Below are 72,089 nucleotides of genomic sequence, written 5' to 3' on the forward strand. Positions count from 1 at the left end.
GAGCTTTGATTCTTCTATTTGGAGTTAGAAAATTAAGTTGGTGTTCACCTGTTTTGTTTTCCAGGCTATCCACTCTGCTTGTTAGTAATTTTATCCTACTTTCACTTATTTCCAGACATTGGTTGATATCTCTCATTCCTTGGGTCATTTATCCTGCTCCTTTAAGTTAAGTTTTGAGTTTTTCAATGCGAAATTATAGTTACATGAATCTCTTCATCTTTTCCAGACACACATTTCATTCTGGACAAGTTTCAGAACAAAATGTCATTGATTTGATAAGTATTGCAAACGATAAAAACAATGTACATTTAACAGTTCCAGGAATTATTATTTTCGCATTACCTTATTTTCCTGTTGACGGATATCACTGAGAGAGGGTTGTAGGAGAATTCTGGTGACTGACAGCTTTAACTTACTAGAAAGACTGGTCAAAACACAGAGAAGACGAGTAGCTGTGGACAGTATGTATGACAATATGATGGGGGGGGGATTAATGAGTGACTGACAGCTTTAACTTGCATACAATGTGATGGGGGCAGGGTTAATGAGTGATTGACAGCTTTAACCTGCATACTATGTGATGGGGGCAGGGTTAATAAGTTATTGACAGCTTTGACTTACATACAATGTGATGGGGCAGGGTTAATGAGTGACTGACAGCTTTAACTTACTAGACAGACTGGTCAAAACACAGAGAAAATGGTTGCTGTAGACAGTATGTATGACAATATGATGGGGGCAGGATTAATGAGTGACTGACAGCTTTAACTTGCATACAATGTGATGGGGGCAGGGTTAATGAGTGATTGACAGCTTTAACCTGCATACTATGTGATGGGGGCAGGGTTAATAAGTTATTGACAGCTTTGACTTACATACAATGTGATGGGGCAGGGTTAATGAGTGACTGACAGCTTTAACTTAATTGACAGACTGGTCACAACACAAGAAAGAGGGGTCGCTGTGAACAGTATGTATGACAATATGATGGGGCGGGGTTAATGGGTGATTGACAGCTTTAACTTACTAGACAGACTGGTCAAAACACAGAGAAGAGAGGTTGCTGTAGACAGTATGTATGGCAATATGATGGGGTTTGGGTTAATAAGTGACTAACAGCTTTACCTTACTAGACAGACTAGTGAAAACATCGAGAAGAGGGATTGCTGTGGACTGTATGTATGACAATAAGATGGGGCCGGGGTTAATGAGTGATTGCCAGCTTTAACTTACTAGACAATATAATGGGGGTGGGGTTAATGAGTGACTGACAGCTTTAACTTACTAGACAGACTTGTCAAAACACTGAGAAGAGGGGTTGCTGTGGACAGTATGTATGACAATATAATGGGGGTGGGGTTAATGAGTGACTGATAGCTTTAACTTACCAGACATACTGGTCAAAACACAGAGAAGAGGGGTAGCTGTAGACAGTATGTTTGACAATATAATGTGGTGGGGTTATTGAGTGATTGACAGCTTCAACTTATTAGACAATATAATGGGGTGGGATTAATGAGTGACTGACAGCTTTAACTTACTAGACAATATAATGGCGGTAGGGTTAATGAATGACTGACAGCTTTAAGTTACTAGACAGACTAGTCAAAACACAGAGAAGAGGGGTAGCTCTAGACAGTATGTATGACAATATAATAGGGGTCGGGTTAATGAGTGACTGACAGCTTTAACTTACTGGACAGACTTGTCAAAACAGAGAGAAGAGGAGTTGCTGTGGACAGTATGTATGACAATAAGATGGGGGCGGGGTTAATGAGTGATTGACAGCTTTAACTTACTAGACAGACTGGTCAAAACAAAGAGAAAAGGGTTGCTGTAGACAATATGTATGACAATATGATGGGGGCAGGATTAATGAGTGACTGACAGCTTTAACTTGCATACAATGTGATGGGGGCAGGGTGAATGAGTGACTGACACCTTTAACTTACATACAATGTGATAGGGCAGGGTTAATGAGTGATTGACAGCTTTAACTTACTAGACAGACTGATCAAAACACCGAAAAGAGAGGTCGCTGTAAACAGTATGTATGACAATAAGATGGGGGCGGGGTTAATGAGTGACTGACAGCTTAAACTTACTAGACAGACTGGTCAAAACACAGAGAAGAGAGGTAGCTGTAGACAGTATGTATGACAATATGACGGGTTTGGGTTAATGAGTGACTAACAGCTTTAACTTACTAGACAGACTAGTGAAAACATCGAGAAGAGGGATTGCTGTTGACAGTATGTATAACAATAAGATAGGGGCGGGGTTAATGAGTGACTAACAGCTTTAACTTACTAGACAGACTGGTCAAAACACAGAGAAGAGAGGTTGCTGTGGACAGTATGTATTGTAATATAATGGGGGTGGGGTTAATGAGTGACTGACAGCTTTAACTTACTAGACAATATAATGGGGGTGGGGTTAATGAATGACTGACAGCTTTAACTTACTAGACAAACTGGTCAAAACACAGAGAAGAGGGGTAGCTGTAGACAGTATGTATGACAATATAATAGGGGTCGGGTTAATGAGTGACTGACAGCTTTAACTTACTAGACAGACTGGTCAAAACACAGAGAAGAGGGGTAGCTGTAGACAGTATGTATGACAATATAATTGGGGTCGGGTTAATGAGTGACTGACAGCTTTAACTTACTAGACAGACTGGTCAAAACACAGAGAAGAGGGGTATATTCTCAACTTACTAGACAATATAGTGGGTGGGGTTAATGAGTGACTGACAGCTTTAACTTACTAGACAATATAATGGGGGTGGGGTTAATGAATGACTGACAGCTTTAACTTACTAGACAAACTGGTCAAAACACAGAGAAGAGGGGTAGCTGTAGACAGTATGTATGACAATATAATTGGGGTCGGGTTAATGAGTGACTGACAGCTTTAACTTACTAGACAGACTGATCAAAACAGAGAGAAGAGGAGTTGTTGTGGACAGTATGTATGACAATAAGATGGGGGCGGAGTTAATGAGTGACTGACAGCTTTAACTTACTAGACAATATAATGGGGGTGGGGTTAATGAATGACTGACAGCTTTAACTTACTAGACAGACTGGTCAAAACACAGAGAAGAGGGGTAGCTGTAGACAGTATGTATGACAATATAATTGGGGTCTGGTTAATGAGTGACTAACAGCTTTAACTTACTAGACAGACTGGTCAAAACACAGAGAAGAGGGGTAGCTGTAGACAGTATGTATGACAATTTAATTTGGGTCGGGTTAATGAGTGACTGACAGCTTTCACAAGACGAATGACTAGCTTTAAGCAATCGCTTAATGGTGACTTAATGGTGGCTTAAAGAAGTTAATTCCTTTAAGCCACCATTAAGTCACCATTAAGCTAGACTTACAGGTGCTTAATGTCCAAACTTCATTAAGCTACCATTAAGCCACCATTAAGCTGAGCTTAATGGTGACTTAATGGTCAACCCTCATTAAACTTTTACGCATCTTATATAGAATTTTTGAACTAGCTTTTAGTTATTTTAATATCATTTACGTACAAAATCTATTCCATCTCATAATTCTGTCTCGATCATAATTTCTACGAGTTTTTTGTCAACATGCATAAACTTGATCACTGGGAACGAAGTTAGCTTATAGCTACAGGGGCTTGCTCGAGATGTCTAATTTTTTCTTAAAATCATTTACAGTGATAATTAAACAAGACATCATGTATCAGAACTGTATATTATTTTTATTTTTAAATTAACTTTTTTAATGTGTTGTTTTTATTTTTTGTGTATATGATTTTTAAAAATAAATAATTATTACACACCGTGAGAAAGTCCTTGTGAACTATCTTAATTGTACAATACCAAAAATCAATTTGTTTTTAGAATTATCTATATTCCGAACACAAAATATATATTACTTTATTAAAATGGTAATTTTATTTCATATGTCAAAAGAAACATTCCGCTACAGAATTCACAGGAATATAAATATATGATCTCATGAAAAAAAGTTCTTTTTTTGGGGGGGGGGGGGGGCTACTGGTATACAAATGTCTAGTTTTCAAAAATTGACTTTTACCATGAAAAACTTTTTAATGGATTTTACATCATGAATAATTTTAATTAATCAATTTTTTTTATAAATGCAGCGGTAAGTATCTGTAAAAATCTAGTCGGTCTTCAATGATTGTTATAATTTCAAAATCGATTTTCAGAGGAACGGCCGGTCAGATTAAACATGACATCCGACCAGATGTATACACATTAAGAAACGGGGTAGGATTAACAGATAATCCATGTACAGAAAACCGGCTGGTCAGACAATAGACCTTAATTAGGTGTCACCCGTCCCCGGTTAACTAACAGGAAACTATACATACACAACGTACACTGACAGATTTTAATAATCAATTATTAAAAAAAAAAAAAAATTTAACACAAGCATATAACAAATCAAAAATTATGATTCCTCGTAAAAAGTCAATTATTTTGATACCCATTATGATACAAAAAGAATTGAAACTGAATATGATATTCTAAAAAAAGTTTTTGTAAACGTAATTAACCAGGTAACTCCTATGCGAGGATTGTCACTAAATTGTTGACACAGAAACCGTTAATATCCGCAGTATATTAAAAATAATAGTAGAATCTGTTTTTTCCTCTTTCTTTTTCGATGATAGACTTTTGTGTTTTATCTATAATTAATTTTTCTTCAATCATGATTTAATGCTTACATTTCGAAAATCCTTTCGTAATAACACTAAGAGAGCGAAGAACTCAATCACACTACATCAAACTAAAATCCAAACTCTGTGTAGAAATATATATATTAATGTGTTAAGATCCAAAATAAAATTGTTTATATTTTGATTAATAAACCAATTCAAGATGTTTGGAAATGATCAACAAAATTCTAGTAAAAACCTTAACAAATCCAAATAAATTTTGAAAAAAAATAAAGGTTAAATATTTAATATTTTCCCCACTTATTCAGGAGCGGCGATAGCGTAATGGATAAGGCGTTGGCCTACGAAACCTAAGATCATGGGTTTGCGCCCCCACTGCGGCGATTTTTTTTTTTTGATTTTGAATTTCGTTCTTTTTTATTATTTTTACCAAATCAAGATAAAACGAACTCTACATTTATAATAATGATAACAAATCACTATAAAAATAATTTTTCATCCATATAAACAATATAATCGACTGCGTAATGTGACTTAATGGTGGCTTAATGGTAGCTTAATGGTTGCTTAATGGAGTTTGGACATTAAGCACCTGTAAGTCTACCTTAATGGTGGCTTAATGGTGACTTAATGGTGGTCTAAAAGTAACCATTAAGAACCTGTAAGTCACCATTAAGTAACCATTAAGCCACCATTAAGTTAGAAATTTGGCTTAATGGTGGCTTAATGGTTACTTAATGGAAGCTTACTGGTGGCTTATAGGTGCTTAATGGTGGCTTAATGGTTGTTTAAAGGCAGCTTTTAAGCCACCATTAAGCACCTATAAGCTACCATTAAGTCAAGCTTAATGGGAGCATTTCATGTTCTGTTTAACTTACTAGACAGACTGGTCAAAACACAGAGAAGAGGGGTAGCTGTAGACAGTATGTATGACAATATAATTGGGGTCGGGTTAATGAGTGACTAACAGCTTTAACTTACTAGACAGACTGGTCAAAACCCAGAGAAGAGGTGTAGCTGTAGACAGTATGTATGACAATATAATGGGGGCGGGGTTAATGAGTAACTGACAGCTTTAACTTACTAGACAGACTGGTCAAAACACAGAGAAGAGGGGTTGCTGTGGACAGTATGTATGACAATATAATTGGGGTCGGGTTAATGAGTGACTAACAGCTTTAACTTACTAGACAGACTGGTCAAAACACAGAGAAGAGGGGTAGCTGTAGACAGTATGTATGACAATACTCAGCTATGTTAAGGACCGATATGAAAAATGTGACCTTTGCACCGTTTTAATATGTATTGCTTCTTTTAAAAAAATTTAACAAAGCAACTGAATACTTGTAGAAAAGGAAATATAGCTATCAATAATGGATAGGACTGGGCCGTAGTTATTACCAGTTATATCGCACGTATCAGCTGTTTGTCACGTGACTTTTATAAAAATAGAATTGTTAAGCTGAATGTAGGAAATGTGGATAGTGCAAGGGCATTCGCTTGTTTTTCAAGAAAATAATTGATACAAATTAAAAGAGGTTTATATCCTCTACCCAAAAAGTGCTGGGAGCTTGTCAGTGCTGTTTGTAATGTACTTAAAATTTTGCCGAAAATGCTTATAATAGCTAAAAATTTCCACTTCAATTAAATTCTGTTATAAATAAAATTAATGTTACGCAGACCAGGATCAGCTCCCAGCACTTTTCAAAATATACACTATATGAGCAATAAATATTCCAAATTTCAGCTCAAACAAAATAGTCTATGCCCTTGCACTTTTGATGTATATCACGACTACGCTCATCCTTTTAGCGATATTCTCTATATTCCTTATCCCTGTGCAGCTTCAATGCTACTAGATAAATTCATATTCTATACACAATGTATCTAATAAATTATTTTCTTTTAGTTTTAATGATTAGGTCTAAAAATTAGCAATGATATCATGTTTATTTAAGCATTCTTGTAATTATTAAACCAGTGAATTTACTCCTCCGGATCACTTGTGCTGCGTCATCTCAAGGCTGATGACGTCATATTTGACAAAAGGCTTTCTTCTATTACTCGACTGTATCGCTATCCAGTATTGCAATTTTACGAGATTTTATGAATAATCGATAAAATAGATAAATTCAAATTGTTATTTACGCATGATCATGTCGTTAATTAATTTTTTAGCTTGTTAGATTTTAATGACGTCACAATTAAACTTCCAATACGATGTACAAGGAATGTGAACTCTGACCTTCCTTAACATAGCCGAGTAAGATGGGGGCGGGGTTAATGAGTGATTGACAGCTTTAACTTACTAGACAATATAATAGGGGTGGGCTTAATGAGTGACTGACAATTTTAACTTACTAGACAGACTTGTCAAAACACAGAGAAGAGGGGTTGCTGTGGACAGTATGTATGACAATATAATGGGGGTGGGGTTAATGAGTGACTGACAGCTTTAACTTACTAGACAGACTGGTCAAAACACAGAGAAGAGGGGTATATTCTCAACTTACTAGACAATATAGTGGGTGGGGTTAATGAGTGACTGACAGCTTTAACTTACTAGACAATATAATGGGGGTGGGGTTAATGAATGACTGACAGCTTTAACTTACTAGACAGACTGGTCAAAACACAGAGAAGAGGGGTAGTTGAGACAGTATGTATGACAATATAATTGGGGTCGGGTTAATGAGTGACTGACAGCTTTAACTTACTAGACAGACTGGTCAAAACAGAGAGAAGAGGAGTTGCTGTGGACAGTATGTATGACAATAAGATGGGGGCGGGGTTAATGAGTGATTGACAGCTTTAACTTACTAGACAGACTGGTCAAAACTCAGAGAAGAGGACAGCTTTAACTTACTGGAGAAACAGGTTAAAAACACAGAAGAGGGATAGCTGTAGATATTATTATGTATGACAATATGGGATGGGGTGAATGAGTGGCTTGGGTTCCTTGGAGTGGTTAATATTTGGATTTTGAAGTATTGTATTGGAAATAATTTACAATGCAATGGCCAGGCAGTGATTCTAATGCAAGGGCTGATATAAAGGGAGTTCATATTTTGTTGTAGGCATAAAAATTTTACGTTTTCAGGTATGTATATAAATGATATTTGTTTTTACCAGGTAGTCAGTCTTGTCTTATTTGTCAACAGCGGATCATAGTAACAGGTGGGTTATACTTTTTGGCTAATCTTAAGAATCATGTTAAGTTTAAGTTATGAAATTGATATCGTCATAAATTTATTTATATAAGTAATCATGTGTTATTACATCTTTAAAATCATGTCAGTTGTAAAATATGGGATATAAAATTAATTTTATCAAATGAATTTCATTTAAATTTTCAAAATAATCCCCAATTATGGTCTGTTTTAATATTTTTATGCATTGAATCCATTTTGGCCAAGTTTATATCTAATAATGAGTAAATATCAGTTTACTGCAGTTTCGTAGATTTGAGATATGCCAGCAATGTTGTTTTATTCCACTGTAAACATGCATTCCACGACGATTGTTTACCCACAAACTCAATGGTAATTTTTCCTTCATTTCAAAACAGAAGTAGGACAAAATTTTGTCTCACCCTCTCATACACTTGGGTACAAAAGTATATTAATTGATATACATTTTCATAGTGAGTGTTATATTAGACGTATTTTTTCTTGTCCTATTTGTTTGCTTTACTCTTATAGTCATTGAATTTTCTTTCACTGTAGAAGCGTTGTACAATCTGTAGTACTCAAAGGATGGGACCTGGATCTAAGGGCGTGGTCAAGTAATGTCAATCAAGTAGTGCTCCAATCAAATGCTGGCTAAAGATTGATAATCAATGGAATGATGAAACCGTTTTTAAGCATTCTGTTAAACATAATCATAGTTATTGTGCTTGTATTTTTTTGAAATATTTGTATTACACCCCAAAATATAAGAATAAAATTTATTAAATGGGAATTGCCATTTGTTTATTGCATAAAGCTGCAGTACTCATTTTTAACATCAATTGTTGAAAAAAAAACTGTCCTTTCTCTAAAGATTATGTTACATTGTAGGCCAATTTTTCAAAGTTTCTTAGCCGTGATTGAAAGTACTTCAGTGCACTGTGTACTGAAAATGATGTCGCATTTTGTTATAAATATGTTGGCATGAATAAATCACTTTTTAGTGTTCATCTGTTATATTTACGTTATTAAAAATACTTCATTGGAAATGCATTTTGATTTTTAAGCCAATTTACTAGACTATTTATATTCCCTTGCTTTAGAATGGACATATTTCATTCTGTGTTTATGTTTTTTTTTCTTTTCTGTAGGATATTTTTTAGTAAAATCATGTTCCTGTCTTGTTGTTCATGTTTCATTCTAGGAGATGCTTTCTGCTGCATTTTTAGAGGAACTCATAGTTCCCTTTCTAAAATAATTTCGTGATATGTTAATGTTCTTATTCTAAAGAACATTTAAATTCCATTCCGGAAAAAAATATTTATTACGTTTCTTACAGATTTTTCCTCTCTGTTTATTGCAAATATTCATATTGTGCAGAGATGACTAACTAGTAACTTACCATAAAATGAATATCATAAAATAGAATTTACACTTTATTTCATGCATGTGTACAAGAAATGAAATTTATTCTTACAAAAGAAGATTATTTCCACACATAATCATGGAATGTAAATATTGATGATAGAAAGCATAATAAGCTTCATAATTTTATTACAATAGAATTTTGTAAGGTATAACACGGTGAGTTTGTGACCGTAAGCTACTAAGAGTATTCCTTTAATTACATGTACCACTTTCCTGGTTACTGCTTTTTAAAAAGAGTAGTTTTATGTATTATTCTTTAATAAAAATTATTAAGCATTTTGGTCATGATAATATTTGAAAGATAAAAATTTACGTACGTCTAAGAGCCTAATATAGTATTTTCTCATATCAATTTTTATTTCCAAAAATTATGCTTTAAAATATTATTGAACTTTTGTGAAGTTGACGTGAATTTCTTTTCGATAATCGGGCTTTGAATAGCAAAACAGAGAGTACGCAAGGGCGGATCCAGAGGGGGGGTCCAGGGGGTCCGGACCCCCCCTTTTCCGCGGACCCAAAAATTTCATAAAACACATAGGGGCCTATTATACTATATTTATCACATAAACGTCACGTTTCAAAACTGCACGTGGGGTGGTAATGAACGTGATTATAAATTTCATTAATTTTGATAAAATACCCCAAACATGCTTAAACTCTCAAGTTTGTGAACGGCACGGTGTGGGGGAGGGGTCTATCATTGATTTTTATCTTTAGATAGAGTCAGCTATTAATATTCCTTTTGAAAGGGGGAGTCCATTTTTTTTTTGTTATGTGTGCCTACGAAATAAAAAAATGTATTATCGAAATAGTATATCCTTTTAGCAAAGAGAGAATTATAACTGAAAATTAATATTAATATTAATAATTTGCCTTTGCTGGTGGACTTTTAGTCCCCGAGGGTATTCATAAGCCCAGTTTTGTCTAATAATCCAGTCAGTGCTAGAATGAAACAGATTTATAAATTTTAATGTGATAAATTTTAGAAATAAAGGACGTCCTTGGGCATAGCTCTGGTCCTTGTTCGGATTTTGGCTCATGTTCGGCACTTTCGATCCATGCTTGTAGCTCTTTATCTTTTTAAGATTTCCAATAATTTTTGGTCTGAGCATCACTGCAGAGACTTGTCGAAATGCGCATCTGGTGCATCAAAGTTCATACCGTACATTTTTTATGATAAATGCATCTATAGAGTTTTACGATATTTCTGTTAGATCTCTCACTCCAGTATAATTGACCAGAAAAGTAAATGTCTAAAGTTGATAGAGCATTCTATAAATATTTGTGACTCTAGGCCTGATCACAACAGTGTGATACTGGGTTTATATCAAACAATTGTTTTGTATTTATATAGTCTCCCTTTCTCGCTTTGCTGAGAAGAGGAAGGGGTGCTAGTTTACTCTCGGTCCATCTTTCCACCTGTCTGTCCTTCCGATTGCGATTTTCCGGATTTTTCTTTGCACTGTGCCTTGAATACACAGAACAAGTATATTCATTACGTTTGACATACTTTTGACTGAATTATATTACCGTTATGGGACTTTATTTTGCTAGTTTTCGGGGGAAAAGTTAATAATTTTATCATATAGATTCTTACTTACCATGATTGCCTATTTTACTTTCCCGTCTACAATTTTTTTGATGATATTTGAAAATGTAAATGTATTATATCTCCGTTTACCGCTGAATATTTACATTTCCAATGTCTTTGCATGTCCGAGATAAAATTACAAATTGTAAATGTAATTGATTTCCTCATGAATATTTTGGCGCGGTTCCAAAAAAAACCACGTGCAGGGCGGGACAACACCTAGAGAGAAGCAGGCTTGGAGCCCGTGGATTGGCGGAATCAAAGCCTATGGCGTTTATGCAAATTATCTCACAAGCCAATCCATTGATCACTTCATGAATTCTAAAAATAAGACAGTTATTCCTTAAATATATCAAGTTTAAACATTTTGTCCGCAGGATGGATCTAGGCAGTGGGGTGAAAATTGGGAGCGGTAGATGTTGCAGACATTACCTAATAGGTCAAAATGTTGGACCCCCCCTTTGGCAAATTCCTTGATCCGCCTATGGTACGGTGATCTTTACGGCATGCGGACACTTTTAATGAAACTGAAAGTAATACAAAATTACTGAATTATATCATAAATTGATTAAAGTTATATAAAAGATATGAGTTTTGATTACGTATTGAGGAAATCAAATAAAACATCTTAAAGCACTGCACCAAATGTTAAAAATGAGGATATTCTAACTACATGAATATTTAAAAAAATGAATAGGCATTGAAATAATGGTAAAAATGATTACAATATAATGGTAAATGTACAAATCAAAAGAATATTCAAGGATTTAAGTCATTAGCAAACTCAAAATTATTCGTCCACAACTAGGGTCTTTCAACAATCTTGGCAAAATTGGGAATACATTAAAATTTCAAGTAAAAGTATGATTGTTATTTTTATGTCACAAACGTTAATTGAAATATACATAGTCCATATAAAACAATCTTAAGGTAATATTCATTGAAACTTTCCCGCGATTGAAGTAAAATAGAGTCCAAGTTTTGTTGAAACGTTGGATGCTTTAGATTCTTTTCGGAAAAAGAGAAAATCAACTTTTTTCAATAAGGAAATATTGTTACACATAATTGCAAAAATGGCACATTTGATGATTATTATATCTTAACTTTAATCACACCTATGTGTACATTCTAAGAGATCCATTCTTTGAAAATTTCTGATGATAATTTTTTGTCATTTCCATCCATTTGCATTTCATCAAATACATCTCTCAAGGCATATCCAAACTCAACCCGCTTCTCCGGTTCCACATATACCCCATCTTCATAATAAACAGAGGGAACCCCGCCAGCCACAATTAGTACAACACAGGGTTTGTGATTCCTAATCAAAATGCCAGGGGACCCTGATGATCCTTGGTCAAACGTTGTGTGAAAAAGAATTTTTCTTGGCAATTCACGCAATCTTGAGTAGTAATCTACATTGTTCATAAACTTTTCCCTGCTCCAATCACTAAGCTCCTTGATATACTTATCAACATCATTGTTTGGCTCAATAACACTTGGATATACTTCACTGTCCTCTTTCATCTGAGCGCCACCTGGATGGCCGATAAGGTGAACTTCTTCAGATGAAAGGCAATTTGCACCAAATAAAGTTAAAGGTGGGGGGAACTGGATTTCCTGTTTTTTTAATTCTAACAAAGCAACATCAAATCCTTCATGCTTGTATACAATGCTCGGCTCAAAATGGAATATTTTTCTCTCATCAGTGTTCTGAAGGTAAATCATCCTCTCGAACTGTATGTAAACCCTCTCAAATCGGATAAAGTCCAAGGGACCTGTTTAACATGATATTTTTATTTTTATTTAATTTCTCTTGATTTGAAGTTTGCAAAAATCTTGTAAAAGAAGTTTCATGCGAATATCAATCATGTGAATTGGTATGATCGATATTCACATAATTCTTTTTTAGTACTTTCATGTGACCTTTTCTTTGCACGATGCAATATATTCTTCATGTACAATTCAAATGAAAATTTTGTCAAAACTGGAAGTTTTATATAATTTTTTTTAATATCATGTGTCCTGTGTTTCGTATCCATCTCATGTGAATTTGATAATGAGAGTCACTTTTGCCAATGGATTCTAGTTTTCTTATCAGTATCATGTTTCAAAAATATTTTTGTATTTTACAACCTGAAATAATGCAGTTTGTGGTGAACAGCAACAATTTAATCACTTTGGAATTCCCTTAGGAAATAAAAATATGCTTCGTTATTAGTTGACTGATTTTTTTCATGAAGAATGTTTTTGTCGAATGATTTATGTTTTCTATTTCAAATATGTCACAAAAAGATTAAATACTTGTGGAAGTTCATTTTGTCTTTAAATACAGTACTGTATATTATATTTATTATAAAATTTCAATTACCCTATCCCTGAAATTAACACATTCTCATAATTATTTAACCAGGGATTAATTAAGCAACAATATTCATATAAATTTTACAGACAATATTAATGTCATCAGGTAGACCATATGTTCCTTCTGTAGGTTTTTAATCTATGACCAATTTGAAATTTAATACTCAGGTAGTTTAATGATGGTAATTTTATTTAAAAAAGAATTTTTGGAAGGAAAATGGGGAAATAAAAGTATGCCATAATTAGAACTCGTTGATTTTTTTTTTCGAAAACTCAGTCAGCAATGTAATGCATTTAGCAAAATGATAACTTTCGTAAATACTCGAACTAGTACGAGGGTTGTTCGATATGCTGTGTGTATTGCGTACAACAGCGCGAAAACACCTTGCACAATTTCATCGATATTTATACGCCTGGATAACTCTATTCAATACCTTGCCAACAGTATAAACACGACCCTTCAACTACACATGGCTGTAAAATAATCGTCATTTCAATAGAGCCAGTCGTTGACCACTGTTGTAAAAATGGTTGGGAAACGGTTGAGAATATTGAAGAAATTTAAGCTTATATAAAAGTTTGCACAAAACTCGGTAATTCGGTAAAGCAGATTTTTACTGAGGTATTTTATGACACAGTTCGTAGGGGGAGACGGAAATTTCTGACTGGCAAAGAGTCCGTCAAAGATGCAGCAAAATTGGGACGACCTGTGACTGTATGAGGCAATACAAATGTCTCAAAAGTCAAGGAAATAATTGAAATTGAAGGCAGGTACACGATTCATGATATTGCCAAAGCTGTTGGCATATAGCTATCGCGGGTGCATTGCATTTTGAAGCGTAATTTGAAAGTACGAAAGATTTCTGCCAGATGGAAACCCATATATTGACAGATGACCAAAAAAAGGTACGAATACAAACCGCTAAGCGACTGCTAAAAATGTTTCCAAACATCAATCAAAGACAATTTGCAAACATAGTTACTGGTGATGAAACATGGGTTCACTATTTCGAACCAGGAAGAAAAATTTGAAACAAATTATGGCTAACCAAACACGGTAGAAGGCCTGTAGTTGTCAAAAGGACAATGAGCACAAAGAAGGTCCTTTATTGCACATTCTTCTCTTGTGATGGTTTAGCCGTACAAATTCCGGTGCCGAAGGGCAAAAGTGTTACAAGTCGTCGGTATTAGCTGAAAAAACTCAAGAAATATTATCAGAAACGACGTCCTGTGTCGGGATCTAGGCATGTTTGCCTTTTTCATGATAATGCTTCATCACTTGTATACATCTGAGCTTGTGAAGCATTTTTTAAGTTTGAGAAGGTTATCGTCTTGCCACACCCACCATACTCTCCGGATCTAGCACCATGCGACTTTTTCCTTTTTCCAAAACTTAAAAAGTTCTTATCTGGTCGTCGATACAATTCCCGACAGGCCCTTGGCTCAGCCGTCTGTCAGTGCCTCAGAGGTATACCTAAATCAGCGTACCGTGACGCATTTCAGAGATGGATTCGGAGAATAAAATTGTGTATTTCAAATCACGGGGAATACCTAGAAGGGATATAATGTCTATTTGACACAATACATATCGAGCAACCCCCGTTTTTCGTTTTGGTAGTAGGACATCCCCTTTTCAAACAAACACCCAATCGACTATCATTTTGAAAACTTCCCGAAATATGCTGAATTCAAAAAATTGTATGAGAAATATAAATTAACAGAAAATATTATAGTGTCAAAGCAGTGTATTTACAATTTTTGTTTTTATGACGTCACAAACTAGTCCGATTTTATATCCTTTTTCAGAAAGAGGATAAAATTAACAAAATTTCATAGCTCTAAAATTTATAGAGTGCAAGTTTGTTCAGGAACAATATTGACATAATTCATTGTTATTATCATTCTACACATTATATCAAAATATTAATCCTGAACACACATGCGCTCGGTGACTTTTACTCAAAATATCGACGAAATATGTACATATTTCTGTAAAATTCATTATAATTTAATTTTGATAATATTCTAGTCTCTCATTGGTTGATTTCCAAAAAGGAACACTAGAATAAAACGTAATAACCTGGTTTGGTATGGGGACACACCCCCTTGACAACCAGCTGATTCATTTGTATCTATGCAATCCCACATTTCCAGTCCATGGAAAATTCTAAATTTAATAAATTTTTACTTTTAACTTCAAACAGTAGCTCGCTCTTACCTCGTGTAAACAAACATCATGGCTGCTAGATCTGTTATTACGTCCCCTTAAGTTATTACGTCCCCTTGTTTCAAATCACTTCCGTTACTAGGGATGTATTATTGCGCGGCAAATTTGAACTCTTAAAAAGCAGCACAATTTTACATCCACAGTTGTCTAATTATTTAAAAATTAAATTATAAGGAATGACTCTAATTCTTGGCCAAATTATTTAATCATAACCTGGTTTGGGTCAGTTTACGCTTTTTTTATAATCCGCTTCGCGGATTCGCAGATTATCCACTTCGCGGATTATAAAGCGTAAACTGACCCAAATCAGGTTATCATCGAATAATTTGGCCAAAAATTAGAGTCATTCCTATAATAACTTGAAATGTACGTCATGTTTGTGACGTCATTACGTACATATGTCGTTGTTTCTAATGAAAATATCCAGTGCTTTGAAGTCGGCATATACTCCTCTGTTTAAGAACTTAATTAAATATATCTCCATCAAAGTTTGATTGGGGGGGGGCAAATATTTGTTATTACCGTATAAAGTTCTTTAGAGGTAAAAATAAGCTAAATGCAGTTAAAACTTTCTTAAAACTGTCTTTATTATAATATTTTTATTATTTCATAGAACTTTTTTTTGCTCAATACAATTTACCTTGAATAATCTTTTTGATGACATGAAGACAGGTCATGATGTACTTTTCTCCCACACGGAACCCTGTTCCTACCGGATGTCCATCAACATAAATGAGTCCTACACTTCTGATGACTTCGGCCTTTAAATGACTTGTCAGTGCGTCCTTCTGAGAAGCTCGTTTGGAGAAGGGATAGGTACAACTTTTTCTTGGCGACCCTTCTTTTGCCTTAAAAGCGATGAGTTATTTTTTAAGATAAGACACCAAATGTTTAATGACTAGAAAAAAATATTTAAAAATTGATAATTAGACCTCAAACTGACTGTCGTCAGCAGAAAATTAACAAAATACTATTATAAAAAACAGAAAAAAGACATTTAAAATATTGATGTTATTACATTCTTTTTTAAAATCCTTGCAGGTTAATAAATTACTTTTAACAATGCAATATTCATGGTTAAACATCATTTTAGATTTAACTGCGACAATAGACGTAAGCAATGCAAATATGAAAAAAAAAACCGATAGCTATAGAATAAATAAAAGAATACAGAAGTTTTTAAATAACAATGCAATCAAGTCTGGCTTTCAATAAAAGATTCTGTAAAATCATTTTTTTTATATTGGGCAATGAATATACAATTAATTACCTCTTTTAAAGTCAACATGTTCAAATAAGGACCAGAGACCTGGCCCACGAGGTGACCTGACCTGACCAAGGCCGCGTAGCGGCCGAGGTCAATGCAGATCATCGAGTGAGCCATGTCGAGGGTACTTATTTCACCATGTTGAACTAACAAGGGGTAATCAATTGTTTATTATACCGATATACATGTAATTCAAAACTATGAATCACACACTGCTATCAATTCTTTCTTTGATCGTGATTGGGGTTCGCTTCACTCCGTATAGTGAGGATGTTTACATTTACGTCTGCAAGTCATGTAAGTTTTTGCAGCATGATTTACTGATTAAAACAATATTTGGTTGATAGCGACATACATTGCTATAACTAGCGATTACTTTTCCTCTACACGGTCAAAATCTAGCACAGAATTCAACTCTTTAGAGAGCCGCTTCTACATTCAATGGAACTAAATTGTAACGATATTTTGAATTGATAAACCGTTTACGATAAAATTTTACCATATTCTGTTTGGTAATGCAAAACAGACCATGGACAATTTTAAAAACATTTTTTTCTCGAATAATTATTATTTTATGCATTAATTTTACTCAAAATGGAATTTTTTATAAGAGTTAATTATAATGACTGGTCATTATATTTCACGTGCAATGATTCCTAGGTCATTTTTGCTGTAAACAGTACCATTTTGAGTCATTGTTGTGTTTTAAATTTTTCTTTCCAGCAAATCAAATTCAATTATTATCAATAGAGGTATAATAAAGATATTTGATGGTGCTATTTTTTGGGTTGAATTTGATTTGTAATTTTCAACTTGTTCGAAAGATTTTTTTTTTTTGGTAAATCATAAAGTAGAAACGCGCCATATTTGCCGGTTTAAAAAAAATAATGACCCTTATAGAAAATGACTGGGGTCATTTTTCTACGGCGAAAAATGATTCCCGGTCATTTTTTTACTACGAGGAAAAATGATTCCGGTGATAATTCGACGTCGTAAACTGACTGTTTTGGCCGTAGAAAAAGTGTCACCACCCTAAAAATTCTCATACCCCACGTGAAGAAAAATGACCTCGTATAATAAATACCCCCTTGTTGATTAACTCTTTACAACTTGTTGGACTGTTCTGCAACATACACTTAATGTTCACGTCATAGAATAGAAATTTACCACTTCCCCGCAAGAACCTTATAGCGTGGCGCACTTTCTCTCTGGTTTAGCGTAAATAATTTCATGACGTAATATTTTAATTCGAAAATACCTTTCTTATTTTATGAGATTTTTGAAAATATAAAATTGAAGGAAATTGGCATTAAAATAAAGATTAAATGAACTTTTTTAAGTGTGTGAAATGCGTGATTGCGGGGAAAGGGTATATGTTTGATTTTGCGTTAGAAATAGGAAATGGTATATGCGTTAAAATGCGAAAGTGCGGGGAAGGGGGTTAAAGTTGAAAATTATAGGGGGTACATAAAATAAAAATACCTATAGGCCAAAATGCTCACCTGAGATTAATTGGGAATAAATTGATGTTATGTTGATTCTTGTTATTTTAATATATAGGAGAAAAAGATTTATCGAGCCGAAAGGGCTAGGTTAACATTGTTTTTTAATGATAAAGACTTGTAACAACCGATAACGATATAACACCGCTTCATGATACAAATATAATTAGATGCAAAGCAATGCTTAATGTCATAAATTATTTCATTAATAGTTGACCTGCTCATCCGAATAATGTTATAATACGTTCAGCGGCGATTTTGTATCAGCGGTTGAACAGTCCGACCATAAATGCAAGAATACAAGAATGTACGGCATAAAGCGTTGTAGTTGCAGTTGCTCTGTGTATATATATATATATATTTGGAGCATTGAAAATCAAAACATTTAAGGAATGAATCTAATTCTTGGCCAAATTATCGAGTATAATCTGGTTTGGGTCAGTTTACGCCTTTTTTATAATCCGCGATGCGCATTTATACAACCGCAGTAACGGAAGTGATGTGAAGCGAGGGGAGGTAATAACTGATACATAGATCCAGCAACAATGATGTGTGTTTACATGAGGTTAGATCGAGTAAGTGTTTAAAGTTAAAGATACAGTTATTAAATCTTGAATTTTCCATGGATTCCGAATACTGAAAATAAGGGGACTGCATGGATAAGATGATTCAGCTGGTCGTCAAGGGTGTGTGTCCCCATACCAAACCATATTATACAAAATATTTTGCGTTCCTTTTTGGAAATCAACCAATGAGAGGGCGAGAATATAAACAAAATTAAATTATTTAGTTTTATTTTTGCAACGTTTTCGCCATCAGAAAAATATGAATTGAAAACCATTCTTTTTTTTTATTATACATGTATATACTTCGCATAAGAGCCAGAAAAGTATCTAAATAAACCATGATAGACAGTCAAAATCTGTGTATTGCTATATGAGACCCCAAAAAAGTGAAATCAAGAAGTGTTGGTTGTGTTAGAACATGCAGACGGATAATAAGGCGTTATTTTTCCATTGCCTGAATGAAATAATTCTTCATTGATAGCATACATAAAGGTTCCGAACAAAAGTTTTTAAAATTCGTATTTTACTTCGTCTTAATGGTGTTATTAGGTTTTAATTTTTTTTTACTTTTCAGATATTCATAAGTTCATTTATTTATGATTTTATGAAAAGTTGTTTGGATGAACTGCTCCCTAAGATAAATCTCCACCAGACTTAAAGATTAAAACGTTTTCTATTTCTTTACAAAAATGTTGTTATTAAATATTGTTTTGAAAACATAATTTTTCAAGGAATGAATTTAAAAGCTACCAATTTTATGCGGTATAAACTGGGTTGGGGGATTTATACCGCATAAAATAGGTACACTGTATCTATCATATTCATTTTTTGGAGTTGATTATATCAAAGACTCTATGTCAGTGGTCCAAGACAGGAAGTGCAACTGACAAACAGCTGCCAAGGAAAATGAACATTGCGAATAAGAAAATAGTTCCCCATTAAACTTACTATAAAGAAATCATAATTCTTGACAATATAGTCCACAATCACGTTGTATTCAACTTTAGTCTGTCATTTTAATTTCCTTTTAAGCATCTGTCACCTAAATAATCATACCAATTCTGATATGTATTCATACATTGTGCATGTTTTCTAATTGTAAGACAGGAAATTCCCTACTAACAAAGCGTCTGCAATGTGATGAGAAAACATGATGGTATTCTGGTGGTTAAAAACAGAAAAATTTTGATACAGTATATTTGTACAATAAAAGAATGGGCTTAGTAATCAGATGTGCTATAAAATTTAAAGTCAATTTGGAAAACAGAGAACAAAACTTCATGTCTAGGCTAGCTGTTTTGTTTACAATACATGTGTATGTGTACACCTGACCCAGGCTGATTGATAACTCAGCGGGCATTGTCTGCTTGCGAATCTCTAATATGTGTAAAGCTTAATTTAGTTAAGATCTCCCCACTGCTGGAGAAGTGACCTACTGCATGGATTAATATTACTTCCCGCCTTTTACTTTTGTGTCCGGAATGATAGTGTAACAGGAAAGGAGAAAATGCATGGCTGGACCGGGAATCGAACCCGGGACCCCTGTATCTCTAGTCAGGTGCTCTACCAACTGAGCTATCCAGGCCGATATCCACGGCCCTAACCATTACATTCCTCCCTTCTTAAAGGTCTTTGGCCCTCCAAAGACCCCAACCCAGGCTCATCCCTGGCAGGTCTTTCACCTGTCAATTCCAGGGCATGGCACGGCACCAAATGTAACAGGAAAGGAGAAAATGCATGGCTGGACCGGGTATCGAACCCGGGACCCTGTATCTCTAGTCAGGTGCTCTACCAACTGAGCTATCCAGGCCGATATCCATGGCCCTAACCATTACAATAGTAAATGAAAGTATATATGCAGGATGATTTTTAAAATGCGTAATATATATGAAGCTTGTTAATTTCTTTTGTTTTTGGAAAGTTGTACAGTTATATATATACAGTATAATGATAGTCAATTTGCGTGATAACTGTTTGACCAGAGACCTATATACTAAGTTAGTATATAGGTCCCTGGTTTGACTAAGCAAGATAAAGAGTGGAAATAGATTATTGCAAATTTTTGGCACCTTGAGTATTTTGAGGACGTGAATGGATGTTGGGGTATCCAATTTCCCTCTAATACATGTACAGATCTGTGTAATACTAGTGCATATACATTTTGGGAAAAAAGTCCAAATACACACTACTAGTAAATTATGCTTTGTGGTTTAACAAATATCTTGTTGCAATTTTAATTAGATTTCACGGAAATCAGCCTCAAAAATATAAAATGTTCATTTTAAAAATGAATTATACCAGGCAAAAAGGCATAATTAATATGTCATAATCGAACGAGTTCTATTAAGTATGAAATACATACACCAATCTGTTACATCACAAACTACATAAACTATACTTATATTAAGATTTTTGAACATCATTGAACTTATTTTATTGTATGTACATGAGATTTTCGGGTTTAAGCCATTTACAAAAAATATATACTCGTATATATGATAAAAAATATTAAAAAGCAACCTAGCTATTAAACTTTATTTTCAGAATTTACTCCTGCTCAATCTGTGAAAAAAAGCATAAGTGCATGATAATTACCTTTTCCCAAAAGCTCCGAGTTTTGGGAATGTTAATTGTGTGTTTTTCTTCCATTGGACAGCATGAACATTGGATTTCTTCATTTTCTAATTTACAAAGTTCCTCCTCTGGTGTGAAAGATTTATCATTTTGGTCACAAAATATTTTTTGGCATTTGTATCCTTTTTGGAAACTCGGATGTGTGTCTTCAAAGAATGTTTTCGTGAGTTCTTCAATGGCTTTGTGTATTGTAATACCTATTTCATAGGAGACATTCGTATCTATTTCTGAAGAGTTTGTCATAATCTGCAACTGAATGTCTTTTTCACATATACCGAGTAAAACAGTGTGGTTCTTGTATTCAAACATTGCAACTGTTTGAAACAGACATTTGCCTTTCTTGTCCGGAACAACATGCCACTTAGGGTAAATCATGCAATAGGCTACGAGTCTGTAAAACACAAACATGGCAAAGGAAGTGAATCGAAAGCACAGGATTGAAGAGCACGCTAGATTTGGTTTGATGATCTCTGTTTTAATTTGCGTTTTGTTCATGCATGGCACATACCAGGATTGGGCTTTATCCGTTTCACCAATACTGACCAGCATTTGGAGACTCTCCATGTAAGCCATTAGCTCTTTTTTGTATTTTTGGTACGATTGTGTATTTTCGCCTTTCCAAAGAGCGTCAACTAACGTGTTGCTTAGTTCTCCTGTCTGATTGAAATGTCCCCATTCTTCAATAAGTTCTCGCCTGCACACTTTATTGATGTGCTTTTTGTCTGCGACTAACTTAGCAAATGCATCAGAAAACCACTGTATGTCAAGAATGGCATGTGTGCAAGTCGCTTCTCCTTCAAAATACAATAATAAGCCATGGTCATGAAAGAATGAGAGAAACTCAGGTATCTCTTTGTTGCATTCTAGGCGATATTCCTCAGGAAGTTGTTCATTCAAGTCTTTAATTTCATGACAGGATATGATCGGCTTTTCCGAATTTTGTAAAAGATGTTCGAGTAAGGCCCAGGATGATGGAACTTCGAATTTTGTGTTCAGTTTACCGGTATGTGATACTAGATCCACAATCGAGTTCTTTAATATCTGTAATCTCTCTGCGGTTTCTTCTTCACTGGCATATAGGAGACCAAAAGCGAATTCAGTGTCACTGGAAAGCCATGACTTAATTGTTTTTGGTAGGGATCTCCACAAACACTGAAAAAACTCTTCTATGTCCTGAAATCAATAAAAAAGATTAGTCGTATTTGAATTATCAGTAAAATACAGATCCTGAAGAAGAAAAAGAAATAAAACTTTGAACCAGTAGACAAAGAAAAAAAAAATTTTGGTGTAGATGAATTCGTCTATTCAAAACATCATAATGTCTGCATTTGATTTGGCCAAACAACTTCTTAGAGGAAATAAGTGTTTAACAAACGAGTTGCTAAAACAGAAATATCAGCCGTCTTGTTTAAAGTCATAATTTCCTAAGTTCTATCATAGACCAACAGTCACTTTTGTAATTTAAGGGATAAAAATCATGACCTGATTTCAATTTTAAAACTATTTTTAAGTTTTTGATACTAAAGATATTAAGTAAGTAATCCAATCAAAATGTGTACGAAATCATTTTTTAACATTTTAAATGCATGTACCTCTCTGCTGACAGTAAATAACACAACTGATGGCTTGCAAATTCAAAATACTCCAGGGGGCAAAGTTATCATGTTACTCAGAACTATTTTCACAAATGAGTGAACAAAGCAGTACAAGAAAGCAACTGCTTGGTCTGCAGTCGTCTTACAGCAGGCTTATAGCGATACCAGAGCAACTTGGGTACTGCTATTGGGGACTGCTTGGGTCTTGTTGAAAAAATATGTATAATACAGTACATTGTCAAAGATTGAAAATCCAATCACGAGAATGCTTAAGTGATTCGTGGTTAAGTTTATTTTTTCCCTAAGATATGCAACAGTAAGTCATATTTATTAAAATGCGCTCAGTAGTCGGTCTTTCAAAATCGAATTGTGGTAGAACAGTCTATCAGATTTAATGTGACACCCGATCAGATTAATACACATTGGAAGACTCGGAGCTCTTCGGATGTCTCGTTTCTTGCACAGGGCTTTGCAGAGGTCAAAAGTGTGCTACAATCTTCCTGATTTATTCGTTTAATCTTAATCTTGCAGCTAAAACAATCCGTCTTTTCCTTAAACTTCAATATGCCAATAAAGGAATTGACGCGGTAAATATTATTAATATTCTTAATCACAAAAGGGTCCAGTCTTATATTCCACCATATTTCAAGTTAAAGACTACGCCTTGTATTTCCTACAAATATACATCGACCATTGCTTCCAAACTTCTCAATTACAAAAATACTTTACATGGCCTTGATATCGACTATCTGAAAAATAATCCCCTTCCGTGTTCATGTTGTTCTTCGCCCTATAACTATAGTCCTGCTGGACACGTTATTACAGGTGACGTAAATATAGTTCGTAATGAGGACCTTAGATCACTTATTTTAAAAGGTCCTAAATATAGGGAACCCCGATCCTTCAACTGGCGTCAGAATTTCATAAATATTATGGATTCTGTTGAAAATTACGCCAGACGATGGGCTAGATATGAAAAAGAAGACATTGACACCTTGTCAGAATGGATTAAATGTATCAGATCCATGTTCAAGTCACGTATTAAAAGATTGAGGGGCAAAATGAAAACCATCTATCCTTCTGTGTTCAATAAACCAGAAGTGAAAAAAGAATTAGATAGATTACACGATCAGTACGTACTGGTTCCTGCCGACAAAGCAGGTAACAACATTGTCTTCGTTTGTAAGGCTCATTATATTAATTGCATTTTAGAAGAACTTGGATTTTATTCTACGAGTGGTAATCCTACTTATACATATACTACTCTTTCTAAGGAAGAAATCCTTCAAAAATCACTGGTCAGTTTTGAATACTTTTAATATTCCACAGAGCCAAAATGAATTTGAACTACCTTATATATATTGGATTCCGAAACTTCATAAGAATCCTTACAAACAAAGATACATTGCAGGTTCCAGTAAATGTTCAACCAAGCCTCTTTCGTTACTTCTCACTAAAATATTGACAGTAATGAAGGAAAAACTTCAAGAGTACTGTACAACTATATATTCAAGAAGTGGTGTAAATCAGATGTGGATACTTAAAAATTCTAAAGAACTTTTGGACAATTTGAAATCACAAGACTTTACAAAAATCAACAGCATAAAAACTTACGACTTTTCAACTTTATACACAACAATTCCGCACGACAAATTAAAATCCAGGCTTTTTGATATCATTGACAGCTGCTTCTTCAACAAAAATGGAACTCGTAAGTTTACTTACCTCGTCATTGGTCATTTGAAAAATTATTTTGTTAAAACAGATTCTGATTGTATACATAAGTACTCTGAAGTTGACATCAAGAAGATACTTGAGTTTCTGATTGACAATATCTATGTGGTTTTTGGAGACCAGGTATTCCAACAATCTATTGGAATTCCCATGGGTACAAATTGCGCTCCGTTATTAGCAGACTTATTTTTATATTCATATGAAGCAGAAGCTGTGGCCTTCAACTCGACATTTAGATATATCGACGACGTATTGTCAATTAATAATGATAATTTCCATTCCTACGTCGACACGATATATCCTGGTGAGCTTGAGATAAAAGATACCACAGAGTCCAACACATCTGCTTCATACTTGGATATTCTACTTGAAAAAGACACAAATGGTAATCTAACAACCAAGCTATATGATAAACGTGATGACTTTAACTTTTCTATCGTCAACTTCCCTTACTTATGCAGCAATATACCTTCATCACCTGCATACGGAGTATTTATATCTCAGTTGATTTGATACGCAAGAGCATGCTCTACGTATGAACAATTTCTTAAACGAGGTAAATTATTGACAAGCAAGTTGATGAAACAAGAATATCAACAGTCTCGTTTAAAGTCATCATTTCGTAAATTTTATGGTCGATACAATGACCTTGTCAGTAAATACAATTTATCATTGAGTCAAATGCTGACTGACGTTTTTCATACTAATTGTTAGTCCATTATTTATACACTGAATTGACTACGGATTTTTTCCGTTATTTCCTGATTATGACAATGAGCACACGGCGGGTGTGACCGGTCAGCAGGGGATGCTCACTCCTCCATGGTACCTGATCCCACCTCTGATGTTTCGGAGGTCCGTGTTTGCTCTGCTCTTGTTTTGTATATTTGTTTAATGGACATTGAGATTGAATACTGTTCGTTATTTCCATATCCTTATATTGAATTTCTTTTAAATGTCATGCATTTGAAACCTGAGTATCTAGAGTGACACTTCCAACTTCCAGCCTTCAAAAAAAATATATATATTTTAAATCAAATTACAATAAATAACTAAACGTATTAGGATAGCTTTTCGAGGATCTTTACGAAGTGCAAAATATGAAATGAGTAAAAAGGAAGTTATACCCAAAAAAGGTCTCAATTTGAAGCCTATTCCTCTAATCACATCCGATGTTTAAAACAAGCATAGCGGAGTCAGCCGAAGATTGCCGATCGGCATTTGGAGTCAGGGTAAGATAAACAGGTTAACAGAGTACATTATACCGACTGGTCAAACAATAGACGTTAATTAACTCAGTAGGTGTGTCCACCAGTTCCCGGTAACAAACAGGTAACTATACATATACAAAGTTCAATGACAGATTTTTTGAATAAATTATTTTGATAAAATTTCGATTAAACGCAACCATTTTACAATTACAAAAAATATTTCTATGTAAAAGGACCATTACCTTGATACCCAACATTATATATAAAAAAATTAATAACTAAAGATGATATTCTGGGGAAAAAGGATTTGTGAACGTATATGTTTTGCAAGGATTGTCAATATATTTTAGACACAAAACCCCGTAAACATCCCAGGCAAACTCAAACATTATTTGATTCTGCGTTTTACATCTGCCTTTTCCGATGATAGATTGTTGTGTTTTATATAAAACAATATAATTTTCAATTTCAATTTTGCTTGAAAATCCTTTAAACACATTGCATAGATTTCATCAATTTTCAATTATGGTTTCATGCTTTAAAATTCTCTTATAAAAGAGCAAAGAATTCATTACATAAGTTATGGATTAACCAAGGAGAACAACGGCTAAATCGTTGCAAAACAAGAAATGTGCAATACATGTATCTACTATAGTACCTTGTAGACTTTGTTGTTAGTTCAATTAATTATGCACATGAGAGTAATCTTATGTCTATCACACAGGGACACGGTATAATAACGCTTTTACCTAAGGGGGATAAGCCAAGACAATCCAATATTTTTAATCATGGTAGCAATTTGAAGATATTATCAAATGAAAATTCTCCACCAAAGGAATTTACAGAATTTTGATTATTGTCCAATTAATATCACTTTGAATTTTACATTGAAGTCTATGGGCAGTGCATGTTTTTATAAGATATTGTAAAAAGTAATTTGAATTTCAAATAAATCTCTTGGTGAAAATATGCATAAACTCCCTCTTTATTAAAATATAAAATAAAATAAAATATTTACCGCAGAAATTTTGTGAAATCAAAAATTTTCTTCTTTTCATTAAGGGCAGATAACTCTTCAAAAACTGTAAATGTGCAAAATGACCATCTCCTTACATGTTATAAGTCTTGTGAATTTGGTTTATTTCACTTTTATCGTTTTCTAGCTTTGTGCTTTCAACTAGTTTAAAAATATTTGAAATCAGTCAAAATCTCTTCGTTATACATTGAATACCTAAAAAAAAACTGGCGGCCAATAACACTCCTAAATACTGTATACAAAATTGCATCAGGTTCTATTGCTAACACGCCGGTCACGGTAGCCTAGAGGTAGAGCGTTCGCTTCGTGATCGGGAGGCCCGGGTTCGATACTCGATCGCGTCGCTGCGTCATACCTAATACGTAAACAAAGGTACGCAGGTAAGTTTAGGTTACAACCAAATATTTTTAAACTTGCCTATATGATATGACGTCATAGTAAGCTATATGACGTGAAGTTAAGAGATAACAATTTCTTATAATCGATATCTAAGATTGATTTGAGGTTGTAAAAATTAATCAAAATATGCAGAGGCATTATACAAACAAAATTTTGTCGTTTCTGGGTCTCTGTAGTTATCACAAGGGTTAAATACCAAACCCGTGACGTCAAAACTGTTGATCATGCAGTAGCAGAGTGAAAGTGAAACGTAACGAAAATTCATGTAAACAAACACACGAAATCGGAGTTTAAAAGCATTTAGAATGAATACCATGTGTGATTCATGTGGGAATAAAGCTTATGAATAAGGTATGGTAATATATTTCAACAATTTCTTCGTAGTATTAAAACAGGGAGGGTGTTTACTCGCCGATCAGCCTTTCCTCTGTCGTTCATAACAAATAAGATGCAAAAGTTCAACACTACCCCGCACACTTTGAAACTTAATTTTTGTTTCTATCTAAAGTTCTTATTCTCTTGTTTTTGAAAAGTGCTGCTAGATTCGGATGGTTTACGGGAATTAATGCAATTTTTTCAGTGTTATGAACAAAATGTAAAAATTTTGGGAAGGTTTTGTCAGAAAGTGTTGAATAATTATTTCTATGATAGGACAGTAGGATTCTAGCAGCACTTTTCATGGTACAGAGATGTTTTTACATAATTATTATTACAAATTGAATTCAATTATCCCCGGGGTAGTGTTGAACTTTTCACTTTTTGATTAAGGCATTTTTTTCTAATTATAGACGTCACATGGTGACGTCATGGTGACGAACTTCATGTAGTATAAGTCCGATTGAAGTCTGTAGAATGCATATTTATAACAAAAGTTTTATGCTTGACTTTTCCGATTAATTAGTGTTACATAATTATAAAAAAAAGTCTTAATTCGCCGAATTCCGGTCCATGTGCTGCCTTAACATACCCGCGTAGTGACTGTTCCTTCGCCAAGTGCTCGGCACTATAGAAGTGAAAGTCACGGGTCTTTCGGATATGACCTTAAAAACGTAGGTCCCGTGTCACGGTAGGCGTTGGCACGATAAAAACCCTAACTGCTAACTGCAATGGCCCTGAGTGCCGAGTAAAGGTCTAAATTTGTAGCCCTTCATCGGCATCGGTGACTTCTCCATATGAGTGAAAAATTCTCAAGAGGGACGTTAAACAATATAAATCAATCAATCTATTGCTAACAGAATAAAAAAATAAATTAGACAAATTGATAAATAGTGACCAAACGGGATTTATTGCCAATAGGTACATAGGAGAAAATACACGTTTAATTTATGATATAATGCAGTACACAGAAGAAGAAAATATACCAGACTTGTTGTTTTTGATTGACTTCGAGAAAGCTTTTGATACTATTTCATGGCATTTTATCCAGAGTCCCTTACAGTTTTTAATTTTGGTCTCTCAATACAAAAAAGGGTGAAATTGTTTCATACCAATATAAATTCCACAATTAATAAAAAGTGGTAATTTTTCACAAAGATTTAATATACATAGAGGATGTAGACAAGGGGAACCCCTATCACCCTATATCTTTATCTTGTGTGAAGAAATTTTAGAAAGGTTAAGCAGATGACCGTGTACGTCTACGTGTACGTGTAGCTAGGGAAATCCCCTAATTTAATGCAATTTATGTCATCATGCAGTTTTGCATGCCACGTAATTCTACAAGTTGTACACAACGTGTAGACTCGCAAGTACACATAGGGGAAAACTTGTAGCTTCTGATACTCAAACTACGGAATAAATATTTTTCAGTCGGTATTTGGTATGAAGTTGAGAGTTTATTACGAACATCCAATGTATCTTTTTTATTTCAAGTCATAGATTATTTGATACAAATGGATTGTAAAGTACCTTGCTAAAATGACGTTTTACACATACCGGTACACGTTCAATTTGTTAAACAGAACACGGCATTAGTTACGCGAACGTGTAAAATCACTTCTAGATTTACACGTACAAGTAGACGTACACGGTCAAATGCTTAACCTCTCTAATGATAAGAAAAAATAAAAAAAATAAACGGAATTACAGTAAAAAAAAACTGAAAAGAAAATATCCCAATTAGCAGATGACACTTCAATCCATTTAGATTGTAGCAAAGAATCATTTACAGAAGTGATGAAAACATTAAAGAAAATTTCAGAAATGTCTGGTTGTACATCAATTGTTCGAAATCCTATGCAGTTTGGATCAGTTCCAAAAGATTTAGTCAAGAAATACTAAGTAATGGGTATAATCTTAAGTGGGGATGTACAAGATTTACCTTACTTGGAATTCAGTATGATGTTGATGTTGATGAAATTGAAAGACTTAATTATGAACCAAAAATTAAGACAAATAAAAGCTGTAATTAGTCAAAGGAGTAAAAGATATTTCACACCTATTGGAAAGATAAATGTTCTTAAAACTCTTGTTTTACCACTATTTAACCACATACTAATGGCTATTCCAAATCCACCGGAAAACCTTTTGAAGGAACTGGAAAAATTATTCTACTCATTTGTACGGAACAGTCCTCAACACAGAGTAAAGAAAGGTGTCTTAGTGAAAAAATATGAAGAAGGTGGACTAAAAATGATAAATATTAGAGCCTTTCACTGCATCACTTAAATTATTTTGGATGAGACAGCTTATACTGTCAGATAAAGGTTTACAAATTTTTTTACCTCATGTAGATTTCATAAAAATATTAACATGCAGCATTGAATATATTAAAATTTCCTGAAGAATCTTAAAAACATGTTTTGGAAAGATGTCTTTGACGGTTGGATTGAATTAAATAACAAAAACTATAGTTAATCCAAGGTTGCAGGAGACATACCATTTTTTATTATCCTAAAATTGTCATTGGTGAGAAAGTTATTTATAATAAAAATATGTATGACTTGAATATTAGATTTATTAATGATCTTATAGATGAAAATGGTTCCTGTTATAGTTTTAAGGAATTTTGTGGCATGTATCCAAATTTAAGGCTTAATTTCTTAGATTTTGCAGGTATAACACATGCTGTAAAGGCATGGATGAAAGCAACAGAGACGAATGATATAATTGCAAAATTACCTAACCCATTAATTTTGTCCAGCACTCATTTTCTTTCAATGTGTAAAAAAGCGAAACAGTTTTATGAATCAATCAATGTAAATGATATTGAACCCACTAAGAAAACAAGATGGAATGATAATTTTAATTTAGGGGAAAATGAATGGAAAAGGATTTTTAAACTTCCATTTGAGATTTCAAAAAATAGTAAACTGCAATGGTTTCAATACAAAATTCTAAATCAAATACTAGGTACAAACTCATATATAAAATAAGGAAAAGAGATAATGACTTATGTTCTTTCTGCAATATGGAAGAAGAAACAATAAAAAGTATTTTATGGGAGTGTGACAATGTACAAACCTTCCTCAACAGTTTTGAAACATATTGTGAGCAAAAGATAGGGTTGCAACTTTCATTTACAAAGCAAAATTTTATTTTGGGATTTCTAGTAAAAAACAAAGACATTCATAACTTGCTGTTCCTATGGATAAAATAGTATATATATACAATAAGATGCTTAGGAAAAAAATAGACTTTACATATTATTTTTTTTATGAAACTCAAAAATATTTAGCATATAAAAATGGTGACAGAGAGATTTTTGACACCGACTGGAATCAGTGGAATCGTTTTTATGAATGTTTTTATGAAATGAAATAGTTTTTTTGTTTATTTATGTAAAAGAATTAACATGCCATCTCTCTCTCTCTCTCTCCCTCTTTCTCTCCCTATATCTCTCTTTTTCTCCCATCTCTCTCTCTTTCTGAAAAACCAATCTCTACTATAATGAGATATGTATTTTGATTGATAAAACAGAGTGTGTAAAATAAATAAAGAATTTAAAAAAAATGTGCAATATCACAGCAAAATCGGTGATATTTGTATGAAGGAAATTCGAGGTGAAATCTGGAACCTTGTTGAAAAAAATAAAAATAATTTACTAGCACAAATTACTGTTGATTTACAATACAATACGGGTTCAAAATTAAATTTTAGAGGTATAAATCAGCATTTGTGCACTGGACAATTTGAAATCAAAAGATTTTACAAAAATCAACAGTTTAAAAACTGACGACTTTTAAACTTCATACACAACCATTCCCCACGATTAATTCAAGTCCAGACTTTTTTTTTGTACTGTATCATTGACAGCTGCTTTTTCAAAACAAGACGCTCATGGGCCGTATAGGTCACTTGAGCATCATGCTACAATTTTGAATTTGGTTCATGTTTAATCTAGGCGACATACTATTTACAATTTTGATAGAAGCGCCGATTCACCTTTGCTTATAAAAATGTTTGATTAATACAAAGGAACAGAACTCGTACAATTGATTAAAGTAGAGTTACCCGTCCTTATACCCTGACCCAGTGGCCTTGAAATTCACAAATCTGGAAGAAGGTCTCTTGCTCATAGTTCTAAAGGTAGTTTATCTAGCTGCTTGTTTCTCAGAAGAAGAGAAAAATATTTTCAAAAAATTAATATTATTTCACTATAAAATCATTTATAGATCCCAGCTCGGAATCCCTGACACTAGGGACATACAATTCATAATTTTGGAATAGGCATTCTTGCACATCATAACTATTCACTAAGTTTATTTAATACCCAGGAGCAGAGAAGAATATTTTCAGACATAATGCATTTTCACTATATAATCAATAGACCCCCACCCCCCGAAACCAGAACCCACAAACCTTGGGCCCAAAAATTTACAATTTTGTAAGAGGCACTCTTGATCATCATGACTATGTGCTAAGCTTATTTTAAACACAGAAGCAGAGATTTTTTTTTCAAAGACTTGATATATTTTAAATATATATATATAATCTGTAGAGTCCACCCTTGCACTAGAACCTCTGACCCTGGAGCAATAAATTTCACAAATTTGGTTGATGACTTAATGCTCATTACAATTATGTCAACACACAATTAATCCAAGCTGTAAGGACGTGTTTGATCTTGTACTTTTGCCAATAAAATATGTAGGAATTAAGATCAATTATGATTGCAGACATCTAGAGAAGTTTGTCATACATGTTTATCTCATTCCAAAAATGAAAATAAGTCTTACATCTTCTGTTTTGCCTTCTGCGTGCGTGGCTACAACGAGTACTGGTACTTTAGGACCGCCAAAGGAACAAATAGAATTCAGCCAGAATTCTACATAATCTGTCAAATTAAATTTTATTAGACCATGAGAATTGTTTCAGCAAAGAAATAATATCTAATCAAATCAGTATTAAAATCAAACCGTGTAGTAGAAAAAAAAAACAACATTATTGACTAAGTTAAGTCACGTCTACTTTTGTTCAGAGCTAGTTAATTCTTTAAAGGACAAATAATTCATTTCATTTTTAAAATATTGCAATCATACCTTTGTATTTCCAAGTAGAAAAGACAGATCCAGTTTGCTCTCCTTCTTTACGGCTGACAACTTCTTCAAAGTCCTTTGTCATGTCCATAACCAGAATGTAGAAAGCTTTTGATCTCATGTAGATCTGGTGGCTAGCATAATATACGAACTGTCCGGCAAAATCAATCATGCTTATACTTATTTCGTTCTCCTGTGCATCCAATATCTTTCTGATTACTTCTGGTGACAGTGTTTTGGAAACTATATCTTCTACTTGAGTTTTCAATGTTTTTTGTTCGGTATTGCTGACTATATTTGTAATAGTTGTTTCATTTACCTTGCATTTATTGGTAGTAGGAAGGTTCAAACATTTTTCCACATCTCCTAATTCTTCACTGATTTCGATTTTTGTACATTTTTGAAAATTGGACTCATCACCGGAGACAGGGAGTTTGGCAATATAATCTTCAACCTCAAGATTTGATCCAACCATTTCGGTAGGAAAATCATCAACATCCTCTTTTTTAGGAAAATTATCCTTGTCCATCATCGTTTTTTTATCAGAAAGATCATTTTCGTTTTTTTTCAATGAAGATATTGGGATTCTAATCAAAGGTTTGTGAGAATGGTGATCTGTGGCTAAAACAAAAAATTAAATTAATTTCACGTTTATAAAACAAAAAAGCTTTATACTATATTTGTTTTACTTTTTGTCAGTAGAGGAACATAAATCAACCCTCCCTTAAAGAACTTTATACTCCAAAGCTGCTGGAATATATCACTTGGGTAAAGTAAGCATGAAAGTAATGCTTTTTTGCGTAAAATATTGTTGTCAGAACTCGCGACTTGCTTGCGTGGCAGCAGTAGGTGCTGGCGTGTTAAAGAGCCATTACTATTAAATGGCCCTGTCTGCCGAGATTATTTCGAAAATTGTTTCTCTCTACTGTAAATCTCCATATGAGTGAAGCATTTTTAAGGGCTGCATTTTCCGTATCTTTCGTAAGAAAGTTGGGTCCTGCTCTAAAAAGGACGTATTTCTGTTTTTTAAAAATCAAAAGCAATAAAATCATATGAAATATATGACGATATTGAACAGTTTTGTAGATCACACGTCCAATAAGCAATACAAAATAAGAGCAGAGCAAAAACAAACTTCCAAAACATCAGAGGTTGGATCAGGTGCTGTTGACGATTAAGCCGACTCGTCACACCTGCCTTTTGCGTCTTGTCATGATCGGGAAATGACGGGAAAATCCGTCTTTAATTCATTGTAATATAACTAATGGTCTAACAATTAGTATAAAAAAACGTCAGTCAGTATTTTTACTCAATTACAAATTGTATTTTGTGACAAGGTCAATATGCATCGACCATAGATCTTACAAATGATGACTTTAAACGGGACTGTTGATATTCTTGTTTCATTAAAGTACGTGTTAATAATTAATCTCATTTTAGAATTTTTTTGTACGTAAAAGTACTGTCAATTTGTGTTTAGAGCGTCTGCTCTAGAGTCGCAAAGTAAGGAGTTTATCCTTACGTCGCGGGTTCGAATTCCATTGTGAAATGTGGAGACTGGTTTTTCGGATGAGACCTATAAAATGAGGCTCCTTGGTCGCAGTAGATGCTGGCACGAAAAAGATTACTCACTGCTCAAAGGCCCTGAGTGCCGAATGTAGGACATAATATGTAGCCCCCCACCGGCAAGTGTAGACGTCTCCATATGAATGAAAAATTCTCGAGAGGGACGTTAAACAACATTCAATCAATCAATCAAATTATCTTATAGATGCAGGAAAAAAATGGGTATGTGGTGTTAACTTTTAGTTATTATTAAAAGAGTGCTAGTTTTAAGCTTAAATGAGATTTTTTTCAAGGACTTTCACGTTGTATTTGATATAAGTTGACAAGTTGAAAAATATGTTGATAGACATCACGAAAATACATATTTATATAAAATAATTTGGAACCAGCATAGAAGATCTCACAACACCAAAATATTGAATCTAAAGAATACTGAATACTTCGAAAGAGGAAGAATGAATTCATTTTCTTTTGCAAAAAAACCTTCCGAAACAAAATAGAATTCCCCACTAAATGTTTTCGGTATTGAACTTAATCATGGGGTTTTAATTGCATAAAGTTTAATTGAATTTATAGAATCCAATTCTAATGCAATTGTTCTGTAAATTACCTTTGGATTGGCCGATGGACTGTTGTTTGAAGTAGTTAAACAAGTATTGACGAGATTGAAAGCTTTTCATTGTAACGTCATAACAGAGCAACATGAAACACAATTTTTCAAGACGTAATTTATATTATGAAACTCAACAAAATGATACGTAAACAACAATCAAGATACATGGATTGCGTTCGCATAGGAAAACGCGTAGCCGGAAAAACTCAGTTTGTGACCGTTAAATCGGCATTAATAGTCGCAAAAACCAATCTGAAGATAGTTATTCACTTACTTTTACCCACGTTTACCGTAAATAATATTATGACGTAATATTTTAATAAGATAATAACATTTCCTAATCATTGAGATTATAGTCACCATAAAATAAAAATGTCATTTAATTAAAAATTCAATATACAATATATATAAGTTTTTAAATAGAGGTTGAGATTAAAAATCTGCTGAGAAGCAATCCCCGTTTAATTAAAGTAGCAATCATGGTTTTGTTATTCTTCCATATAATTATGAGCAATTATGGCTTTGCTGTTCTATCAACTAAAATTAGTTCATCGATTTTGAAATCAAACAGCCCCATGTTTTCATTGGTTAGTTGACTTTAAACTCAATCGGAACTTATCGAGCCTTTCTTACTAGCAAAAGAATTAAAAGAATCTCGAATGTACTACATACATGTAGACGCAACGACATTTTCACAAAATTTGATACAAATGTTTAAATACCTCATCCATGAATTATCAAGTTAACCTTTATTGAATTTAATGATAATACTTAAAATACGCATCACCCTTAAGGTTACAAATGAAAATAACGGCGATTTTTTAAGATAAAATTACATTCTTTATTAGGGTTGGAGATTCCTTTTAGGATTTCACTGATATCAAAATATGTAATGTGGTTTAAATCTACATGTTGTGGACATATAGATTTTTTATTTAGACTTGCCATATGATGTCGACATCAGATGACTTTATCAATAACACTTACAGTTTAGGGATCATATATACATTTCAATATTGCTTTTATAATTGCTAGAATTTAACTTGTTGGACGGCAGGTTGAATATTTTGCTGGTCAACTACATAAGATATAACTAAAATTAATTTATTTAAAAGATTTTGTGAGGTTCGTTGCACTTTTCAAATATCTTCATGCTTCTTGAGTTTATGTGTAAAATCTTGACAAGATACATTGAGTATATGCCCTTTCAATAAATCAATTTATTAGAGCCCTTCCAGAACTTTTTCAATGAATCTGCATACACACGACAGTATCGCTTGTCTGGAGAATGTACACGTGTACAGTTTATGAAAAAAAATACTAAAATAAACATCACATTCAAGTTAACGAGTTTTTATTGAACTGCAAATAATATTTAATTTTAGAACAAAAGACATTTTTCATTGTACAAAATGTGACTTGATCAGCCTCTCACTGTGTACAAACTGCGTCATTTTTGCGAGATGACTTCACATAGACAAGTGCATTGTGATCGATGCATCGTTCATATACTGTTGTGTGGAATTTAACAAACGACAAAATTGCATGTAATAGTAAGTTTGTATGTAGTATACAGCTATCCAGCTGTTTGAAATAGCAAATACTTCCATTTTGTTGTATTTTGAAGACCTTATATCATAAGGGACGTCATAGTAGACATTTCCCGTACAAATTAGGCCTCGCCTCCTTACTGTAACCTTAAATGTGCTGTGTATCCAAAAGACGGGACTTTTTATCTCTTCCATCCTACATTAAATAAAACGGGAATTGTATAATTTTTTAACATCCTTTGATGTTAATACAGGTATTTTTTTTCTCCTACCTCTTAAGGTAAGACTCGAGATGATTCGATCGCTGTTATATTTTATTTTTATCATAGTCGGAAATAAATAGTTTTTGTTTAAAATCTGTGATATCTACGAAACACGATTGATTTTAATAGCGTAGTTTACAGAAAGTCCTATCTTTAGATAAAGTAACAAAACAAATAGAAAGATTTTTTTATTCAGAATTACGCCATATTTACACATACTATTTTCCAGAAATAGAATTTTCCTTCAGTGAATGATATGCATAATCTACAACCGAAAGTAAACAAATTTACTTTTACTTTCAAATTATGAATAAAAACAAATTGAAATTAACACAGGTAACGTATAGGTATAATTGTTAGCTCAGCTTTTAATAATCCTCATAATTGTAATGATGTTCCAGCATATTTATATGCTTAGCAGTCACTTGTATTGTGAAAAAAACATCAGTTCACAATGCCACCTAAAATACTTTGTAAGACAAGCCCTTCTGTATGTATTTGTCCTTGCCATGTTAAATCAAATGACCACCACCCTAATTCAGTAACCAGATTACCGAATTTTTCATTCCAAATATATGTAAATGGTCAACAGAGGTGCATTGCATACAACGTGATAACTATGAATTAAGGTTTCACACAATATGCATAAATATAAACATCTTATTAATGAAGCTTTTGGCAAGACCGATGAAAGCTAGTATTACTGTCATACTCATACTTCCATGGTCTCTGACTTTGACACAGTAGGACCGCCCAAACACACGTCGTCACAACAAGTTTCCAACATGAATTTGACAAAAGAGATAAATGTTATATAGGCGTCAACCTCCAAAGCATCAAAGCCAAAATAAAGTTTCTATGAAACTTACTGTCGGATGTTGACCCAACTATATGTATTCGGCACGTCCGCGCGCTCGCGCAACAGATTTTTTTTAATATATTTATCGCTTATGCAACATCGGACTCGATATCCTCCACCAATTAAAGTACTGAAGGTACTGATATGTGTTGATTTAATGAAGGTTTCAATAACATTCAATATTTCACACTTTTATCACTACTTTTTCAAGTTATGTTCATTTATTCACTATAAGGAAGTTTATAAGAATTAAATAAAAAAGAAAATGACGCGATTATACAGAGTCAAAAGGTAAGGTTTGTTTTGATCACACTATATATAACGGTACCTTAGAATGATTTACCAAAAAGTGTAAGACTTTTTCTTGATCAATTTTTTCAATAAAGCGTTTGTACTTTTTTCTGACCAAAGTTTTTTTAAAGGACTATTGATAGCAAAGCCATTTCTTTTACTAAAGTTTCTCCCCATCCTCAGACCTCTCTTCTTAATAATAATAATTCGTATCAGTACTATTAATTTAGATTTGACAAGGAATAATTTTTCGACACTGATACCAATGCATTGCAGCTTATAACCATGAAAATCAAATCCTTAGATGACCTTAAGGGACTCCAATCCTCAGCAAGGTTTTGTAACTCCGTAAAATCCGGAAAAAGTTTATTCGTATCATGAATTCCGGCATTTATGATTTTTGGAACTCTTCTTTCAAAAAAGAATAATAAAATATCGTAGCTTCATGTAAACAAATGGAAATGGAGGGAAATGGTGAACGAGAAAGAAATAGAAAAGGTCGTTTCAAGAAAGCCTCAGCTACCACTACTAAAAACGTTAGTACGTGTACCGACGAGAACAATAATAATCCTGAGTTCAGTGATGTGAACAATGAAGATCCACCCGAACAAAGGTCATAACGTAATACTGCTAAATTTTAATTTGATATATTGGCGTCGGAAGCTAATTGAAATGGCCAGGGGGAGGGTAAGTGAAAGAGAAAAAATGCGAACTTGAAAAATCCTAACAAGCAAAAAATAAGAAAGAAAAATGTATCTATTGTCCAAACACGAAATCCTAATTCGTTGGGGGGGGGGGGGGGGGGGCGAACTTTTTCAGTACCTATTTTTGTTGTTTTAAACACTAATACATATCCTTCGTAGACTACACTGCAACATGTCAGTTAGAAAGTAGGGGCTAAACCTACGACCAATATTTAATATGATGTCTATCTGTGTAAGCCCCCTCCCCGGTTCCTAGGCCTATATATAATATGTTGAACATTTAATAAATTTATATAAAAAGCAATCAACATCTTTAAATGCTAAATCTTAAGTTTTGATATATATATACAAGAGAGAGAGAGACATCAGAAGTAGGCCAATTTCAAAATTCGGGTAAATTTCAGATTAATCTTGCACCAATTGTGTTAAGGCATGCATGGATCAAAGGGCATTTAAACTAACAAAGTAAATTTACTAAACCTATGCCTTGGACCTCTTCCCTTGTGAAGTGAGCCACCACTTCCTAAGGAAATTTTTCTTGATCCACCTTTAAAGAAATGCAATCGGGCTCGGGCTCGGGCTGTCGACTTGAATATAAGCGATAACGCTTAAATTATTAGAAAATCGCTGTCATTTAAGTGTTTAAATGCAGGTAGAAAATACTTTTGTGATATTGGGATGAGATGGACGCGCTGGCGCGCCGACGTGCCGAATACAATTAGCCATTGACCCATACATTACATTTGCCAAAGACGCCTGGCTACATGAGAGAATCATGGAAAAGGAAGACTTCTGTCACATTTAAATCTCCTAAATCGAACACGCAATTAATTTGTATTCACCTGTGGGGAGCCTCCATTTTTCATTGGGTTAATTTATACCATTTTATACCTCAAATCACTGGAACTTTAAAACATTGGTGAGCCCGTGCTTCAGTTTGGACAAGGTTTTCAAGGTAGAAGGACGTTTTCAAAGCTTCTACATTGATCTAAATGGTTTATCGTATGCATATGGCAGACCACTGAAGGTATTTCAACAAAACCTTTGTGTAGAATTATGGGTATGGTTCTGCCTCGTTGAGGTAAGCCTTATTTGCGTTTGTTTTATTTTTTTTTTATAAAGTTGTAAATATCTAAAAACACACAGACACGGAATTTCTAAAATATGCAACTTTAGGCTACTCCATTTCATATTTCTTAAGTTCTATTATTTATAGTTACATTGTATTCGATACTGCTTAAGTCTGAAAAGTACGATGAGTTATTTTTGTCTTAATTTGTCGGTTTTATGTTCGGTAATAACTGTTATAAAGTAATTATTGCATTGTACATATTGCACTGAAACGTTTCACAGCGTAAATTGTATGTCCATTTTATTCTGTGTATGGTATTTAACAGGTCTTATTGATCATTCCTGTTTGTCATTCCTGTATGTGTAGAGGTGGCGGTCCGTAACACTCACATCTCACAGTCTTGAATACAAGGCGGGTGTGTAACCTCCTCGGCACTGGAGAGCCTCCTTGGCAGCAGTATTGTAGTAGTAGAGACAGTTGTGTGTCCCAAACACCGTTTGGAACCATAGACTACCGACATTCGAGGGACACACACCGAAGCAGTTTATTTTGTTGTATCAATTTATGTTAATTAAAAATATAAGGTATAAAATAATGTAGAAAATTTTTCTGTTATTTACAAGAGATAAGTTTTGGGTCACTATTTCCTACGCAAGGTCATTATTTGAAAAAAAGGTGTCAGAAGTGGAGAACAGAGGTAGTTGATCCTTTCTCATATTTAGTCATTGTAAAAAGAAACCAATATCTGTTTTCAATTTTTACCAATAGCAGTGTTACAATTTCTTGACATTTATGTAACATACAAGTTTATTTTTTGCATTTGTTATTTTGTTTCTGTTGTGTGATCATTTTACGTGTTTTGTAGAAGAATTGTCTTGTTTTGGATGTTTGAGACCTCTGAGAAGTGTTTCCAAAAGTCGGCAATGTCTCAGTTAGCTGGACTGTATAAGCATCCAAATTGCTTGCCATGGGTATTGCATAGTAAGTTCAAAACTAACTATCTATTGTGTCCAATGTGATGTGAGGTTTCTGTCATATATCCCATTTTCAAGTTATGAGAAAATGGACATTCTAAAAGGATTGAAAGAATATGGAGAGTCCTTAGGGTTGATAGATGACAAGATAACAACTTTTATTAGGGAACAACAAGCTATTCAGAGAGACGAAAGAAATGCGGAAAGAGAATTAGCGAAGAAAATAATAGATTGTGAGAAAGAAAAAGAGAAAGTGTCATAAGAGTTAGAAAAGGAGAGATATTGGTATGAGATTGAACAGATGAAAGTTGAGAAAGAGATTGAAACACAGGTTGTTAATACTAGCAAAGATGTGCAATCTGATTACAGTCATGATCGAGTTACACCTAAAGCTCCAAAGCTTCCTGTATTTAATAAACTTCACGTTGAGATGGACAGTTTCCTTAGACGGTTCAAAAGGTATGCAGAAGCACAATGGGGTGAAGAAAGCTGGGCTATTAATTTAAATGCACTTTTACAGGGCAAAGCTGTAGATGTTTATTCTTAAATGCCCAAAAGTGAGGCCCTAGACTATAAGAATTTGGAAAAAGCTCTTCTTAGACGTTTTGAACTGAAAAAGTTTAGATCTTGTCAATTAGAAACTTTGCACAAATTGCTGTTCGCCTTAGTAGCTATTTTGATAGATATATAGATAAAAAATGGAAAAAGCACCAAAACCGTTTCAGGGTTTGTACGATCTCATGTTGCTTGACCAGTTTAGTTCGTACATATTTGTAGTCAAGTTTTACACTTGATTCTGAAAGAGCGCATTCACAGGATTATTTAGAAAATGGTGGATCTTGCAGATTAATATAAAGATGCTAGAAACTTGAGCTCAATCCAGGCAGTAGATAAAGGTAAGGGTTTATTACTAAAGAAACAAGAACCAGTCAAGAAAACAGGCAACGGTACTCAAAACAAAGACAATGTACAGAGTAAAACAAAAATACTGGTAAGTTTGTACCCTGATAAAAATGAGGATGCTTTATGTGTAACAGAGTAGGGCATATTGCTTGAGAATGTAAAGCTAAAATGGTTGTTGGTAGTGTATCTGAAGTACGAACGGAAGGAGAATTACCCACTACACAGAAAGAAGACAAACCAGTCTGTTGTGTAAGTATATGTATGTTACCTTCTATAGTAGATTCGATGTTGAAGATGTCGCAGTTTACACTTATTTCTGCTTGTACGAAGTCTTTAAACTACTTTTCAATGCCTTTTTCTACGGGTTATATTAATGGTAATCAAGTTTTGAGGGATACTGGTTGCAGTTGAATTGTTGTCCGGAAATCCAAGGTAAGTGAGGAAGATCTTATAGATGGTAAGCAGCAGGTGTGTGTTTTAGCTGACGAATCTAAAATTACAGTTCCTGTGGCGGAAGTTTTCCTTGATACTCTCTACTTGAGTGGTCATCACAAGGTATGGTGTATGGAAAATCCAGTGTATGATTTCATAATAGGAAATGTTCCAGATGCAAGACTACCAGACAAAGTAAACGAAAATTGGTAAGTCAATGCAGTAAAAACTAGACAATAAAAGCGGAACAGTGAGAAGCCTTATCAACCTCTAAAGGTACTCGACATAATAACAGACGAAATGGAACCACACTGTATAAACACTTTCCAAAATAAGGGGTTTTACAGAACATAATACCGTTCACCAGAAGAAAAACGGTAAGGTAAAATAGTATATAAAGAATGGTTGCTTTAAAGATAATTTGTAGCGAACGATGACAGCGTCAATACGGTATTTTCTCAGCTTGTAGTTCCAGAGAAATTTCGCTCATTAGTCTTGAGGTTAGCACATGATTCTTTATTAGCAGGAGATCTAGGCTTTCGGCGGACAATAACCTGGGCTATGGCCAGGACTCCAGAATGACATCCGACAGTTTTGTCAGTCATGTGATATCTGCCAGCGTACTCGTCAGAAAGTTAGGGTGAGCAGAGTGCCTTTAGAACGTATGCCTTTAATTGATGTGCCATTCCAACGAGTTGCAGTTGACCTAGTGGGTCCCTTATCTCCAAATCAGAAAAGGGTAATAAGTACATACTTACTCTATTACATTATTCAAGCCGTTATCCAGAAGCTGTAGAGAAAGAAAGAGTTGCAGAAACGTTAATGGAAATATTTTCTAGGGTAGGTATACCAAGAGAAATGTTAACGGACATGGATACGCAATTCACGTTCTCTCTTATGAAGGAAGTAATCCTCTTATTTCTATGAAGCAGTGGACAACCATGTCTTACCACCTCTCATGTAATGGGTAAGTTGAACGCTTTAATGGAACTTTAAAGCAAATCTTAAAACAAGTTTGTGCAGAGAAGCCCAAGGAATGGGATAAATAGTTAAATGCATTGTTCTTTGTTTATAGAGAGTTACCACAGGAAAGTTTGGGATCCATTTGAATTAGTTTATGGAATGGTAGTAAGAGGTCCAATGGCTATTTTGAAAGAACTCTGTACAAAGGAAATAGAAGATCCAAACGTGAAAACAACCTATCGGTATGTTTCAGATCTGAAAGAGAGATTGCAGTCCATGGCCCAGCTTGCCAGAGAAAACCTTGAAAAATCTGCCACCAGGTAAAGAGGTACTACAACAAAAAGCTAGAAATAGAACTCTGAAGGTAGGAATCAAAGCTCTTATTTTAATAACTACAGACCACACAAGTTATTTCTTCAATGGAAAAGTCCTTTTTACATTGTAAAGAAGGTAAACCATGTACATTACCAGTTAAAAATGAATGCGAAGGTAAATACCTTTCACAATAATCTCCTGAAGAAATATGTCGAAAGAATTCAAGGTAACAAAGTTCTTGTTGTGAAAGTGTATTTGGTACAGTAAATGCTACATTTGTGAATTGTGTGAAAGACGGAACACAGGAAGGACATTTAGACGACTATCCGACACTGGATGCTGACCGAGGCACAGCGGTAGATATAAATGGTTCGCTATTAACTGAAAAGAGGTAAACGTTGAAGAGTATCATAGCCAAGTACGATGACGTTCTTCAAGACCAACCAAGAAGCACTAATATTTTAGAACATGACATTCACATGGTAAGTGATAAGCCAATAAATGTTAAAACACTTTCAATTCCCTTTTCTTTGGAAGAAACAGTTAACAAGGAGGTAAGTGACATGATGAAATTAAAAATCATTGAACCGTAAGAGTCTCCTTTTTGTTCACCAATAGTTATTGTTCCAAAGAAGAATGTACCAATCGGTTTTGTATTGACTTTAGGCTACTAAACAGACAGACAAATTCTTACTTTGAACTAATACCAGACGCCGATGAAATGTTTGGAAAATTTGCAGGGAACAATTATTTCTAAAAAAAAAAAATGACTTATCAAAGAGGTATAAGCAAATAAAGTTGACAAAAGCATCTAAACCAAAGACACCTTTTAGAACAAGTAAAGGGTTATTTCAATTTTTTCTTATGACCTTTAGCTTAGTCACAGCGCCAGCTACTTTTTCACGATTGATGCGGAAAGTTTTGAGAGACATCAAAATTTTGACAATTTTATTGACGACATAATTATTTTAACAAAAATATTTGAACATCATCTCATAGTACTTGACGAACTCTTTCAGCGGCTACGTAGAGCAGGTCTAACCGCTAAACCAAGTACGTGCTCATTTGCCTAGCCCAGTTTGAATTGTATAGATCATGTGATTGGCATTGAACAGTTGAGACCAATGTCAGACATCGTCAAGGCTATACGCCAAGGCCAGGAACTAAGGAACAACTGTGATCATTCCTTGGATAAATAGGATTTAATCGTAAGTTTGTTCCAAATTTTGCATGCATTGCCTTGCCGTTAAGAGATTTGACTAGAAAAAGGGTGTCCGACCAAACTTGTGTTGGGAAAATGTCAAGAAATTGCATATCAGTCTTTGAGGTCGTTCTTAATTTATTCTCCTATTTTGAAACTACGAAACATAAAGGAGTCGTTTATACTTCAGACTGATGCATCTGATAGAGGTTTACTGGCTGTGTTGTAACAGAGTCAAGAAGATCAAAATTACCAGTAGCATAAGCGAGTAGGAAGTTGAAAGAGTGTGAAAGTGTGTACGCAACAGTGGAAAAAGAATGTTTGGTTATTAAAATTAAACACTAAAATCTCATAAATCGAACATGCAAGTAATTTGTATTCAACTGTGGGGAGCCTCCATTTTTCACTGGCTAAATTTATCCCATTTTATACCTCAAATCACTTGACCTTTAAAATTTTGGTTAGCCCGTGCTTCAATTTGAACAAAGTTTTCAAAACTTCAACATGTAAAATCTAATTGATTGATCTTATGCACATGGCAGACCACTGAGGGTATTTCAACCCAACCTTAATGTAAGATTATGGGTATGGTCCTACTTCTATGAGGTACATGTAAGGATTATTTGCGTTTGTTTTTATTATTTTATAAAGTTGTAAATATCTTAAAACATACAGACACGGAATTTTTAAAATATGCAACTTTAAGCTACTCCATTTTATATTTCTTAAGTTCTGTTATTTATAGTTACATTGTATTCGGAACTGCTTAATTCTTAAAAGTACGGTGGGTTGTTTGTGTCTTTATTTGTAGGTTTTATGTTCGGTAAAAACTGTTATAAAGTATAGCGATTATTGCATTGTACATATTGCACTGTTACGTTTCACAGCGTAAATTGTATGTCTATATTATTCTGTGTATGGTATTTAACATTTCTCATTGATCATTCCATTATGTCATTCCTGTATGTGTAGAGGTGGCGGCCCGTAACAGTCACATCTCACAGTCTTGAACGCAAGACGGATGTTTAACTTCTTCGGCACTGGAGAGGGGGAAGTGTAATCTTTTTGCACTTGGAAGGGGTGTCTGAGCCACCTTGGCAGCAGTATTGTAGTAGTAGCGATAGAAGTGTGTGTCAAACACTGTTTGGAACCAAAGTCTACCGACATTCGAGGGACACGGAGGGCCACACACCCAAGCAGTTTATTTTGGTGTATCAAATTTTGTTAATTAAAAATGTAAAGTTTAAATGTAGAAAAGTTTCTGTTATTTATAATACAGGAGTTTATAGTCACTATTCCCTATTTAAGATTATTATTTGACAACCTCTTTACTAGAATGGATCAAATTGTCGACCACATGAAGGCGTAGCAGTGATAATTGCCATATACAACGTTGATGGGGTCCAAGTTGATACAGACACCCACTACCACAGAATTTACAACTGCTGTGATCACCTGTGAGCACAGTAGAGCACATATATCATTGTTCGCTTTAACAGCAACCAAGCGGTAAGATGCAATACATAGAGACGCTGTAGGAGATATTAACGTTCGCACATATGGGTCGAAGGCGATGTCAATCTGCCCTATATTGACTCGAAGTTGTTCAGCTCTTCAACCCAGCATAACACAGCAGGTATCAAAACCACTTTTATCAATGCGTTACTTATCATTGAAGGTGAGCAGGTGGTAGACTTTCCTACTCAAAATTCTAGCACCTTAGATATTTTTAACACGAACCGTCACTTATTACTGAACAGGTGCATACATGTACCATGTACATACGGTTCTCGATAACCATGACATGACCATTATTGACACATGCAAGCATAGTGCCCTTCTGACATAAACCAGTCGTCATACGCTTCATCCAGCTATGGAAGAAAGCCAACGAAGCGAAGATGCCAAAAGATCTTGACCACGAACTAATGTACTACCTTGACAGTTTAACACATAATATGTATATTGTTAAATGGACGTTGAGATTTAATACTGTTCTTTTTTTCATATCCTTCACCCAACACCAGCTTAAATAAAGTGACTGGCGAAGATGAGATCTTCACTAGATTTCTGAAAGAGATGGCTCATCCAGTTACACAAGTATTACCAATTCTTCTTGGCATCTGTTGACCAACGTTAAACAACAATGGACTTCCCAAACAGCGAATATCTCGCTGAGTATCACTCAATTTCTTTAAAATACCACAAAATGAGATGATTTGCTAATTCAACACCTACGAAATCATCCAACTACATAAAAACTTACGACAGCGTGCCTTTTGTTGTTAGTTAAATCCTACATGACAAGTTATAAACAAGTCACTGATCGCAATACACTTGTCAATATGACAAGATTTATTGATAATAATAACAATTTTCTGATATAAATGATTTACTGAAAATAATCGCAATCCAGATAATGTATACATTTTTAAGTACAAAATATAGTCGATATCTCCATTGCGGATCTTATATGTACTGTGCATCTAATAAAAACATTCCAGGACCTTGCCTTGAGTATTCATACCAACACCCAGGTTGATGCAGTGCTGTTGAACTTTTTAAAAGCATTTGACAAGTTCCCACATGAGAGGCTGCTTGCCAAACAAGACCACTAAGGGGCATGAGAAAGCCTACTCAATTGGATCCGCTGTGTCTTGTCTGGGCGAATGCAAAAGGAATTCGTTAAAGGTCATTACACCAACCGCACCTGTCACGTAGAATTAAATCCAAGTTCTTCTAGAATGCAATTTATATAATGAGCCTTACAAACGATGACAATGTTGTTACCTGCTTTGTCGACAGGAACCAGTACGTACTGATCGTGTAATCTATCTAATTCTTTTTTCACTTCTGGTTTATTGAACACAGAAGGATAGATGGTTTTCATTTTGCCCCTCAATCTTTTAATACGTGACTTTAACATGGATCTGATACATTTAATCCATTCTGACAAGGTGTCAATGTCTTCTTTTTCATATTTAGCCCATCGTCTGGCATAATTTTCAACAGAATCCATAATATTTATGAAATTCCGACGCCAGTTGAAGGATCAGGTTCCCTGTATGTAGGACCTTTTAAAATAAGTGATCTAAGGTCCTCAATACGAATTATTTTTACGTCACCTGTAATAACGTGTCCAGCAGGACTTTAGTTTTAGGGCGAAGAAGAACATGAACACGAAAGGGGATTATTTTTCAGATAGTCAATATCCAGGCCATGTAAAGTGTTTTTGTAATTAAAAAGTTTGGAAGCAATGGTCGATGTATATTTGTAGGAAATACAAGGCGTAGTCTTTAACTTGAAATATGGTGGAATACAAGACTCGACCCTTTTGTGATTAAGAATATTACTTATATTAACCGCGTCAATTCCTTTATTGGCATATTGAAGTTTAAGGAAAAGACGGATTGTTTTAGCTGCATTTTCTTCCGTGAAACGTGCGGGTTTAAAAAGCCTATGATGTGCAATATCCATAATCACAGAACCGAGCCTATATTCAGGTGTCGAGGAATCTAAGTTTGGACGTTCCTTGGTCTTTTCAAGAAGACTTTTTAAAAGATTCAAAGGCACAGAGTAAAGTTTGGTTCGAATGTGATGTAGACCTAACTGTTGATTTACATAAGGTAGTAATGAATCAAAAGAGACGTCGTGTATTGCAGGTTTTTTGTACGAACGATGTCCATGACTACGCTTACGTCTCTGAGTATTGTTAAAAAGTCCCATCACATTTACCTTAATATATTAAGCAAATAAGAAGGGGTATATTAAACTGTATATGATGAAGTTATCATTATATCAGTTATGTGATCCAAGGAGTCGAATCATGTCTTTTTGAAAGGCGTAGATCATCATATCAGACTCGAAGCTTGGAGTCTCGTTTGATTCGATAATCTGCGCCTGTAAGCTCAACATGATACGATCCTTCAGATCAAGTAACTGTTATTATAATATAGATATATTAGCTTGCAAAAGTCTGAATTCTTAACATTTTCCTACCTTGAAAAGACTTGTCTTGCACAGTGAATATGTGCTCGTACACTTGAAGACCTAAAGTGGATTCAATTTCTTTGATTTCTTTAAGACTTCTTCCCATAAGTCTGTATAAAAGCGTTGTTTTGCCTGCTCCTGTACATCCAACAACGATCCCTCGTGCATGTCGCACTCTTGTCATTTTAGTCTTCATGTGTTGCAAAAGATTCTCAGTTTGGATTTCAGGATCTGATAACAAATGTTAAAAAACATGGTTTTAATCTTTCCTTTGCTAAAGGTAAATGGGATTTTTTTTATAATAGATTTGATTCTATATATCAGTGGATGCTTACTTCTTAATTTCGCCCCTTCTCATCTGAGTTGTTCTTATAGACACAATATATTATTTGTTAAGTAGGATTAAAGTAATACAAAAGCTTTTAGTGAGAATATACCAATAGCTTTGGCCTCTTCTTTTCTCTCTGTCTTAATTGACCCCTGTTCGTCTTCTAAACAAATTTAAAATTTGGAAAGCTTTAGTTACAAGATAAAAATTGTACGACGATATTACTTGGATAAATATAACATTTTTTAAAAGTAAAAGTACTGAAGTTATGTTCATTGTCATTTTTGTTTAGAGTCCTGCGCCAAATATGCAAAGGTGACGCGCAAAAATGTACAGCTGACGTCACCTTTCATAATACTTCGATATTTACAATCAACTAGACCAATCATAACTTTATTTATGAATTAAGTGGTAAGTTAGGTAACTCCAATACACAGACAACGTGTACACTCTAACATCCGGCGAGTTTCGTTTTATCTTAATTTAAGCCTTTGAATGTTAAACAAATTTGACACGTTAAAAATGCAAATTGTTCATATATTGGAATCACTTGGATCTTTCGTTAATAAGATTTTTACACCTGTTGTTTGACAAACAATGAGATACACATTTTAAAGTACATGTAAGTTGAACCTACGAAAACTACATGATTTTGATGAAAACATACCTATGTCTTGTATTTCATCTCTACTTTCCGGTTTTAAAAATCTGTCTTTGTCATTCATCTCTCGCGGTTTTGATATTAAGTTTTGTAAAAAAGAAAGTCCACGGTCCTCGTTAGCATTATCTCCTGATATGAAAAAGAAAACATTGTATCGATGGTGCCTGTGCCAACAGCAGATATTGCTTAAATAAGTCAAAGCAATTAATTCCAACAACCTGACATTTATCCTGTATAATCTTTTCTTTCGAATGCCCATCCGGTGAATCGTTGGCTAAATAAATGGTCATTAAACAGACGAGAATATGATAAACTGAGAAGTTTTTACATACTTGTATATAACCTTGTTATTCCTTCATTCTCTCTGGAAAATTTTCTCTCTCTTTGGTCTTGTTGATATTCGATAGAATCATCAGGGAAATCTCTTTCATACTTACCTCCAAAAGCACCTTCTAAAAATAAAACAGTTCCATTTTTTATCTGAAAAACATTAAGTCTGAAGTCGAAATTCAAGGTCAAGTTTAGTCATAAGGTCTTAGTTTCATATTGGGTGTCTAGAAGCAATTCAATAAATAAAAACCGTATAACTAGCTAAGCAACAAATACATAATTCGATAACATAAAAAAATTGTTTTTATGTCATGCGAAGATTATACCATCAAGGGCAAAAGAAAATAGTTAAATAACCCAATGTCCTACGTGGATGAGCAGTTCTTTAATTTTAAAAAGTCTTTTCATATGTACTGTTTTTTGTTACCATGCTATCTGATTTGCAGTAGGAATGTTTAAATGAATTCATATGGACTAGACTGGCAAGGAAGGTAATTGTCTTTGATCAGGTAGAAAAAAAAGCCAATAACAAGAACTAAAAACTTTTTTTTCATAGAAAGTTTACTCACAAAAAATATAATCTGATCCTTAATGGGGTGAAATATGAGATGAAATCTCTATTGTTCAAATTAAATTGCATGTCTATAAAATACACACATGGAACAAAGCAAACACGGAGCTGCGGTAGCTTTCACTAAAGAACTCAACGGAAAACTTAAAATAAGTTTAAAACATAGTACCCCCAGCCCACCCACCGTGAAACCAAAATTCCCTTTTAATGGTCTTATGGACAGTCATTTTACAAATTCAATCCAAATTATATTTTTTATGTTTAATTTATTACCAAATAGCATATGAAAAGATATGAAGAATATTTAATCAGATCCAAGACTATTACGAAGTATGATGATGCTTGAAATTCAGACTTCAATGGAAAACGCGGGGATGTTTTAATAAGGTACATTTTTCTATTTATAGACGTCACATGATGACTACGTTATGTGATGGAGCGCCTCCTGAAGAGTTAGTCTCACTGAAGTCTATGGATAATAATATCAAAAGTTTTCCTATGATTTTTCCGATTTATCAGTCTTACATATTTTTCATGTTACAAAAGGCGTGTACATTTGTAAAATTCTGATCAGTGTGTTGCCTTATGGTACTGCGACTATCAACTACACCGTTTAATTGCTGGATTGAAATAATCTACAGTTCACCGCTGGTATTGAAAAAATTAATCAATTACAATTGAAATGTTTTTTCTACTAAATACAGATTTTATGGACAATTTGCTGTTACATTGTAATATTGAATTAAATGGATGCAAACTGTAGGCGGTAATCGAGAGTTATTGTGCTTAGTTATTGAGATATTTTGCTTAGGAACCTTCATACGAAGCCTTAACTCACTTGCGTCTTTTCTCATTTCGTTAAATTTTAATGCAAGTGTATCGAATATATAGCGTCTGCGATCCTCTTCATGATCATCTCCTGTAAAAAGAAAACTTTACTGTAACAGTAAATATAGTACTTAAATAGTTCAATGGAAACATGCAATAAACTAAACTGACATGATACAGTTCCAAGAATTATCTTTTTCTTTTGAATGGAAAATATTTTGACGAACCGATGCACAATTATGCATCAATCCTGCTAGACAGGAATCGAAGTCAAGGCTGTATAAAAATGGTAATTCTTTATTAAATTGAATAAGCATATAGTTTATTGAAGAATTGTACATACTGCTGCTCTTCGTCATTGTTGAATTCTCTCTTGAAGTTTGTGTCGGTTGACGTCGTGCGAAAGGAAAATAAGAACGGCTTCTAGATTCCACTCCCAAAGCAGCCCCTGAACAATAAAAAAATTACCATTTTGATTAGAAAATGGTAAAGTCAGAAGTAGAAGTTAATCAGAACGCCTTGAATGACAAATGTGATATACTGACCATAAACAATTGTACAATAAATGTGATTAATTTCAAAAAGTAATTTGTCTGTCAAAGATGTTCAATGACTTATGGAATTGAATATTGATTCATTAAAATCAGCCTTTCAAAAAACTATTAATTGAGCAAGTTAACATAGGTTCTTATTTTACCAGTCACGAATAAACCGACCAAATCCGAATGGTTTAACATATATATCTGCTGCAATGCGACCCTGAATTTAAAAATATCGGTCCCACACATTATCTATTGACATGACTTGGAAAAGCTTAAATAGTTGTTTATTGGAATTTTTTTTGATTTTTCGAAAAAATTGATGGAAAGTAAAGGTACTGTGAGCAGTGAACTCCCTAAAACTGACGATGGATTTTTTCCGTTATTTCCCGTTCATGTCAGAAACACACGGCGGGTGTGACCGGTCGACAGGGAAAGCCCACTCCCCATGGCACCTGATCCCACCTCTGATATTTCAGAGGTCCGTATTTTTTCTGGTCCTATTTTGTTTTGTGTTATTGACTTTGATTGCATGCTATTCGTTATCTCCATATCCTTCCATGATATTCACCACGTTCCATATGATGTGGCAAAGTCCTACATATGTGGATACTAAAAATTCCAAAGAAGGTTTGGACAATTTGAAATCTCAAAATTGTACTAAAATCAGCAGCTAAGAACTTACGATTTTTAAACTGTATACACAACCATTTCCTACCACAAAATAAAGGCTTTTTGACAAAAAAAAGAGTCTCGGGATTCTGCTTGACAATATCTAGGTGGTTTTCACAGACCAGGTCTTGCAACAATCTATTGGAATCACTATGGGTAATAATTGCGATTTGTTACATGTATTACCAGGCTTATTTTTGCATTTATATCAATCAGAATTTAAGCAAAATCTAATTCGCAAAAAGAAGAAAACACTTCCTGTGGCCTTCAACTCGACAATTAAATTTCTTGATTGATTTTTTACTGTTTTATGTCAAGCCAATATTTCAGCCATATTTTTGCTGTAAGACATTGCGATATATCGACTACGTACTGCCAATTATCAATGATAATTTCCACTTTTTGTCAATACATTATATCGTGATGAGCTTGCCAACACTTGCTGCGACACGGGACCTTGGTTTATACGGTATCATCCAAAGGACCGGTATCCGTGTCTCACAGTGGGATTCGAACCCACGACGTAGGAATTGACTCTATACTTCGCTGCTCTGGAGGAAAGGCTCAACCACTGCTAGGCGGGCGACCCCTTTTCTGAAAAGTTGGATTATAGTGTTCAAAAGATTTTTATCGAAAACATACCTCTAGTTTCTGTACTTATAGATTCCTGTTCGTCTGTCCCTTTTGTAAATTTGTGCATTATATTCGCAAATGAATTAAGTCTAAAATACTGTTCTTCGTCAGCTCCTGAAAAAGAAAGCCTTTACAGTTAAAGTGTATTTAGCATTATTTCCTTGTCTAACAGAAGCGTTTACAACCAGTCACAAAATAATCTTACATAGCGAGTTAGTGATACAGGGGTGTCTGCAGTGTCGTTTGGGGTCGTCGTTTCGTAAATTCTATGGTCGATACAATGACCTTGTCAGCAAATACAATTTATCATTGAGTCAAATGCTGACTAACGTTTTTCATACCAATTGTTAGTCCATTATTTATACACTGAATTGACGACGGATTTTCCCCGTTCTTTCCTGTTCATGACAATGAGCACACAGCGGGTGTGACCGGTCGGCAAGGGATGCTCACTCCTCCATTTAACCTGAACCAACCTCTGATATTTCGGAGGTCCGTGTCTTATTTTGTATATTGTTTAATGGACATTGAGATTGAATACTGTTCGTTATCTCCATATCATGCTATTATTAAACAGACCTAGTATTATTTTGGGTATGATCTTGAGTTTCTCAATGGAAAATATTATGATGAATCCATAGCAAAAATACCCATCTGTCCTACTGGACAACTGTCGTGGCATTGCATAAACATTTTCCCCTATGAAGGTATATTGTACATTTAAGTATTGTACATACTCATCATTTGAATAATATTTCTATCAACGTGCTCATTGGAGGAATCGTTTCCAGGCCCCTTTCTAAAGACACCTCCTGTAAAAAAAATGTATAAGGTCATGAAGTCTTCAGCTCAGATATATTTTCAAAATATAGAAAAAACAATATTAAAGTACTTTCGCATTAATTTTCAAACCTGTTTTCTGTAACACATCTATCATGGAATGAAAGGTATGCCTATTAGAGTTGCTGCATTCGTCGCACAAGGGTTCGTCACAGTCGATGCAAAATTTCGTTATTATTAATGGTTTATGATATTCACATTTTGCATTCCGCAGTGGGAATCCTATGAAATAGAATGATATTATTATAAGGATTTGCTTATAAACTTACAAAAAATGTGTAAAATATCATAGTTGTCATTTGACATAAGACAATTTTCAATCAAAGGGTAAATGTAGATATCGTAACTGAAACAGATTGATACCTAAATGCATGGTACAATTTTTTAAAAGTGGTTCATTGCAAAGTTATTGTTTATAAAAAAAAAACGTGATTTTCTTTTATATCTTTAAAAATTTGCGTATTTAAATTTACATCCACTGAATTTTTTCTCCTTTATTTCGTAGGAAAATCGCTGCATATACTACATTAGGCATGTCGCTTGTTCATATTTCTTGATCAGTGGCTGTTTCATCAATGAAATGTATAAAGACGTTCGCATAATAAGTACAATAATTAAAATTTTAAATCCTTCTTTAAATGAATATTCAAACAGAAATAAATTTAAACATTAAAATGTTTATTTTTTATTACAGAATGATGCTTCTGTAAATTCAAGTAATATCAAACAAAGGAAGTATTTTATAGTTTGAATTACCTTTCACGAAGTGAAAAATGTGCTCTTTAGAGATTATGCAATCCAAACACACTGGAACGTCACAGTCTACACAAAACTTCGTAGGTTTGTTTGTTGGATGCTTCTTACACTTTATCTTTAGTAGAGGATACACTATTAAATGAATTGGGCGTGTGTAGTACCTGGTACATCTTAATATCAACCTCAGTCCTTACTTATCTAATAAACTCATTTTATGTGATTTATTACCACGCCTTGTCATATTTGCTTAATATTAGGAATAAATTACACATAAATTGAAGAATTATATCCCTCAAGAATGACGTGCTAAGCAGACAAAATGTTTAAAAAAATATTTTTGACACCGATAGCAAATCTTTGTGTAAAATATGGATAATGTTCATAATCATTGATAATATATAGTTAACCTCCGGTTAGTATTTTGGGATACCTTGAATCTTGTGAATGTCTTTAATACAATGCCCGCTGTGTTCTTCCCGCCTGGTGCAATTCTCACACATTGCAACTTCACAATCCACACAAAACGTTTCTGCTTCTTTTGTTGTATGATTCTTACATCTCTCTAATCAATTGTAAACTATAACTTTTTATTGATATTTATTCATTGCTATCCAATATGTATGTCCCCATTAGTCTATTGGTAAAAAAGTACCAAATTCAGCTAATTTTTTTATCAAACCATTCATCCTTGATATACCTAAGTTAATGGTTGACATGAAGTAAATAGACAGAGGAATCGATTGTCAAAACTTATGTAAAATGATAACAAGAAAATAGAAATAAAACATGCCTAAGTAATTAAAAAAAACAAAGTATCTGTGTCGATAATAATTCTCATTTATAATGTATTTGAAAGATCTGATGTTTAACAAGACCTAAGCAGAACATTTACGCAGAATTTAACAGAATAAGTTTGTTATGTTATTGTACATAAAGTAGAATCAGAGGTAAGTAAACACTATCCATAATTTTATCATTTATACAACCAAAATGCACTTAAAGTTTTAAGCGTTAACATAGTGTTCCAATAATTATTGTTTTAAGTTCTTTAACGGAATCTAGCAAAATATTTCTTATTGATATCTAAATAGAAACACATAAATATCATTAATTACCCAACTTAAATTCCTTGCAAAACCATTTGAATATGTCCACTGTGTTGTTGTCCTCTGAACCAACCCTGATAAGACTTTTTTCCTCATCCAAACTCAGACCTAGTGGTTTGTATATCCCTTGCTGTAGTGTCAGTATCATCGAGAGAAAGTTCCCATCTTTGTCAATATCATGTACAGTGTGGTTCACTGGATCACACACAAGGATGCGAGACAGCGAGTCAGTACAGATTCCACCTGGTCGAAACGATCCTGTTCCTGGTGGATATCCTTTATAGGAGAAACGATGTCTTCCATTACGATCTGTCACCACTACGGCGGACATGTAAAAGTCTGACACAATAACATCTCCATTGTGGTTTTCTGTGATAAATCTAATGTAACTGTACAATTTTTTGCCGTTGTTGTCAAATTCAATGTTATGAATAATTTCTCCCTTTAGGTTAAACCTGTTTACCTTGGCTGTACCCGAATCAGACTCAAACATCCCAACAAGAAGGTCTCCATTATAGTGGGAGCTAAAGACACACCGTGGATTCCATGGTTTTGTACATTTTACTAATAAACCCTTTGATATATTCTTCATAGAATATTTGTTAATATTATTCTTATCGTCTATATAGATTAAATCTCCATCACTGTTCAGGCTGTGTACTTGATGTCCGTTGACTGCATCTGCCAGATGAAAAAGATCATCACCTGCAGTGTTCATCAAAATAAGATTTTCTCTATCACTGATCCAGAACAGGTCTGAAGTGACATGGGAAATGTGTCGACAATTTTCTAGACCCTGCGCAATGACAGACTTTTGTTTACATGTAACTATTCCTGACATTTCTCAGCAAGCAATATTTCCTTCTCAACCTTTTCTCTTCCCTTTTTTAAAAATGATCACATTTTGTTTGGATATCTCCTAAATATGAAAAAAAAAATCACTTAATAACAAGACGTTTCAATTATATATTTTAATGACATACATGCATGTGGAAAAAATACCATTTTTCACAATCAAAAACAATGCAGATCAGAAGGAGAACAACAATGGATTCCGAAAATTCGTTGGCGGGATTAGGTGAAATGGAGGAGAGAGCATCCCTTTCCGAGTGTTACACTCGTCGTTTAATTTGCTCATCGTAAAGATTGGGAAATAACAGTTAAATCTTTCAACAATTTAATCTGTATATACTAATCATTGCAGATCAATTAGTATGAAGAATGTCAGTCAGAAATTTACTTACGAAAGGTTTTCTCAAATGCCATAGTATATCTTTAAAAGATTTCACACTATCGCAATTTTAATAAGTACATAAAAATATGCACAGCTGTCCTCGATTGAACGTTTTTTAGACTATGACTATCAAAATAAATTTTTATACAGTGTATTCACATTTAAACGCCTGTAGCGTCGTCGTATTCAAACTTTTCTTGATGTGCAAAAGCGATTTTTAAAATTCTCAAAAATGTTTAGAAAAATCAGTCAAATATACCACAAATTACAAAATCAGTTTAAATTTGATCATATCACCATTTCACTATGAAGCTGTAATTAATTAATTTAAGAAAAAAAAGATGCTGACGCTTCTTTTCATTTTCGCACAATTATACAGATTAAAAGAACACACATTGTAGTTTGCCACAGTTTGCAGTAAGTTTGGTGTATCGGTCATTTAAAAAAATATGTGAGATTTATAAAAAGTTATCCCGTATTTCTTTTTTCAAAACACTTTCAGCTTTACATATTTTATTTATTGATGCTTTAAAATCCGACATGTCGTTGCACAAGTTGACGTTTGTTTAGAGCTAAATGAGTCCCAGCTATGACTGACAGTATACATCCATGTGACTTGCATACATAATAGAAAGGGACACTTAAGGCCTTTTTCAGAAAAAATGGAAACGCCTCAGGTTTTGTTGTCAATGCAGTAATGATGACTTGGTCCCTTGGAGACAGTGTACCTATTAAACATGACGTTATTGTATGCCAGGACAAAGAATGATGACATCATGTGACCGGTCGGCAGGGGATGCTCACTCCTCCATGGCACCTGATCCCACCTCTGATGTTTCGGAGGTCCGTGTTTGCTCTGCTCTTATTTTGTATATTTGTTTAATAGACGTTGAGATTGAATACTGTTCGTTATTTCCATATTTTTCTTCAACCTTATTCAATAAATTCCTTTGACGATGGCTCCAAATTGAAGCATTTATATTTAATACAGAGCTTAACCTCTTATCCAAAATATAGAATTCCAGAGAGAATAATCTGTTTTTTAAAGGTCATAAAAATGTTATTTTTTAGAGCCACTGTGCCAGGAAAGATGAAACTAATGGGGAGACATCCTCGGGTAGTGTAGATTTATGTTTGGTCAAATCATGACTCCCAGGGTAGGTTGGTACTAAAATGGCCGACCAAAGTTGAACATAGAAATATATAATAGATGAAAATCTTCTCAAGAATGACAAAGCCAAAATTCATCATATTTATATGGAAGCATCCTCAGGTAGTGTAGATTCAAGTTTGTCAAATCATGACCCCAGGGGATAAGGCTGGGCCAAAATGGCCGACCAAAGTTTTACATAGAAATTTATAGGAAAAACTTTTTGAAAATCTCCTCAAGAATGGCAAAGACATAATACATGTAGATTACATTCATATCCTCAGGGAGTGTAAACTCAAGTTCGTTCAAATCATGACCCAAAGGGTAAGGCTAGGCCACAATGGCTGACCAAACTTTTATATGGAAATAAAGAGGAAAATTCATTTCAAATCATCTTTTTATGAATAGCAAATACATGATTGATCATGGGACTACTTTAGGATTCAAACTTTTCAATAATAAACCATGCATTTACTTCTTTTTTCAAGTTACGATGCTCAGGTGAGCGTTGTGGCCCATGGGCGTCTTATTTTCCAATATCCCGATTCACAAAAAAAATTATGCAATTGTATATTAGATCAAAAAGTCCCTACTTAATTTTCATATATGAGAAAGGATTGATACAATATCCATAATAATTGTTTTTGAATTACTTCATTCAGGCAAGTCAATTCTTACATTGCAAAGTTGTCCCTTTGACTAAATTAGGACAGTGATTATAATTATTGTACATTACACTGTGCATTGGAACCCGAAATAAACGTCTGTTTGATTTAAATTCATTAATGTAATAAATGTATTTAATTTTTGCACACAAGACAACATTTGTCAATTGTCTATCATTTTTTTTTAATTTCAAGATACTGTCCGTCAAAGATTTAACACTCTTTAGTACATGTTTCACACCTCGAACAAATGATTTTTGTGTGTACCAAATCACTTGGTACACCCCAAACCCAAGCTTCATGATTGGATGACTCTGCAATTGTGTGCATAATTATTGAGCAAATCATTACCAATGATAGGTCATTACAATCATGGACTCAGGGCAAGGTCACCAGACAACCAATAATGAACCTGATGTGCTACATAGTCGAAAAATTCTACATAGTTAATAAATTTGTACACGATAAAAGATCGATTTCCTTTCCCTTTTTCTTTTCTTTTAAAACATGAATAAAATTAATTTTAAAAAATCAAAAGTGAAAGAGAAAAAATAGAAATGTCTAGTAATGGATTGAATATTTAGGATTTGCCATTGACAATGGTACTTTAATCAAAATTATCTCATTGAGAAGAGAGAGCAATAAAATTTTACTTACTATTAAATTCATTCTTTTATTCCAATTAAACAGATATGGATTGATTGCAATATGATTGTTTTAAAAAGTTCAAATTTTGGAACAGTCCTATATTGCTCAAGTACTGCACATATATATCCAACCGGAAACCTTTCTTTTTTCTGCTCTTCATGATCAATTTCTGTGAAATTCTTTGCTTTCAGGAAAAAAATATTACTATCAAACACAAATATTTCATAATCTCCACAAAAATAAAATGCTCCTGACATGTCTACCTTCATACAGATTTTTGAATCTATAGAAATGAACCTTTATCATGTTTGAAAACTACTCACTGTAGACCGTCACCTGGCAGGTAGATATTACCCCTAGGGTATAAATTATCACATCTGGGTCTGTACAAAATGGCAAAATATCTGCATCTTGATTAAATATAAGAAACACACAAAGATGTTTAATCAAATAGACAGAGACACAAAGGGCTTAATTTCTCGTGTGAAGCCTGTACTAAGTATGTTATTAAACTTTTCCCTCGCCATTCGATTTGGTCCCTCGCTTTGCTCGGCACCAAATCGCATGGTACTCTGGAAAAGTTTACCAATATATACGTGGACTTTACTACGTGCCATCTGCAAATTATGTTCTCGAGGAACATGTAACAAGACGTTTTTTAGAAAAGGAAAATAAGGAAATTTGGCCTGATCTTATTAGTTGAAGAATATGGAGATAATGAACGGTATTCAATATTAAAGTCCATAAAACAATACAAAATAAGAGCAGAGCAAACCAAAGACCTCGGAAATATCAGAGGTGTGAACGGGTGCCATGGAGGAGTGGGCATCCCCTGCTGACCGGTCACACCCACCGTGTTTTTCTTGTCATGATCGGGAAATAACGGGTAAATTTGTCGTTGATTCAATGTATAAATAATGGACTAACAATTAGCATGAGAAACGTAAGTCAGCACTTTACTAAATGAAAAATTGTATTTGCTGAAACGGTCATTGTATCTAGCGAAGAGATAACAATATAATTATTTTAAACGACCCTGCTTAATTTATTATTTCATCGACTTGTTTGTCAATAATTTACCTCGTTTTATACACTCCGGATGCAGGTGCTTAATTCTTTTTTAAATAATCAGTATCATAAATAAATCAGTTACTCATTTAATCAATGCTAGTATCAGTAATGGTAGTTTTCCATCGAAGTTGAAACATGCAAAAACTATCCCTGTATATACAAAGGGGAACAAACAGCCAGCACCCAAGCATCTACCGTCCTATTTCTACATTTCCAACATTATCCAAATTAATTGAAAAGCTCATAGCAAATCAAATGTGAAATTTTATGTCCACTTTTATCTGATAACAAAATGTAAATCTGGATTTAAAAAATTTCATTCTTGACAAGCAGCAACTACTAAATAAACAGATACTTGGGTGCATTCTATAGAAAAAAGGCAATCTCAAAGGTATAACATTTTTGGATTTCAACCAAGCTTTTGATTAAGTAAGTCATAAAACACTCATGGAAGAATCAAAGAATTTCAAATTTGATGAATTATCAATGAAATGATTATCAGAATAACAGGACAAAATGTGAAAAATTTAGTCAACAAATTATACTGATGTCTAACCTGTCACAGCAGGAGTGACAGAGGGATCAATATTAGGTCTCTTACTGTACATTTTGTAAATTAATGAACTTCCCTTACACGTAAGTCATGCAAATATGGAAATGTCTACTTATGATCAACATGTTTATGAGAGAAATATATTTAGTAAATATTGAAAATATTGGTGTTTAGAAAATCAAATGTCTCTAAATGTTGATAAGACAAAATATATACTGATGAAAGATAAAGAAAGTAAATGGAATTAAAAAATACAAATCTATGTTTATATGTCTCTGTAAAACATCTTGTTGAAGCAGAAAAACTATAAATCTAACACTAAAGTTTCATGAACATGTAGACTTGCTCGGCAATCTTAGCATAAAAATTATTTACTTATGCAGAAAATCAATACATTTCTTCCTTTGAAAAGTAGGAAACTGTTTTTACAATGACTTTATCCCACCCTCTTTTATTGCTTGACTATTTGGTGTAATGCAACAAGAAGTTACATGGAGAAATAATCTTCAAAAAACGGTTCATGGTCCAAATCGCTCAACTGAGTAGTTTTAGCCTTTCTGTCATTGAACAAGTGACCCGCTATCATGGCCTTGACAACCGTAAAGGATCATGATTAAAACAAGAATCTACAATACTTAAAGGTGTTTTCACATAAGTTTCAGCTTTTTTAGTCCGGTTGCTGTTGAAAAATGATTTTTACATTTTTTCCCTATATACTTCAATATTCCATATTGTTTATTTCTTATTCCCCGCACTACCCTCAGGGGCTATGATTGAACAATTTACAATCTACACTATTCCAGGATGCTCCCACATAATTCTTGAGAAGAAGATTTTTCATCAGTATTTTCCTATAAATTTCTATCGTAAACGTGGGTTCTATATTTTATTATATACCTAATGTGTATCACCCAATTTTACTGTTGAATTTACGCTATCACGTGATGTCGTGATCTCATTTTCCGGATCACCAACATTTTGTTATCTGTATCCATATAACCACTCTCTGAAACTGATGACGTAGTACGCAGAAATATGACTTTTTTTTTAGTTGCGCTTTAAAACGTTCCCTGTTTCTATGCATTGGTTTATGGATAAATGTCATGCAATTGATTTCTGAAGTTTTCTTTTGCTAAACTTTGCTAGTTATGAGGGGATATATAATAAATTTCGCATCTCGTTAGATCTGATGATCTGAGCCGCTCAACGAGACGTGATACGACCCTTTGGATCAAGTTACTGTTATAATAATATATACGAGGGTTGTCCCAGAAAAACGCGAACTTTTTGAATACTTATAAGTACTATTCATCCAAAACCAATAATTTTTGGCATGGTGTTGGGAAATCATCTTATAGATGTTCTGACAAAATATTATAGGCATGTGATGCCATATGCATATAAAAACGGCATTTAAATGATGTTAAATATCGATGGTCGGCGCACGATAATTTTTTGACTTTTACAAATAGCATTGTGATTGAAATTTTCGTTGTTATCAGACTATATGCAATATAATATCAAAATTTTTACAATCATAAATACTCTATGATTTGGTGTACTTATGTTTAAAATTTTATTAATATGGCATCATTGATGACAAATATATGACGATATATAGCAAAGCGCTTTGAATTAGACATTATCAAAAATGGTGACGTTAAGCTGTGTTGCGGAACACCAAATTATCAAGCAACACCATGTTGAGCGGGATATGTCTCCTGCATGTAGAAAAAAAAATGTTAACAATGACAGAACACAAACAAAATATAGGGAACAGGTTTATATCCAGTAAAAGAGGTCAAGTTTAGGTTGACTTGACTGGTTTCCTGATAGAAGAGAATAGACATGTGAACATAAATAAAGACTAACTGAAAAGACAAGAGTGGGACGTCATAGGCCTACGTGAAGACCGCTGTTAAATAATTCGATCAGGTGGGTTTATGATCGGGATTATAAAATTATCTATTTAGAGAATTAACCCCCCCTCCCAATTTTTTAGTAGCACTAGTATTTGAGATGCATAACTTGGTAACTAAAAATAATGAAACACATTGCCGAATGTGTGCTAAAAATGAATATTTATAGAGGCGCACTTTTCGTAAAAAACTCGTAAACACTACGAGATACGTTTTGACGTCGTCAGTGTTGCGCCGACAGCTAATTCGATAGATTCCTTTACATACGAGGAGAATTTTATTTATGAAGATATTTCTTTGAAATTTTTAGGCATTATTCAAAAAATGATGATCATGATGCATCCCAATTTTTAACTTTATAGTCCTAGTAAAACAAAAGATATTAAAAATGTTCGCGTTTTTCTGGGACAACCCTCGTATGTACCACCTCCCTATCCCCGGGGATCATGATTTGAACAAACATGAATCTACACAACCTCAGGATGTTTAAAAGTGAGTTTCATCTTTCCTGGCCAATTGGGTCTGGAGAAGAAGATCTTTAAAAAAAATTCTTATATATTCCTATTTAAAACTTAATTCCGCCATTGTGGCCCGCCTTACCCCCAGCGGTCATGAATAGAACAAACTTGAACCTTCACTATCTGAAGATGCTTAAACATGAGTTTCATATTTCATGGATTAATGGTTCTCAAGAAGATTTTTAAAAGATTTTTCTTACATATTCCTATGTCAAACTTTGATCAACCATTCACCCCCCCCATACCCCGGGGGTCATGATTTGAACAAAATTGAATCAACACCACCTGAGGAGGCTCACACATGATTTTCCTGGAGAAGAAGATTATAAAAAAATACAATATATTTTTTACTTATTCATAATTATTTCCTCTTGGAAGAGGACATGACCCTTTATTTGAAGAAACTTGAAAACCGTTTACACAGGGATACTTTGTGGTACGTTTCGTTCAAATTGGTCCAGTGGTTATTGAGATAAAGATGAAAATGTGAAAAGTTTACGACAACAACGTCAATGACAACAACGACGACAAACAATGGACAAATTTTGATCAGAAAAGCTCACCAGAGCCTTTGGCTCTTGTTAGCTAAGACGGGCTGCTAAAGGTTTACTCGATGCTGCCCATGATGCTCTATCTATGATATTTAAAAAAATAACGGTGGTTATCTGTTATTTATTTCGTACATGTACTTTTGTATAAATAAATGTTGTTGTACAAAATATTGAACAATAACAGCCCGGCTTACCCGCAAGATTTATTTTTACGTAAAACTTCTAATGCTTATACTTCATGTTCACAATCTAATTTTGAAACTCACCTACCCAAAATAACTAGTTCAATCAAATATTCCAGTGTTCAAATTTGGAACAGAATATTCATGTATCTCAAATTTGTCTTTTAACGAAGAAAAAAAAATCTAGCTTAATCCTGTATCTTCATCAACATGACGTAATTTTTCTGATTTATATCTTTTGCACATGTGAATAGTGTTTTATGTTACTAATGTGACCATATATTATAAAATTATAGCCTTTTGATGAGGTCAATTCCTGGATATGTAGACCATAGAGAAAGGTTATCGACCGAGCATCTGTTTTTAGAAATATTCAGTTTATAAAGACTATTGTAACGTCAGAACTATTGTTGCCTCACAGAAGAACGTTTCCAATTGTAGAAACAGCGGGTATATAAATTTTTAAAATAGAAACATTCAGTTTGTAACACTTTTTATATTTGATCATGTGATCGAGTTTGATCGAATCAGATAGTTAGAACAATAGAGAAAAATGATAATACTTTACTCAGAATACTCATTTATTATTACTATGTTATGATGAATGTCACTATTTACATTTAAAATAAAAAATATACATGTATTTTAAAATACTTACTAAGGTATTAATCTTAAATTTGAAAGTCCTGAGGAGGATTATTATTTTTAATATTCCTACGCACACACATATTTCATAATCTATTATGTTATTGGACAGAATAACCCTCAATGCCTGCAAAGATCAATCACACAGTTTAAACTTAACAATAATTTATTTACAGTTATATACAAGTCATTAAGTACAAACTTAGCAAAAATCTAAAAATACATACATCAGAGTGTCCGTTGCTGCACACAATGTCCCAGTGAAATTATCTCCCAGTAATACCTCAATGATGCTTATACGACAATCATTCTATGCATCGAATTGACAGGGTATTTATACAGTATCAAAAATTTAGAATATTCTAGAAATTGTAAATACATGATATTCCTGGAAAGTTCTTGACATGAATAAAGTTCAAGAATGTTCTAGAAAAAATGACCAAACATATTGACCACTCTGGAATGTTCAAGAAACTTAATGTTACTAATAATATACAAAATGAAACATTTATACACATCTCACAACAACTAGTGATTTCAAGACTCTGTTCCTCCCAAAAAACATTATATTTGTGGTGTTTAGAAATACCGTATAGATTTAACAGTACTCTTTGGTTGTGGAAAAAATATGGCGTAATATGTTTTACAGATGCTACCACCTTCTTATCGCAAACATAAACATGTATCTCAAACATTGCCAGAAGTGTACTATCATATAAATTTGTTTGGTATATTGTATGTACTGTCATTTTTTAATCGCTCAGGTAAAGGTAAAAGAAGATCAGCTTTACATAAGTCAATATGAAAGTTAAAAGAACATCAAAGGTGTAAACAAAGTTTTGATTTGCGTTATTGACATGTATATAACATTCAATTTACGTAACAGTTAGAATAATGAGATAAATAAACATGAAACACACTTTTAACAAAGATTATTGCAATACAGCACATAGTCTAGGTAAGAAAACATATCAGATAAAGATACACATAAGACACACATGCACAGGTATATAAACAGTAAAGCACACTGTTGCATTGAAAGAACATATAAGATAAAGATACATACGAGAATACCACTGTGTCAATATCTTTAATATTTTGGCGCCATATTATCAAAACAAGAGCAAAAAATGCATAAAAATAAATTTAATCAAAATTGAAATTTTCATGGTATAATGTTTGATTAAATCAAAATAGACGTTTGAAATATCAAACATAAGGGGTGTTTCCGCCTCACAGCTAAACGTCATGTTTTAAAGTTTAAATTGTCAAAATGAGAGAAGACAAGCGCATAAAAATGCATCTAAAAAAGCTTCTAATCACCCAATATTTTAGAATACAAAATTTTACGATATTTTCTGGTCTTAAGTTGAAGATAAAATGACGTCATTTCATTTGATTATAAACATTGCTGTTTTAATCTGCTGTATTGAATAAGGGAAATGTCGAAATGGAGGATAACTGCTGAAAAGAGCTGTAAAATATGTTTGCTACAAAATGGGGAAATCGCCCGTAGAAACAGTTACGATGATTAATCAGATATACAGAGGAGAGACTTGTTTATAGATGGTTTCAGCAGTTTTTAGCTGAATGATCAACAAAGGGCAGAAAGACCAATAAAGGGAGGTCGGGCGGAAACATTCAATGGTCTTTAACGTTGTCCAAAAAGAGAGACGGTTAGACTGTTACAGCGATATAAGAAACATTGATTTTGTCTTATGGTACTATTCAAAGAATTTTGAGAGAGAACTAAATTATATGTAGAGTGAGTGTATAATGGGTGCCAATAATTCTTATAACAAGAGGCCCATGGGCCACATCGCTCACCTGAGTAACTTGGGTGATGCAGTTCTTTACCAGATTTCCCTCTAGCTATACCTAACATGCCCCACTTCCCCTTTTCATTTTACGATTTAAAAACTTTAGAATCTACACTTCCCCAGGATGCTTCCACATAACTTTCAGCTTTCTTTGCCCAGTGGTTCTTGAGAAGAAGATTTTTAAACATTTGTTCTATATATTCCTATGTAAAACTTGGATTCCCTATTATGGCTCCACCCTACCTCCGGGGGTCATGATTTTAACAATTTAATATCTACATTACCTAAGAATGCTTCCACATAAGTTTCAGCTTTCCTGGCTCAGTGGTTCCTGAGAAGATTTTTAAAGATTTGTTCTATATTTTTCTATGTAAAAATTGGATTCCCTATTGTGGCCCCGCCCTATCCCAGGGATCATGTTTTGTACAATTTAATATCTACATTACCACTAGGATGCTTCAACATAAGTTTTAGCTTTCCTGGCTCAGTGGTTCCTGAGAAGAAGATTTTATAACTTTTGTTCTATATATTTCTATGAGAAAATTGGATTCCCTATTGTGACCCCGCCCTTCCCCCGGAGATCATGATTTGTACAATTTAATATCTACACACCACCCTATTTTTGTCTTTTCTTGATTATCTTTCCCTGTAAGGGGAATTGGCTTTTCATTTTAACAACGCGGGTTTGTTAAGGCAGCACAAGGACCAGAATTCGGGTAATTAACACTTTTTTGTAATTATGTAACACTTATAAATCGGAAAAGTCAAGGATAAAACTTTTGCTTTAATCATGCATTCTATAGACTTCAATTGGACTTAAGGTAGGTCGCGGGTTTACTGCATAAAAATTCTTACGAGAAAACATATCCTGAAAATTTGATAAAATGTTCCTTAGAATTTAAAGCGTATCATCTGCAATTTTTATTAAATTTGTCTAAGTAGTTTTAATGTTATAGTACTGTAAACGCTGTATAGTTTTTAATCCTTTTTGACGCTTTTACCATTGAAATATATGGGAAAATGACGTTTTTAAGCCAATTTTGTGAAAATAGTTTCTTTTAAAAAGGTTGGATAACTTTTTAAAGACGTAGACGAATTATTCAGGAGCTTCAAAATGTCAAGATGAGGTAAAATCGAAACCATTAATATAAAAAAATCAATATGTCTTCTCGCTAGATTTTTTGCTAAATAATTTCAAAGTTTTCTTTTAAAATGCAAAATTTGGCGTTTATGGCGTTATTATTATCTACAACGTCATTTGTTGAACGCAGTCACGTTAACAGTACGAGTATATTAAATATATTGACCTATGGAATATGCAAGAATTAAAAGGTGATATCGATACAACATTTAATTTTATTCATCAGTTAATTTATTGCGGAGACATATTAGGTTGACCAGCAACTTATTTTCACTAGTATTGTGAAATTCATATTCTGATCACAAAGTCAGAATGAACGGGATATATAATCCTCGTGCAGAGACATTAACATGCAGCGACAATGTACACCGCGAGTAAAAAAATATTTTTAGGAAATGCATGGTCAAAAGGATTTCAGGCATAAATCAGAAATTTGATTACTTTTTTTGAAAACGGCAGGAAAATATCCCTTTAATGAAGAAATAAGTGGACAGGGGGTAGGGGTACTTGCAATGTTCTTTCTATATTAGTCGCAAGCTATAGTATACGGCTCTAAATCTCAAGCATTTTTAATTTCGAATTTTCTGAATTAAATTTCAATACGCAAAATGTAAAACACTTTCATATAGCTTTTACACGTTAGTCATAAAAAATATATAGAAAAAAATTATACTCGTAAATTGTTTGCAGTGTTTTGTAAGTCTTAAAATCCAGGTGTTTGAATACATTTGATTTTTAAATGCATTTCACAATTTATTAGCAAGCAAAACAAGCGAGTGCACGAGATCTAAATACATAACAACCAACCAATATTAATAATGATAATAAAAAAAAAATCCAGGAAAATACTTGTAATTAGATATAACTCGTTTTTAGTGATGAGGATTTATTTCCATCCTGAAAAGTATACGCATATTTTCGCCCCAGCTTTGATTTGAAGTCAAGTTGCACTGAGTTTCAAATAACGTGCGCACATACATCCCTCAAGTTTCTCGCTAAGCAATTTTTTATTCATGATAACCTTCTTTCTACAAGCCAAAACTTTTACGCTGATTTATTCTGATTGATTTTTAGCAATTTAGTTATACTTCAAATATAATTTACTGCTTTCATTTGGTATTGTATTTAATTAGTCCTAAGACATTACATATAATCACACCAGAATTCAGACTGAAATTTAATTATAAAACATGTAGAGGTTTACGTACAAAAGCATGCACTTTGTGTTAAATCTACTTTTAAATTCGTATAGACTTGAAGTCATTTGCAGAGAATTAAACGGGAAACAACGTGACGTTGCCTTTGTGACGTAACTGACGTCATAATCAAATGTGCACAAAACAACCGCTCTAATCGCCAAAATTGTGTACCAAAATTGATGACAAAAGCAAACCCGCGACCTACCTTAAACTACACGACGCAGTTCACCACGACGTCACCACGTGAAGTTTATAATTAGAAAATATGCCTTAGTGAAAAAGTGAAAAGTTCAACACTACCCCGGGAATAATTAATTTCAGTTTGTATTTATAATTATGAAAAACATCTCTGTACCATGAAAAGTGATGCTAGAATCCTACTGTCCTATTACAGAAATAATTATTCAACACTTTCGGACGAAATCTTCCCAAAATATTTACATTTTATTCATAACATCGATAAAATTGCATTAATTCCCGTAAACCATACGATTCTAGCAGCACTTTCCATAAACAATAAAACAAAAACTTTAGATAGAAACAAAAATTAAGTTTCAAAGTGTGAGGCGTAGTGTTGAACTTTTGCATCTTATTTGTTACGTACGACAGAGAAAAGGCCGATCGGCATACAAAAACCTTCTCTGCTTAAATTTTACGAAGAATTCGTAGAATTTTATTACCATACCTTATTCATAAGATTTATCCAACATGAATCACACATAATATTCATTCTAAATGATTTTAAATTCCGATTTCTTGAGTTTGTTTACTTCAGTTCTCGATACTTTTAACTTTCACTTTGCTACTGCCTGATCAAAAGGTATGACGTCACGGATTTGGAATTTAACCCATTTGATAACTACAGACACCCAGAAACGACAAAAATCCGTTTATGTTATGCCTCTGCATATTTTGATTAATTTGCACCACCTCAAATCATTCTTAGATATTGATCATAAGAAATTGTTATATCTAAGCTTCACGTCATATCGCTTACTATGACGTCATATCATAAAGGCAAGTAAATATTTGGTTATTACCTTAACCTACCTGCGAATTTATATTCCCCTTAACCCATGGATGCTTTCTACCAAGTTTGGTTAAATATGTTCATTGGTTCTTGAGAAGAAGTCGACAATGTGAAAAGTTTACTGACGGACGGACGGACGGACAGCTATACAGTTGAGAGGTACATTGTGCATTTTACGGAAGGTGCGGGGTTATAATTTTGCTTTGTGGGGTTATTAATAGTACAGTGGTGACTTGAGAGGTTTCATTAGGAATTCAAACAAATGGTATATTGTGGGGTTAAAGGTCTATATTTGTGGGGTTAAAGATCTATATTTGTGGGGTTAAAGATCTATATTTGTGGGGTTAAAAATAAATTATTTAAAGACAACTTTACGGGCAACTAATTATAAGTACTTAAAATTGTTACTGTTTATCTGAAGAACTTAGAACGGATATTGCAATAACTTTTTTTCAACTACTGCATAGCAGTAACAATGCAAAAAAATGTTTTTATTTGAGGATAACTGTTGCATCAAAGTAAATTAACCCATCATGTTTTCACATGAAGATGATAGACAAGAATATCCCAGAAAGTGTTAAACAAACAACCCAAATATGCTATATAGATATAACAGACAACACTAACCCCATAAATTATAAGACAAACAACCCCAGTATGTACTTTTATAAAGATAATAGACAACACTAACCCCATTAAGTGTTTGGACAACAACCCCACTATGTATTCTTATAAAGATAATAGACAGCACTAACCCCATCAAGTGTTTGGACAGCAACCCCACTATGTACTCTCATAAAGATAATAGACAACACTAACCCCATAAAGTGTTTGGACAGCAACCCCACTATGTACTATCATAAAGATAATAGACAACACTAACCCCATAAAGTGTTCGGACAACAACCCCACTATGTACTCGCATAACAATAATAGACAACACTAACCCCATAAAGTGTTTAGACAGCAAGCCCACTATGTTCTTATATAGATAATAGACAACACTAACCCCATAAAGTGTTTGGACAGCAACCCCACTATGTACACTCATAAAGATAATAGACAACACTAACCCCATAAAGTGCTTGGACAACAACCCCACTATGTACTCTCATAAAGATAATAGACAACACTAACCCCATAAAGTGTTTGAACAGCAACCCCACTATGTACTCTCATAAAGATAATAGACAACACTAACCCCATAAAGTGTTTGGACAGCAACCCCACGATGTACTTTCATAAAGATAATAAACAACACTAACCCCATAAAGTGTTTGGACAGCAACTCCACTATGTACTCTCATAAAGATAATAAACAACACTAACCCCATAAAGTGTTTGGACAGCAACCCCACTATGTACTCTCATAAAGATAACAAACAACACTAACCCCATAAAGTGTTTGGACAGCAACCCCACGATGTACTCTCATAAAGATAATAAACAACACTAACCCCATAAAGTGTTTGGACAGCAACTCCACTATGTACTCCCATAAAGATAATAAACAACACTAACCCCATAAAGTGTTTGAACAGCAACCCCACTATGTACTCTCATAAAGATAATAAACAACACTAACCCCATAAAGTGTTTGGACAGCAACCCCACTATGTATTTTTATAAAGATAATAGACAACACTAACCCCATAAAGTGTTTGGACAGCAACCCCACTATGTACTCTCATAAAGATAATAGACAACACAAACCCCATAAAGTGTTTGGACAGCAACCCCACTATGTACCCTCATAAAGATAATAGACAACACTAACCCCATAAAGTGTTTGGACAGCAACCCCACTATGTATTGTTATAAATATAAAAGACAACACTAACCCCATAAAGTGTTTGGACAGCAACCCCACTATGTACTCTCATAAAGATAATAGACAACACTAACCCCATAAAGTGTTAGGA

General features: G+C 33.9%; 2 protein-coding genes across 4 annotated transcripts; one reads left to right on the plus strand and one right to left on the minus strand.

The window, feature by feature from the left end:
• Positions 1 to 2,800: 2,800 nt before the first annotated feature.
• Positions 2,801 to 9,550, plus strand: LOC134247031 (vacuolar protein sorting-associated protein 41 homolog). Its single transcript, XM_062729377.1, has 5 exons — positions 2,801 to 2,867; positions 5,644 to 5,709; positions 7,816 to 7,860; positions 8,146 to 8,225; positions 8,409 to 9,550. The coding sequence occupies exons 1-5, from the start codon at positions 2,801 to 2,803 to the stop codon at positions 8,469 to 8,471; spliced, it is 321 nt and encodes a 106-aa protein (XP_062585361.1). The 3' UTR covers positions 8,472 to 9,550.
• A 2,232-nt stretch (positions 9,551 to 11,782) lies between these two features.
• On the minus strand, positions 11,783 to 56,756 carry LOC134247029 (uncharacterized). 3 transcript variants are annotated; one of them, XM_062729374.1, is made up of 17 exons: positions 55,851 to 56,756; positions 55,166 to 55,297; positions 54,736 to 54,867; positions 54,052 to 54,201; positions 53,877 to 53,951; positions 53,149 to 53,253; positions 51,639 to 51,743; positions 51,306 to 51,386; positions 49,899 to 50,018; positions 49,573 to 49,695; positions 49,015 to 49,068; positions 48,587 to 48,808; positions 32,885 to 33,502; positions 32,582 to 32,679; positions 21,391 to 22,602; positions 16,101 to 16,308; positions 11,783 to 12,647 (listed from the first exon to the last, which is right to left on the minus strand). In XM_062729374.1, the coding sequence occupies exons 1-17, from the start codon at positions 56,680 to 56,682 to the stop codon at positions 11,998 to 12,000; spliced, it is 4,917 nt and encodes a 1,638-aa protein (XP_062585358.1). In that variant the 5' UTR covers positions 56,683 to 56,756; the 3' UTR covers positions 11,783 to 11,997. The 3 variants fall into 3 exon arrangements, with proteins under 3 accessions (XP_062585358.1, XP_062585359.1, XP_062585360.1); XM_062729375.1 differs by lacking the exon at positions 49,573 to 49,695; XM_062729376.1 differs by lacking the exons at positions 11,783 to 12,647; positions 16,101 to 16,308 and adding an exon at positions 17,947 to 18,229.
• Between the last annotated feature and the right edge of the window lie 15,333 nt (positions 56,757 to 72,089).

The sequence above is a fragment of the Saccostrea cucullata genome, unplaced genomic scaffold (assembly GCF_032062105.1).
Source record: "Saccostrea cucullata isolate Sc308-1 unplaced genomic scaffold, CSIRO_AGI_Scuc_v1 ctg4868, whole genome shotgun sequence".
NCBI classification, from domain to species: domain Eukaryota; kingdom Metazoa; phylum Mollusca; class Bivalvia; order Ostreida; family Ostreidae; genus Saccostrea; species Saccostrea cuccullata.

Coding starts and splice junctions, on each gene's coding strand:
- LOC134247031 (XM_062729377.1), top strand. CDS start 2,801: ATGACTGACAGCTTTAACTTACTAGACAAACTGGTCAAAACACAGAGA. Junction 7,861..8,145: donor ACAGCGGATCATAGTAACAG/GTGGGTTATACT, acceptor GCAGTTTCGTAG/ATTTGAGATATGCCAGCAAT. Junction 8,226..8,408: donor GTTTACCCACAAACTCAATG/GTAATTTTTCCT, acceptor CTTTCACTGTAG/AAGCGTTGTACAATCTGTAG.
- LOC134247029 (XM_062729374.1), bottom strand. CDS start 56,682: ATGTCAGGAATAGTTACATGTAAACAAAAGTCTGTCATTGCGCAGGGT. Junction 53,952..54,051: donor AGATGTGTTACAGAAAACAG/GTTTGAAAATTA, acceptor TTTTTTTTACAG/GAGGTGTCTTTAGAAAGGGG. Junction 22,603..32,581: donor CAGAAGGCAAAACAGAAGAT/GTAAGACTTATT, acceptor TATTGATTTCAG/GACATAGAAGAGTTTTTTCA.